Source organism: Sphaerodactylus townsendi, linkage group LG13 (assembly GCF_021028975.2).
Source record: "Sphaerodactylus townsendi isolate TG3544 linkage group LG13, MPM_Stown_v2.3, whole genome shotgun sequence".
NCBI classification, from domain to species: domain Eukaryota; kingdom Metazoa; phylum Chordata; class Lepidosauria; order Squamata; family Sphaerodactylidae; genus Sphaerodactylus; species Sphaerodactylus townsendi.
This window is the reverse complement of record NC_059437.1, coordinates 10,167,001-10,239,089: the sequence shown is the minus strand read 5'-3', so window position 1 is coordinate 10,239,089 and position 72,089 is coordinate 10,167,001. Positions and strand designations below refer to the sequence as shown.

At 45.1% G+C, this 72,089-nt stretch overlaps 1 long non-coding RNA gene across 1 annotated transcript; it reads right to left on the bottom strand.

Annotated features, from left to right (window-relative positions):
- Positions 1-16,920: 16,920 nt before the first annotated feature.
- LOC125443132 lies at positions 16,921-33,281 on the bottom strand. The gene is made up of 3 exons (XR_007246075.1): positions 32,986-33,281; positions 26,253-26,316; positions 16,921-17,401 (listed from the first exon to the last, which is right to left on the bottom strand). It is a non-coding gene; the product is annotated as an uncharacterized LOC125443132 (long non-coding RNA).
- Positions 33,282-72,089: the final 38,808 nt, after the last annotated feature.

Here is a 72,089-nt window from a genome sequence, read left to right as displayed (position 1 = left end):
CAACTGCACATTACACGTGTCCTGGGTCTGTCCCTGAGTTGGGTGGACCAATGTAGTCTGGCTGATCTGGGCTTCCCAGGCACGTGTGGTCCCAATGTGGACTAAGACTGTGGTGTGTGGAGAAAGGGGGATTACCTTTAGGGTTCCCAACAGTGCCTAGGAAAATGACAGGAAGTCTGGGGGCAAAGCCTAGGGAAGGTGCAGTTTGGGGAGGATGTGAGGTAACATCTGGATAAAGACCGTAGAGACTAGGGAAAATTCCTAGGATGGAACATTTTTCCCTCCTCAGTGGTGGGATCCAAAAATTTTAGTAACAGGTTCCCATGGTGGTGGGATTCAAACTGTGGTGTAGGACCAATGGGGCTGGACGGGGCACGACAGGGGCGTGGCCGGGCATTCCGGGGGTGGGGCATTCCTGGGAGGGGCTGTGGAAAGGACGCAGCCGCTGCGCCAGTCCTTGGGCGGGAAACGAATGCACGCAGGCGCAGGCTGCCACGCACGCCGGTGCACCTCCTGCTAGACTGCTTCAAGTTCTGCGCCATACTGCTGAGAGGAGGGGCGTAACTAAGGCAAAAATCACATGGCAAAATCACCCATTAGTAACCCCCTCTCGGCACACACAAATAATTAGTAACCTCCTCTTGGGAACCTGTGAGAACCTGCTAGATCCCACCTCTGCTCCTCCTCCTTAAATTCCTGAGGGACTGGGGCTGGGATGGGGAATTTCCCACCGGGCCCAGGCAACATTTTTCTAGACTGAAAAATTCCTGTGCCAAATACATTTAACATGTATTGATGAGCTACACTATTTTTTCCTTCATTTCCAACCAACTTTTGTTTCGTTGTTTTTGAAAACACTTTTACAATCTTTTCCCCTGAAACATTTCTGCGCTAGCTTCCCCCACAGTGAGATCATACTGACATTTTTCCCCACCAAAAAGCCTGGCCATTATCCAGGTCCCCTGCCTGGTCACCCAACTTCCCCTTTGGCACGTGGTCCGCATTTTTTCCATCACCTCACCCAACTGCTTCACCCCTCTCCTCTTATTTTTATAACTTGCGCTCTCTTTTCCTCCCTCTGTTCTTGGGGATCACTGAATCAGCGATACTATCAATCATCGCCACAGTGCATGCGTGCAAAACAAAAACAAAAACAAAAAAGATGGCCGCCAAGATATGAGGGGAGTGTGGACAAACATCATAAAAAATGATGCAATCAAAAACACCTTCAAAATGAGGTAAGGGCAGTGTGCAGAAAAGGCCTTTTATCCCAGCATTCTCTTTATACTGGTCCTGTAATGAAGACTAGTGTTGTTAACCCCTTAGTGTCAATGGGAGGGTAGAGGCTGAAAGAGCAATTTGCCAATGCTATCTAGTGAGTTCTTGGATAAGGTGACCAGCCGTCCCGATTTTCGCGGGACACTCACGCTTTTGCGCGATGTGTCCCGCGTCCCGCCGGGCTTTGACATTGTCCCGATTAGGCAATGTGCTCCTGCGGCGGCACTCCTTGTCAGGAAACAGGGAAGCGCCCCAGAAGGCAGTGCGGCTGCCGCAGTGCCTTCTGGAGCTCTTCCCTATTTCCTGACCGGGGAGCACAGCACAAAAGGCAGTGTGCATGCCCCCCGCTTTTCAATAGTAAAAATCTGGTCACCTTATTCTTGGAAGACATGAGATAGATTTCCGCACCTCTTGGATGCAAGCCTATCCTCTTCACTGCCGATATGTGCCTGTTATTAAAATAATTTGGGGACGAATCGAATCAGATTTTTAAATAATGTTCCCTGGTTCGGGAGAAGAAACTCTCTGGTGGATCTGTGCACACAAATCCTTCAGCTTTTGCTTGGCAGGGACTTCTGAGTGTCCCCCTGTCCCGGTCCCAGCATTACATAGCCTCTGTTTGTTTTAGTTGCCTCCAAAGCTCCCTCGCCTTGCAGCGTGCCTTTGCATAAATATCCTCCCCTTACCTCTGAAGTTTTTCTCCTTTCCTGCAGCAGCGCCAGGGGTCAGCGGCACAAAGGTGCTATCCCTTGACTGTCACAAATACTGCCATGTGTTGTATGTTTGATGAATTAAAAGGATGCTGCCAACTTAATTACACTGTAACCCTTCAATAAAGGAAGGGCAGAACTGATTAACTAGTGAATAATTGGGGGCTGATTGATGGCTTTCTCCCTCACTGCTAAAGGCTGTATATGTAATTATTTTGCCTTTGGGCCTAATTTTCCACTGTTAGCTTCTGCTTTGTCCTCCGTTGTAATTTATGGATGTCTACCCCCCCCCCCATCCTTGGAAAAAAGCTAGGAAATGAAGCCAGCCCCCCCCTTCCCATGTCCCAAGATATGTCACCTACAAATGGCCAGCAGGCTACTCCAGAGTAATATTTCAAGCCGTTTAGCAACATTAACACCTCACACTCAGCGGGAAAGAATATAGTCATTTGTCAACAGACATCATAAGATAGATTTTCCCCCTCCTGCCTGACATGTAATAATGTTGTGGTCACCAAAGCAACGATGGCACGAGTAGGATAAGTGCCAGGTCAATAGACAGCAGGTCTGAGGAGAAAGCTCACTGAGGTAAATGATGTCTACAGCCCAAATAAAGTTAGGGTGAAAAAGATTAAAAAGGTCATTGCTAGGTGTGCTATGAGGTACACCTTGATTTTACCAAGCAAAAGCCAAAGCCAAAGCTATCTTTACGAGTAGCAAATGAGTCGCTTTTACAGCCCTGGCCCCTACTTGGTGGAACAGGCTGCCAGGTGAGATCCGGGCCCTGCGGGACATACAGAGTTTCCGCAGGGCCTGCAAAATGGACCTGTCCTGCCAGGCATTTGGCCAGCCGGGGTAACATCGGATATTCAAATATTAATTAGCAAGCCTTTATTGGCATAGACAACAGTACAACAATAATAAAAAACGGATTAAAAAGCATATACAATACAGGAAGTAAATGTTAGGTCGAAGGAAATCTACTGCCGTTTAGTAATTTCCAGGAGAACGTCTGCCACTATCATATAGAGAGAAGGATCAGTGTTGTCCAACAAGTAGTGTAATCTAATTAAATCGGGGAGATCGGGTAAATGTAAAGGAGTGAGATTCACGTACTTGGATCTGATTTCCTTGAATCTGAGACAATGTAGTAATTGGTGGGTCAGAGATTCAACTGAGCCATCGTTACATGGACACAATCGTTTAGCCTTTTCTTGCTTATTAAATCTGCCATGTAACAAGGCAGAAGGCATAACATTAAACCTGGCGAGCATTATGGCTCTCCTTTGAACAGGGTTTATTAAGCAATACAGGTAGTGTGCCAAATGGCCCCGTTCAAATGGGAGAGAAAAATACAGGGGGAGCACGTTTTCTTGGCTGCGGTGATTAGGGTAGAGAACTCTCTATCCAATAGTTGACCTTTTAATTTTCTAAAAGCTTCTGAATAGGACAAAGGGCAAAGTGAATCCACTGACAGTCCAATAGAGGCCATTTTTTCTTCAATTATGGAAAACCAGGGGTTGGAATAACATCGGATATTCACTATAAATAATATCTGGCCTCCCATGGGCACAGGGAAGAGAGGGAAGGGGAACAAAACAGATAATTCTGATTCCATCAATGAAATATGTTTTAATTTTCTGTGCGGGTGGAATGTTTTAGTGATTTTGGTAGTTGTTATTCTTTTAATGTATTTATTGATGTGAACCGCTCTGAGCCCTATGGGGGAGGGCAGTATATAAATTGAATGAATGAATGAATGAATGAATGAATGAATGAATGAATGAATGATTGAATGAATGAATGCGCTTTTCTGCCTACAGAAGTGACCTAGGTTGGCCAGTCTGGCAGATATACCCCTTCATGCAGTCACACAGATGGTTATGTATGTTCAGAGCGATGTAGAGCAGGCATGGAGGACAGTTTGAACATCCTATAAAAAGGAGATCTTTAGAACAGAATAAAGTTGTTTTTGAAAACACTTTTACCACAATGTCGTAGAGGAGTCCCTCCTAGACTATTTATTTATTTATTTATTTATTTATTTATTTATTTATTTATTTATTTATTTATTTATTTATTTATTTATTTATTTATTTATTCGGCTTTTATACCGCCCGATCCCCGAAGGGGACACCAGCCTCCAGGTGGGTACAGGTCTAACCAAACCTGATAACTTCAATAATAATGATGATGATGATGATGATGATGATGATGATGATGATGATGATGATGATGATGATGATGATGATGATGATGATGATGATGATGATGATGATGAAGGAGCAGTGGCTAAACAAGCCACTCCATGGGCAGTACTTTAAGAACATTGAAGGGAAGGTTGACAGCAAGCAAACATGGGAGTGGCTCAGAAGGGGAACTCTAAAGAAGGAAACTGAAGGCCTGATTTTTGCTGCCCAGGAGCAAGCATTATGGACAAATGCAATAAAGACACGAATCAAAAAGTCCTACAATGACCCAAAGTGCCGTCTCTGCAAAGAGGGTGATGAAACCGTGAAGCACATCATCTGCTGTTGTAAGAAAATAGCCCAAACTGACTATCTCGAATGTCACAATAGGCTAGCAGCAATGGTGCACTGGAACCTTTGCAAAAAGTGCAGCCTGCCCTGTAGCAAGACCTGGAAGATGCGAGGCACAAGGCCAGAGAGAGACCACAGAAAATGAAGGAAGCAAAAAAAATACTCTGGGACTTTAGAAGACAGACAGACAGACACCTGGCACACAACACCCCAGACATAACAGTGATAGAGAAAAAACATGTTTGGATCATAGATGTTGCTGTGCCACTTGACAGCAGGGTAGAGGACAAAGAGCTGGAAAAGATCACAAAATACAAGGACCTACAAATTGAAGTTGAACGATTGTGGCAAAAAAGAACAACAGTAATCCCACTAGTAGTCGGTGATCTAGGACAGTGATGGTGAACCTTTTTGAGACCGAGTGCCCAAATTGCAACCCAAACCCCACTTATTTATCACAAAGTGCTAACCTGGCAATTTAACCTGAATGCTGAGGTTTTAGTTTAGAAAAAACCGGTTGGCTCTCTCTTCCTCTACCCCACCCGCTCGAGCAGGGGCCAGCCTGCTCTAGCCACCAGGAAGGTCCGCGTGCACCACTCTGTGCCTCTCTAGCATCTCTGCCTCCTCTGCTTCCCCCAGGAAGCAGCCACATGGAGCACAGGCCCGCCAGCCGAGTCCTTCCTGCTCACTGCGGTGTGCGCACGTCGTGCTCAGTGGCCCAGGCCAGCCTAGATGTGTGTGTGTGTGGGGTGTGTGTGTGATTTTCCGCCCCCCTCATTATGAACTCTGTGTGCGCATGCCCACAGAGAGGGCTCCGAGTGCCACCTCTGGCACCCGTGCCATAGGTTCGCCATCACTGATCTAGGAGGAATCCCAAGAAATCTTGCAAAACATCTGGAAAGCCTAAACTTGGACAGAACATCAGTCCACATGCTGCAGAAAGCAGCACTTCTAGGAACTGCACATATTCTACGCAAATACCTCTAATATCCTAGCTCCTTGGGAAGGACTCGATATTCAGAGATGAATTCCAGACACTTGTGCTGTGTTGTTATGTGTATAATAATAATAATAATGATGATGATGATGATGATGATGATGATGATGATGATGATGATGATGATGATGATGATGATGATGATGATGATGATGATGATGATGATGATCCCCCCACCGGGTGCCGCCTTGTCATTTTAGGCGAGGGGGCTTAACTGCTTCTGTGATGTTGAGAGCTGTGCTGGTGGTGAGGTCTGCACAGAAGCTACCAGCAGGTTCAACTCCTTCCAGAGTGGTCTCAGTTGAGGAGAAGGACTAAGTGCACCCAACCCATTAAAATATGGTGTAAAACAAACTCAAAAGAAGTCTATATACTGGCTCATTAGGTAATTGCGTCGCCCAGGATAATAAGGACATGGCCAGCGTGGTGCTTTACCGAGGTGAACCTGGGCATCCGTCGACAAGTGGGCTACAGGAACCAGGACCCATTGCTGAGCAACCAGGGCATGGGCCTGCAGGGCAACTGGAAGCAAAACAACTACAAAAGCGGCAGAAATTTTCAGTGTCAGAGAATCGAACTGTCATGAACTGCTACCATAAATCGGAACCCCAAAAGCGTGGCTATTTAAGGATTGAACTACAAAGACTCTGGCACAAACCAGTAAAGGTGGTCCCAGTGGTGATCGGCACACTGGGTGCAGTGCCTAAAGATCTTGAAAGCTGAGCTTGACTTACAAAACAATGCAGGCGCTGACAAAATCACCATGTATAATCCCTCCCGGCTGCAAAAGGCCACCCTACTCGGCTCTGCACGCATTATTCGTCGATACATCACACAGTCCTAGATGCTTGGGAAGTGTCCGACGTGTGATGTAATACAAAATCCAGCATATTGATCTTGTTTGCTGTGTATAACTGTTTTGTATCAATAATAATGATGATGATGATGACGATGATGATGATGATGATGATAATCTATTTCATACTTTATTTTAGGCAATAACTAAGGACAAGATATTCCAGAAGACTGAGTAATGTTATCAATAAGCAGAAAAATTGAAAATGATATATTCTCAATTTTTGTTCTGTCTACAAACCAGAATTTTTTATAGATGCCTCTTACAAACTCTGGGCACCAGATCAGACAATGAAAAAATTACAAATAAATATGTACTCTCTATTGTGCTACACAAAGCAATATAGGACACTTCACTAAATAATGTACAGGGCAATATAACCTCTGGATAGGTTATTATATTGGATAACCTTTTTTCAAGCCCGCACCTGTGAACAATCAAAAGAGCAGTGCTCAATCCTTCTGCTCTCTGAGAGAAGTCTTATTTTCCTGTCTCTGACAGGCAGCTGCGTAATCTCAAGAGGATTCCCCTTCTCTGCAGAGTGGGACAGCTCCAAGGAAAGCTCAGATCCCAAATCTACCTAGCATCCTGCCCTCTTGCCTCTCCTTTACCAAGGCAATGGCCTTTTCTGTACAGCTCCATCCTGGTGGAATGCTTTTGAAAAACAATTTGAAGAGTTTGAATTTATATCCCACCTTTCTCTCCTGTAAGGAGTCCCCAAATGGCTTGCAAACTCCTCCTCCTCTCTCCACAACAGACACCTTGTGAAGTAGGTGGAGCTGAAAGAGTTCTGAATGAAGTGTGACTAGCCCAAGGTCACCCAGCAGGCTTTGTGTGTAGGAATGGGAAAACAAATACAGTTCACCGGGTAAGAGTCCGCCACTCATGTGGAGGAGCAGAGATTCAAACCCAGTTATCCAGATTAGAGTCTAAACCACAACACTACACTGGCTCTCCAGAGGATATGCATGTCGTGCAGGACCTTCCAATTAGTTACTGCATATGCCTTGTGACTCTTGTATTGTTTTCACCAGATACTTGTTGGATTGTTAGATACACCATATTCAATAGTAGATTGATACAATCAGTTTTAAATTGTGTTATATATTTGTAGTTGTTGTTGCATTTAAGACTACTGAGTTGTGTTTCATTTTGATGCCAGCCCTCCTGAACAGTGGTGGGATTCAAATAATTTAACAACAGGTTGCTTAAGAGCACGATTTTAACAACCGGTTCTGCCGAAGTGGTGCGAACCGGCTGAATCCCATCACTGCTCCTGAGCCTTGCTTGTGGCAGCGTATAACTGTGATAAATAAATATTATTTTTTATTTTTATTTATTTATTATTAAACTTATATACCACCCTCCCCCAGAGGGCTCAGGGCGGTTTACAACAGAAAAATAAAAGCACACATCAACACATCATACAATGGTGACGGTATACATTAAAATACAGCGTCCAATCATAAAACATGTCAAACAACAACAACAGCAATAGATGGCGTCCAATAGTTAAACTTCCCTAATAGGGAACAGCAGGGCCCCAGTTGTTAAAATAGAAGGGCATTAAAATATTTTAAGTACTGGTGGTCCTGATTTATTTCTTTGAAGGGCATAATATATAAACCATCAATACACACACAATTTAAAAATGAAGAAGAAAATGAAAAGGGCATTTTAAAAAGGCTTACGTGTACACTTTGGAAAAGGGACAAGTAGAAACAAAACAGGGACATTTGAGTCTAAACAGTGGGCAGTGAAACACAGTAGCATTCCTAATGATAGTCGGTGCGATATACTTATAATAAATTATTAAAACCCCTGTGGATATACCAGTCCTAAAATGTAGGATACCACGCAGCCAACATGATGCGCTTCTAAATCCCGCTGATGTAAATGGAAGAGATGGATCATTTAAGAGCTCCATTGTGGCCATCTTTTTAAATCTATATAAAACAAATGGCAAAAAAAAAAAAGAAGTCATTGTCTCTGGAGTAGCACCAACTGGGGCAGAAATAATGGCCCCTTCCGCACATGCAGAATAATGCACTTTCAGTCCACTTCCACAATTGTTTGAAAGTGGATTTTGCTATTCCGCGCAGTCAAATCCAGCTTCAAAGTGCATTTAAAGCGGATTGAAAGTGCATTATTCTGCATGTGCGGAAGGGGCCAACGTGTGACGTTGAGCTGGTCCATGAATGGATTCACCAGCCTGTAATTTAGCTGTAAAAAAAGCAGAGGAGGTGGCAACGAGAGCTGAAATGCTCAAAGAGGGAAGGTCTAACTCTACCTAAAGCATGCCTGATAAGTGTTTGTCCGGCCACTATTTGAAGACAGCCAATAAGGGTGAGTTCACTACCTCCCTAGGCAGCTGATTCCCACTCCTGAACTACTCTCACTGTAAAAAAGAAAATCCTAATGTCCAGCTGGTACCTTTCCACCTGTCATTTATACCCATTATTTCGAGTCCTGTCTTCTGCTGCCAACAGGAACAGCTCCCAATCCTCCTCTAAGTGACAGCCTTTCAAATATGTAAGGAGCAATCGTGTCCCCTCTCAACCTCCCCTTCTCCAGACTGAACCTTCCCTCGTAGGACTTGATCACCAGGCCCGAATCATTTTCATCACTCTCCTCTATCCATTCTTGTCACAGATGTATGTAGGACCATCTACAGCAGTGGTGGTGAACCTATGTGCCCACAGAAAGGGCTCTGAGTGCCACCTCTGGCACCTGTGCCAGAGGTGGCACTCAGAGCCCTTTCTGTGAGCACACGTGCACAGAGTTCATCATGGGGGGGGGGGGGCGGAATATCACCTCCCACACACAGACACCTCTAGGCTGGCCTGGGCATGATCCTTTACCTGGGAGTAAGCTCAGTTGCTGGCAATGGGGCTTGCTTCTGAGTAAACTCTCCTAGGGTCGTGATTCATCCATTCGAAGCGTTGCACAGTTGCTTCACCAAGCTTACTCCCGAGTAACATGCGACCTCGGAGCCAACTGTTTTTTCTAAACTAAAACCTCAGTATTCAGGTTAAATTGCCGGATTGGCACTTTGCGATAAATAAGTGGGTTTGGGGTTGCAATTTGGGCACTCGGTCTCGAAAAGGTTTGCCATCACTGATCTACAGCATAGGTGTCAAACTCGCGGCCCTCCAGATGTTATGGACTACAGTTCCCATCATCCCCTGCCAGCATCATGCTGGCAGGGGATGATGGGAACTGTAGTCCATAACATCTGGAGCGCCGCGAGTTTGACACTTGTGATCTACAGCATGAAACAAGGATAATTGTTGTGTTTATGCTATGTACATACACAATATACTTTGCAAGATATATTTGTTTATATGCAATTTTGTCTACTATGAATATGCTATAATGTGCACGATAACACAGTATAGTTCAGTGTTTTCAGTGATATGAAGTTAACTTGATGTCCCAATTGTGACTGCATGAGAGACGGCTTCCGTCTAAATAAGAGACTCTGTTTTGTTTACTGCAAAATCTGCTTAATACTTTCAACACCCCCCCCCTTCTTCTCAGGTGGTAAAAAAACGAAGAAAAATGTGTGAAGTTAGCCTAGCGTGCAGCGTTTTGCAGCTCTCGCTCTTTCCAGCATATGTGCGGTTCTGCTTGTAAAGAACGGAGGCAGTTACACTTAAACATTTCATAAATGTGCCCAATAGCACCATCTTACAAGAGAAGATAAAACTGATGCATTTTATGTTGTCAAAGCAGTAAATTTCAGCTCGTGTTCGTAAAAAAAAAAAAGATTAAAAATTTTCCCCAAATTTCCATTTCCTATTTTATTGCTTCACGATTTCCAGTAAGGAAACCAGAGGTGGGATCCAGCCGGTTCTCACCGGTTCCCGAGAGTGGGTTACTAATTATTTGTGTGTGCCGAGAGGGGGTTACTAATTGGGTCCGCTTTTCTGGCCCCTTCCGCACACGCAAAATAAGGCGTTTTCAAACCACTTTCACAACTGTTTGCAAGTGGATTTTGCCATTCTGCACAGCTTCAAAGAGCACTGAAAGCAGTTTGAAAGTGCATTATTCTGCTTGTGCGGAAGGAGCCTCTGTTAGAAATCCCATTAGGTCCAAAAATCATGAAGCCCTGTTGTTTCCTATGTGGCTGGTTAGCGAAGGTAGAAAACGGGATAATTCTCCCTGTTGGGCTGTTTTAAAAACATGTTTTAGGAATATGGTAAAGTTCCTGGTTTAAGGAAAGTATCCTTCTTTTGATTTCTAGAAACAAAATTAGGTATTTGAAAGTATTAAGTATTTGACAATTAGAGGAGTAGATAATAGGACTATGATGGACAGAAAGATACCAGCTGGAAATTAGGAACTTTTTTTTACAGTAAGAGTTTTTTACAATAACAGAGACATTATTAATGCCCCGCCCCCTCATGCCCGGCCACGCCCCCTCGTGCCCCACCCAGCCCCATTGGCGCTACGCCACTGTTTGAATCCCGCCACCATGGGAACCTGTTACTAAAATGTTTGGATCCCACCACTGAAGGAAACACCTCTATGTAGGGTTGCCAACCTAGCACTGTCACACAGCAAGAGATTAGAAAGGCAGGGATAAGAATACCCACCTCCAGAAGTTTTCCTACATGGCTGACATGGGATAGAAGGAGGAGAAAAGAGTTCGGCTTTAGACCCCACCTTTCTCTCCTGTAAGGAGACTCAAGATGGCTTATAAGCTCCTTTCCCTTCCTCTCCCCACAACAGACACTAGCCCAAGGTCACCCAGCAAAAATGTAGGACGCAGAAACACATCTGGTTCACCAGATAAGCCTCTGCCTCTCAGGTGAAGGAGTGGGGAATCAAACCCAGTTCTCAAGTTTAGAGTCCACCTGCTCTTAACCACTACACCACACTGGATACCATCATAAGCAGAGGTGGGATCCAGCAGGTTCTCACAGGTTCCCGAGAGTAGGTTACTAATTATTTGTGTGTGCCGAGAGGGGGTTACTAGTTGGTGATTTTGCCATGTGATTTTTGCCTTAGTTACGCCCCTCCTCTCAGCAGTAGCACGCAGAACTTGAAGCAGTCTAGCAGGAGGTGCACCGGCGTGCGTGTGGCAGCCTGTAACTAGATGCAATTTGTTTCCAGCCTTCAAGGACTCCGGCAGCTTAATGGCGGCTGTTTCCCTGCTACAGCCCCACTCCAGGAGAAGCCCTCCCACCCCCCCGGGTGAATGCCTGGCCATGCCCCCGTAGTGCCCCGCCCAGCCCCATTGGCGCTACGCCACTGTTTGAATCCCACCACCATGGGAACCTGTTACTAAAATTTTTGGATCCCACCACTGACTAAGCAATAATCCCTCTCAGCATTTCATAGTCCTGCATGGACCTGAGCCACCTGGAAGAGCTCTCTCTGGCAACAGTATGGTGGCTGCACAGTGTACACTGCATGGGAGATGTTGCCGGTAAGGATTACTAACTGTTGGTGTTCCTTTGTTCATGCAAATTGTCAGTATGTATGTTGGCTCTGCTTGGACTGGTCGGATTTGAGATTAATTTTTTATAGAACATGTTTACCCAACCTCTGACTCGTGTCTGGAGATCTCCCAGAATGACAATTGATCCTCAGACTCCAGAGATCATTCCCCCCAAAGGAAATGGCAGTTTTGGAGTGTGGACTCTGTGGCACTATACTAAGGGTTGTCAGCTTTGGGATGGGAAATTCTGGGATGGGGGGGGGGTGGAAACTGGGAAAGGTAGTGTTTGGGGAGGAACCTTAACAAAGTGTAATGCCATAGAGTCCACCAATGGTTTCTCTCAGGCTTCCATACTGTTGCATGGACGCTCACTCTCACTGAGCAGAACTAAGCTGCCCGCAAGAGCTCCCCCTGCTGGGTGGCTGTCTAACCTGCATGGCACCAATATGGTGCCTGCATTGTCGCGCAGCCACGAAGATTACAGGGAACATTGGAGTCCACCCTCCAAAGCAGCCATCATTTCCAGGGAAACTGATCTCTGATGATGGGAGATCAGTTGTGCTTCCAGATCTCCAATCTCTACCTGGAGGTTGGGAATTTTAAGCTCACTGAGGTCCTTGCGCTCTTCAAACTCCCCCCCCACCCCCAGCTATACACCACATTTCCATGAATTTCCCAACCTGGAGTTGGCAAACTAGTGTCATCCCCACAGCAATCCTGCACTGACTTGTCACTGCGCAATACGGTGCATATGTTTTTATTGTTCTCTGGCTTGAATACCTGATGTTTGAGGGAAAGTGGTTTTAAAATGTTTTAGATAGAATAAAAAATAACTATCTACCCAGATAAGGATCCATGCTTGCTTATATAGCAGATTTTCAGATGACATATCGGTCTTTATCACAGCCCACAAGTCATTCCAAAGTAGGAGGGGGGGATACTCTTATAAAATAAGAGTATCTTTTAAAAATAATTACCTACATAAAATCTCAGTACACATCATTCATCTGAATATATCTAATAGTTAACAGGTTAGAGTCTGAGTAGATTATACCCAAGACATTAATGCGACCCAAATTTTCCTTACAGAGAACAGAAACTTTTCTTCAGAGGATTTCTTTGCAAGACCTCTGGGAGTCTGTTGAACTGCAAATCTCAGAAGTAAAAAAAAAATCTGTACCAAAAAAATCTGAAATCTTGAAATTTATCAGCAGCAAAAGAAAGCATTTCAAAAAGCAAGGATATCACTTGTTCAAGTTAATTAAGTCAATAGGGTTTGTTATGGAATGAAAGTCATTGGAACACCGTAGTTGGGAAAGATGACAGTTTATTTTAGACAATGAAGTTCTTGCGTTGGGGGAGGAGGAGGAGGAGGAGGAGGAGGAGGAGGAGGAGGAGGAGGAGAAGAAGAAGAAGAAGAAGAAGAAGAGGAGGAGGAGGAGGAGGAGGAGGAGGAGGAGTTTGGATTTATACGCCACCTTTCTCTCCTGTAAGAAGACTCAAGGTGGCTCACAAGTTCCTTCCCCTTCCTCTCCTCACAACAGACACCTTCTGAGGTAGGTGGGGCTGAGAGCGTTCCGAAGAACTGTGACTAGCCCAGCAGGAATGTAGGCGTGCGGAAACACATCTGGTTCACCAGATAAGCCTCTGTCACTCAGGTGGTGGAGTGGGGAATCAAACCCGGTTCTCCAGATTAGAACCCACCTGCTCTTAACCACTACGCCACGCTGGCTCTCACTTGCACTGCTGTGAGGTCAAAGATAATGCTCAGGATCAGCAAGCAGAGTCCCCACTATCACAATCCACTGGCCAGCTCATCAGACCAAAGTGGAATGTGAAACGAATGCCATCTATGATCATAAGTAAGTCACTTTAAAGGAAGCATTCCTCTGGGATCAGAATAAACTTGTAAAATGCTCCCCGATCCTACATACACATTCCCATCCCATGCACAGGCCGTCAAAGAGGGCCACTTCCAGCTTCAGGCTCTTAGCCATAATGAAAATAAGTAACAATCTCACATGATAACAAATAAGGCTGCCTAGAGATCTGGTATATAGGGCTCATTCCACACATGCAGAATAATGCACTTTCAAACTGCTTTCAGTGCTCTTTGAAGCTGTGCGGAATAGCAACATCCACTTGCAAACAGTTGTGAAAGTGGTTTGAAAACACATTATTTTGCGTGTGCGGAAGGGGCCTAGGAGTGGTAAAAGTTTTTAAAAATAAATAAAAAGGCACCTTTCATCCCAAAAATGCAGCAAGTTTTGAACTTTCCTTCTCAACGTCTGAACTTGAGGCTCAGATTCAATGGCCTTCCCCCAATTGCCGCTGCCTATAATCTCTTCAGTTCTGAAAGAAGAAAAAGTCTAAAACTGTTTTATTTCTGAAACAAAAAAAAAGAACCAAATTATAATACTGCAGGCGTGCATAACGTGGTGCCCATTGAAACCTTTCCTGATGCTTACTGGGTGTTTTTAGAAAGCGGGCTGAGCCAGGTGACACTTCTGCCAAGCACAGCTTCTGATTGGCCTTTGGAGATCTGATCTGCTATTCAGACTTTCTAAAAAAAGTTATTTTGGCAGCAGCTGCCACCACAGCACAAGGCTCTTTGCTGCATGACTGGGCATAAGCTGTGTGTATACAAGAAACTATTTTTAAACAATAATGTTTAAAGTGAACAATATGTTCATGTTTGAAGACATTGTGCACGATCTCACTCCCTGGCATTTTGTGGCTGGCTCTGCCTCCTGTGGCAGCCATTTTGTGGTTGTCGCTGCCTGTTTTTGCCACTTTTTTGTGGACGGCTCCACCACCTGTAGCAGCCATTTGGGGGTTGTGCCCACCATGTTAGAACTTTAAAGGCACCCACAGGCTCAAAGACCTCGGGGATCCCTGTACTAATGAATTCAGAATAAGGTGTGGCCACCCCATTCTTTTCACTTGTCTGGGCCCTCAAAGATGGAGAGCCTTTCTCCTAGGAACCTGGAAGGAATCTGTTTGTGTGCTCATGTCACCCCCATGTTCAGAATGGGTTGACCCAGAAAGGGGTGGAGACCCAAAGCAGGAGAAGGCTGCAGAGCTCATGTAGTTGGAGGAGACGAGGCTACCAGACTCAGACCTTGGTTGTATAAGCCCTTAACACCTTGTTAAGGGTTTTTTATGTTTGTAATGGGTGAGAGTTCTCCTGGAAACCTTCATCATGTTGAATCCTGTTCACCAAGCCCTTGGAGTCTTCAGGAGCCAACCAACTTGCAAAGAAGAATTAGACTTAGCAATATCAGAAGGCTGTAAATATAAGGCCTTGAAAATGCAACCTGAACAGGACCCTGAAGTGTGATGTTAAATGTTGATGTTATATGTTATATGTTAAGAAAGTAAACCATTTTGTTTTTAAAATTTGTTGTTGCAAACTCATTCCAAGTTCTGCCCCACAGAACCCACAGATGGAGGTTACACTCACATTCTGGAGAGCCATGTCTATGATTTCCCACGGCCAAAGGATGGGAGAGCCCCATAAACTAAAGACCATCTTTCTCTTCTCATAACCCTTGCAGTACAGTTCTTCAGTTCTGTTGGACTGTGGTACTATCCAACTGCTACAGTATTCTGTGGGGCTTTAGGATGGCGACTTGTACTTATTGCATTTCATGGTTTCATATTAATGAGTTCCAGTTCTTTCAATGTGTTTACAGCCAGGGTTGTATGTAATCAGTGTGATGCCAACATCAAATCTGGTATCTGGGCACACAATTCCGCATGCTCAGAATCTCAGCACTTTGTTCAAAGGCACTCGTCCTCAAAGCTTAGAAGACAGCATTGAAAGGCAATTCTGCAGGAAATGCTTGCTTACCTCAGGACTCTTCTCTGGCTTTTTATGGGGTGGGTTCGGTGACTGAGAACTTTCCAGCCGTTCCATTCCATGCATTGTTTCAAGCAAGCTGGACATGTGATGGGAGGGGTTTGAACCCAACAACCCCCCTACATCCAGATAACCTACATCCAGAAGTGGGATCCAGCAGGTTCTCACCAGTTCCCAAGAGTGGGTTACTAATTATTTGTGTGTGCCGAGAGGGGGTTACTAATTGGGTCTGATTTTCCATTAGAAATTCCATTAAGTCCAAAAATCATAAAGTCCTGTTGTTTCCTATGTGGCTGGTTAGCGAAGGTAGAAAACGGGATAATTCTCCCTGTTGGGCTGTTTTAAAAACATGTTTTAGAAATATGGTAAAGTTCCTTGTTTAAGGAAAGTATCCTTCTTTTGATTTCTAGAAACAAAATTAAGTATTTTAAAGTATTAAGTATTTGACAGGCTGTCAATTCGAGGAGAAGTAGTTGTTTCTGTTGGCAGTAGATGATAGGACTTGCTATAATGAGTTTAAATTATGGACAGAAAGATACCAGCTGGAAATTAGGAACTTTTTTTTACAGTAAGAGTTTTTCACAGTAACAGAGAAATTATTCATGCTCCGCCCCCAGAATGCCCGGCCACGTCCCCGTCCCCGTCGTGCTCCGCCCAGCCCCATTGGCGCTACACCACTGTTTGAATCCCACCACCATGGGAACCTGTTACTAAAATGTTTGGATCCCACCACTGCCTACATCCCTGCAAGAAGGCAGCCCAATGCCTGCCCCACAACTGCTTCTTGGCCTCTCCTTTCACTGCTTCTCTGAATTCTGTCCATCGACAGCCTTAAAGGCACAGATCTTGCAGATGTTATCTGCCCCTCTTTTACCCTACACACACACACTCTCTCATTGCTGCTGCTGCATGAACAAGGCTTGTTTTTAAAATAGAAGCTTGTCTGAAAGAAAGTTTTAAAAATGCCCTCCCAATTATCAGGGAGGGCAGAGGCAGAGCTGGTGGGCGGGCGGGAGGTGGGAGAGTGTCTTCTTCTCTAAGCCTCAGCCAGAAGCAGTGGTAGCTACCAGAGCGGTGGGGGCATCAGCAACAACAACAGGAGAGTTACTCTGCAATGCTCTTCATATTTTTAAATCACGGTACAGGATTTACAAACATATGCATATTTACTTAATTGCCATGATTTATTCCAGTGAACAAAATCAGAGTTTTGAGGACACACCGGGGCAGAATTTTGATTGTGCGTATTTTCTTTTCCACAAAAACACACCATGCAATGGGTATGACACTTATTTCCTTCAAGAATCTAGAAGATCTTTCCATTGCAAAAAAGAGAGAGAGAGAGAGAGAGAGAGAGCAATGACTGGAATAATAAAAGCAATATTAGAAATACAACAAATTCCAGCTTTATTGCAGCTGCTTTGCTAGCCATATGCTGAGGCACGCTGTCCCATTTTCCATTCTGAGAGGAGTTATTTTTAAAATAAAGAAATACCCTTTTAGATTCCTCTGTTTTCTTTTTTTAAAAAAATAATGTATTTAACCCACATTTCGCCATAGCTGAAGAAAGGCTCCTCGTTTCTAAATGCGCGCAGAGCTTGCTCTCCAAGGCCAGCGTCTCGTTTCGTCTGCGCAGACGGCTCCTTTGCCTGTGAATCGCATCAAGGAAACCCTTCCGTCAGACCTCGGTGGCGTGCCAGTGGGTGCTGGCCCTGAAAGGGGTGGGGGAGAGAGAAAAAAGAGATTGATATTTGCCCTCTTTCGTCTTATCTGCACTTGATTTATAAGTCAGCGCGAGTATGGCAGAGAAATAAAGGCAAAGACCTTGATGCCTCCCCGTGGAGAATATGCACCATTTGGATTGAAGGCATGAAAGGAAAGAAATTAATGTTAAGCTGATCATCTGTCACCACTGCCACCCTGATGGTTTTGCAAAGAACGGGAGAACCGGATGACATGCCCTCCAGTCAAGGGCACGACTGCCCGCTGTTCGCATATTATAAACACAAAGCTTTGGGTTTGGAAAGGATTAAAATTTAAATTATTCTGTACTTGGAGGAAGGCAAATCTTTGCACAAGTTTATTTTTTTTTCTCCCCCTGAAGTATTAACATGCAGAATTTGGCTGGATTTATGCAAAAGGGAGAAAAAGAAAAGAGAAAATACCTCCCCTTTCCACCTTTTTATCCACATATAGAAGCCTTAATAGGTATCCGTATTTTTAAAGCCATGTAATGTAATCAGGATTTGAAACTTTGGGTCGGCAGGCAAAGGTTTAGACACATGCATAAATAAGAGACAGCGTTTGTTATTTCAAGTGTGTTGGGTGTGGGAGGAAAGATGCGGAAGACCACACTAAGGCAGTGGCTGTTTTTCTATTATCCAGCGGACGCCTGGCGTATGATTATACCAGTTCGGTATAATCATACGTCAGTCGCCTGGAGGCCAAGTAGATGCACAAAACTTTCAGGACTGTGTTACAGCATGAGCGTGAAAATCCTAATCTTTATAATACAGTAAAGAGTGAGCATCTCAGAAAATAGGCAGACATTTTCGGGTCCTGATTGTCCTGACCGAAAACACACTATGATGATTACAGTAAGACCTTCCTTACAATCCTTTAGTAGGGGATCAGTGTGGACCAATAATCTTTATATATAAAAAGCTAACCATTCGTTTGTTGGTAATGCCCTAATGCCAAAACGGCTGGACGGATCGCCCCCAAATTTTCACATGATGTCCCTCCCTGTTGCGGGCAGGTAACTGGACCTTCAAATCGCCGAAAGTCCATACCTGAGCCAGGTAAAACATCTTTTTCCTGGCTCACCAGGCCATGAAGCTGGCTGTGTTTAACTGTCACCCTTAGAATGTTCGTGCAGCCTGTCTGTCTATGGCCTGAGGGCTTAGAATGTTCATGCAGATGGGCAGAGATGAGCAGTGAAAACAGTACATAGGTAATACTGTTAGGTAATACAAGTGGAAGTGAAACATATAGACGTCAGGTGGGGTTCCCCACCCCCCCACACATGCAGGTAACTTTCACTCTCTGTGCCTCACCCACTACTACCACATAACACACATACTCTCATACACAACCAGCTCATCCTCACACACCTCACTCTGCCCTCCCTCACATCCAACCACCACTTTTCTACTCACCTCTCAAGATTTATTGGTCTAGTTCAAATGATAATTCTAACACATGGCAGACATGGGAATAGGTTAGGCCGTACCGACTTCCAGCTGCTTTAGTTCATGCTGAAATAGTCATGTGTATGCACCATCACTTTTGGTTATCTTATGCTGAAACAATGATGCCCTGAACATGGGTTTCAAATGTGAGTGAATAGATGTGAGATGAGTTAGGGCACACCGTGAATCAGAGTTGTGTGGTTTGTGGATAGTGTGCTCAAATTTTTGCTGCTTTTGTTATGTTTTAGCACAGTGCTGCTGTGGACCTCAGAAATGTTGGGAGATCCACACCTGGTGCATGTGTATCCCTTGAAAAGTAGCAGAGTGGCACAGAGGCTAAACACAGGGAAGCTTACCTGAGCACAAACACGTGGTTGAGCTTGCTAGAGAGAACTTCAGACACAAAAGAAAGTCAGAGTCATTTGTAGTTTCTAATCTAATAAAAAGAGTATTTATTAGTGAACTCCATTCTGGATAGAAAGGTGGAGAGATAGGTTCACTATCTAATCTAATCTAGCTGGATGGAGGCGGATGCGTAGGAGGCACATCCTCTCCCTAGGCATGGTGAAGGTAAGAGTAATGGAGAGGTCCGAGAAGAAGGCGGAAGCAAGGGAGGAAGTCCCTAAGAGTATCAGTCTACATCAAAGGGATAGACTCAGCATGATAGAGTAAAGGTGACAAATTCCTAAGTCCCTATCTAGCCACTAGCTTACTAGTAAAAAACCCCTCTGCAGGATGAGGCAGGAAACAGCGTAAAGTCCCTTTTCTTCCAACAAGAAATAGGGTTACCATCCTCAATGTGGGGCCTGAAGTTCTTTCAGAATTGTGACTTATCTCTAAGCTACAGAGGTTAGTTCCCATGGAACTTTGGAGTGCATGTTTGGAGTGCAAACTCTATGATATACCATAGTGTATGGCCAGTGATGGGATTCAGTAGGTTTGCACCACTGGCAGAACCGGTTGTTAAAATGGTGCTAGTAAACAACCAGTTGTTAAATTATTTGATTTTGAATCCCACCACTGGAACCGGTGGTTAAATTATTTGAATCCCACCACTGAGTATGGCCTACTGAAACTCTGCTCCCAGGAATTACCTGCAAATTTCCAAGAGTTTCCCAAGATGAAACTATCCTATCCTGAAGTTCTTCTATGTCTGCCACTATATTGAGGAAGTAGTACATAAGTCAGCTTCCCATTGGTCTTCAGGTGTACATAGGAAATAAAAAATAAATGTGTCACGTCATGTTTGTGTTCAGTACCACCAGAAAGCCATGTAGTCCCGTTAGTTCATATATTACTTCTACATATCTACAGCACTATGGGGTGATGTTTTGGATATAGGATATAAAGATTAGTCTCTGTCCCTTTGTTCATCCCTAGCATCTTATCAATTGAGTGCTAACCACAAGAAAAATGTGGATGTTTTCTTTTCCCCAAAAAATACAGCTCAGGTTGTCTAATTTTCAAAAGCATCCTCTGACATCCCTTTCCCTCCATCTTTGATGATGAAAACGTACACAATAAACTTCATTTATTTTTTTCTGAAAAAAACAAGAAGATTTATCTCCTAAAAATGATTACAAATGACCTTTGATAAAGAGTTAGTGGAGAATATGCAGAGAAAAAAGCTTCGAAGAGGGGAAGATTAAAAGTAAACATTCTAGAGAGGTGCTTAATTTCAGCTCCCTTTGTATGCTCCAAGATTTTTTTGTGGGGGGGGGAGGCCCCCTTCCATTGTTACTTTTATCAGTAAGGTCTCTTTTGTTTTGCCTTGCCATCTCATTCTTTTAGTGACAATGAGTCCACAGTTTTCTAGTCCGTGATTCTGATTTGCATGTTATTGTTAGCCTTTGATATTTTATCATATCTCCACTTTGGCTTGTGTGCGGATCCCTGCGTCAGAAGGCGGGGGCAAACTCAAAACAGCTGGCAGGATTTGCATGAAAATGGCCTGCCCTTTCTCCCTTGTTTGTTCTATGAAAATTACAGTAGGTGGGTATCTGACTTACATTCCCCACTCCCCTCTAAAAGAACATATAAAGATAAAATTTCAGAGGTATTAAAATGGGGAGCATTAAACTGTACCATTTTACACATACAAAAAGAAGAAAAGGATTAGACAGAATTAGGCTCTTTTAAGACCCCAGACAAAAAAGAGGGAAGGAGTTTAGGAATCCTGTATAGATAACCATACTTGTGTATGAGTTATTTATTTTTTAAGCAAAAGACTGGGGGAATCTGGGCAAAATGCGCATTTTCCTCATGTAAAAGTGTGTTCTCAGGCTCTGGATGTTTTTTGTTCTGTGAAACACAATGGCCTGACTCCACAAAAGTAAAAAAAAAGTGGGATTTTTTTTAATCCAAAGAGACAGTAGGAATTTGGCTCGGGGTACAAATATACTACATGTATGTTCTATGTTTTTACAGTGTAAACCGTTTGACAGACTTTCTGTGATTTTTAATCCTGTGCAAACCAGGGCAGGATATGGGATTTGTAAATAATTATTAATGGCGTCACCAAACTACACTTTGGGGAAGTGATCACATTCCACTGGAACACGGTTTAGAACTTGGTACATTTGCCATACCCCTGCACATTGCTCTTGCAAAACAGTGAGGTTGTATGTAAACTACTTTAGATCATGCCTTGAGAAATTTTTGTTGGCTCTAGAAACCAACCAAAAATGTAGGATCCAAAGTCATATGTCAGCCTTCAGTGTTATGTAGGGTAATGATTTCTCATTACTGCTATCACAAAAAATAAATAAAACAAGGCACCACGATCAACTTCTTAATGGAAATTCTTTTTGTGTGATGTTTAGCTGATGTAGACCAGTAAAGCGCTGAACGAAAAGACTCCTGATGCGGTCTTGTTATAGTTGTTCGTAAATATAAAATTTGTAAAAATTTGTAAATTATTGTATTTAGCATTATCATTGAAAACATATATTGTATATTGTACATCTCAGCTATTTTAATGAGTTATTTTGTGGAAACCCTGGTTCATGGTGAAAGGATGAGTACAAAAGGAATAATATTATGATATCTTCATGCAAGAAAGACATAATTTACTTGTTTGCTTCTCTTGAGGAAGATTCCTCAAAAACGCACCTAAACGTGCAAGGTGTTTGAGAAGTGAAAAGTCTGAGAAGTGGAAACGTTTGGACTATATTTTGTTATATATTTTTTAAAAATTGAAAAGCGGAAAAGTTTGGACTATATCATGTTATATTATTACTGAAGAGAAGTGAAAACGTTTGGACTATATCAAATTGGACAGCATGGGTTCCTGTATAATATAATATACCTTTGATTTTGTCATTCTATTTGGAGTTTCTTCTAAATTGCTTTAAAAAGTCAATATTTGTTCATAGTCTATTATTAGTCTATATATGAAGGTAATTTTCATATAAGAAAGTTTCGTGTAGCCAATGCCTGTGTGCAACGCGGTCTTTGGCTTGGTTTCATTATTACGTTGCACACAACTGTTGTTCGTTTGCAGTCTTGTTATCGTCATGTCAAGATTTCTTATTCTATCAATCCAACATGTGCACTGGGAACATAGGAGGGAAACCAAGATCAGGGCCATTTTTGGTCCAGCAACTCAGGCAGCTTCCTGGGGCGGCACAACAGTATTTGTGCTGGTACACTGCAGAGTCTCAACTCTCCTCTGGCCATCAACATTATGGGAAACAATAGACTTCAACTCCTGGACCCATATAGCTGACAGCCAGGTTCAAGACAAACCTCTTGGGCAAGAGTTGGGTTAGATCCAATGGCTGCACAGGTGGGCAAGATGGTTTTCCTGACTTGGGGCAACAAAATGGTTTGAATGAGCCCTGATGAGCAGCAGCAGTGGCGTAGTGGTTAAGAGCAGGTGCGTTCTAATCTGAAGGAACCGGGTTTGATTCCCCGCTCTGCTGCCTGAGCTGTGGAGGCTTATCTGGGGAATTCTGATTAGCCTGTGCACTCCCACACATGCCAGCTGGGTGACCTTGGGCTAGTCACAGCTTCTTGGAGCTCTCTCTGCCCCACCCACCTCACAGGGTGTTTGTTGTGAGGGGGGAAGGGAAAGGAGTCTCCTACAGGAGAAAAAGGGGGGACATAAATCCAAACTCTCTTCTGATCAAGATACAAGAGAAGGAAGAGAATGGTGTAACCTGCTCCTCCAACCGCAGCCTTAATTTTCAAAATAACTGGAATGAAGGAGTGAATGCAATTCAGGAACGACAACTGGGGCAACAAAGCAACTTCCATTGCTGCTGAGAGCTTGAGAGACTTATCCTGTTCAGAAATGCTTGCACAAGTGTCATGCCATCGTTCAATTTATTTAATAAATATACATAAATTATATATAATTAATAAGCACACATGTTAAGTTTTGTAGAAAGATGAACCATAGTGTGTAATGTATTGGTTTGGGGCCTGGGAAATAAATCTCTTCTCAGCCATTAAAGGAACTTGAGTCTTTGTGTGTGTGTGTGTGTTTGTGTGTGTGTGTGGGCATGCATGCATTGTGTTCATGCACGCTTCTCTGACCAGAGCTATTTCTATCTCCCAGAGTCTCAGAACCAATTTATAAACACCAGATTGTTCCAGTGAAAAGGTAGCCGCACAATATTTGAGCTGATTTGTGATCATAATGAAATGCGCCGTCCATAAGCTGTCGAAAATAAGTTTAATGATGGTACGGTGAATGCTGAATGGCTAAGCTTTCAACAGCAGAAGGTTAACTTTGCTACGCTACAAATAGATGGAACACCAGTAGGCAAACTAGGCAATGGCCTTTTCTGCGTGAATTGTTTATAGCATATGCTACTGCTAAATGCTATTTTTTTCCTTTTCTCCTATTTAATTTTAGCAATGTTTTCCCTTGCTTTTTCCTCCGCTGTTTTCCTGAGCATTTTTACTTTTTTTAAAAAAAATCAATTTCTGAGCCAGCTTCCCTTGAGTGTATGATCATGCTGAAATGGTCTATTTTGCCACCCCACCAAATACCTAACCCTTATCCACTCCCCTGTGTAGTCGCCCAACCGCCCCTTCAGCTATTTCCTCCTCCCCCTCCTCCTTCATTTTCAAAAAAGTTTTTTTAAAAAAAAAACGTTTTTAGACACATTGAATTAGTGACAGAATGTTAGGGCACAGACACAAGCCAGGTCAATTGTATCAGCTTTGTCAATTTCATCTTGAATTAGCAATGAAACATTAAGGAGAATATACACTGGCCCTTTCCACACAGCACAAATAAAACATCTTGAGAGGAGGGGAAAATGCTTTTGGCGGAAGAACTCTGTGCACAGCGTTTTCCCCAAGACATCTTCAGAACACTTTATTTTTGCTCAATCTGGGTTTTTCAGAAAACACTAAATTAGAGTTTCTTTTCTCCCAAATTGGGGTCAAGACGTTTTCTCTCGGCTGTGCAGAACAAAGAAGCATTTTATTTTTCCGGCCCAAGTTTAAAGCTCTGGTTTTCAGTTTCTCTGCAGCTTGCATCTACCATTTCCTGCCCTCTTCAGGAAGGTCTGGGCTGCAGCCAGGTCCCAAAGGCACCTGGCAGGCCACTGCGAGTAGCAGAGTGCTGGACTAGATGGACTCTGGTCTGATCCAGCAGGCTAGTTCTTATGTTCTTATGTTCTTAACGTTCCCACAGAGTTTCCTCTGCTTGCATCTCACCTGCACATCCTTTCAGTATGTAAAGTTCATTAATGAAGTTAGCTTTGCCTGGCAATTCCATGCATGTTTCTTTCCCCCTTTTTTTGTTTTAAACGAGATAGCTTCGAAGCCGCAACGTTATGATATGAGAACCACAGCCAATTCTGATTTCGTGACATCGTAGTTTCGAAGATATCTCGTCTAAAACAAAAAAAGGAGAAATAACACATGTGTGGGATTGCCCGGAAAAACTAACTTCATTAATGAGCTTTATATACGGAAAGGATGTGCTAATGAGCTGCAACCGGAGGAAACTCTGTGGGAACGTTCTGCAAATGGCAGCAGTGTTTTGCCTCCCGGAGAGGGCAGAAAGTGGTGGGCGTGAGCTGCTCAGTGAAAACTGAAAGTAAGAGCTGGGAGGAGAGATGGGAAAAAACTACCTTCCCTGCTAATGCTTTATTTGTCTATGCTATATGGACAAAAAAAAAAGAGCCGAAGTCAATATTTTTAAAACATCTGTAAAAAGTTTTATTTGTGTGCTGTGAAGAAAGGGTGCCAGTGTCTGCAGCAAGGAGGAAGTGAACTTGATAAGAGAAGCTGCTTTTGCAGAGGGAAACTGATTGGGGACTGCTGAAAAATGTGGTTCTTTGTGTGAGGGGCGGAGTACGTTTTTGTTCCTTCATCTAATGGTGCCTGATCCAGTACGTGTTTTTACCTCCGTTTTGTGCAAATACTTGCCCCTTATCCACACCCTGTGCAAGTACTCAACTTCCCATTCAGCCACTTTCTTTTCTTCCATCTTAAAAAGGAATTTATTCATTTTTCTTTTTGTCATATCAAACTAGCAATGTATTGTTGAGGCAGAGGCTGTTTCTGCACGGGTGGAATACAGCGACCCAGGGGCGGCGGCCTCGCAACCCCCGAGTGGTGCAAAGCCGCTGTTTCCAAACCTCGCTCCCTGGGCGAGGTATTTTGGAAACAGCAGCTTCCAACTGCTGCCGTACGAATGGCAGTGGCTGGAAGGCGCCATTCCCCCTTTCCCAAACGCCTTACCTTCCCACCGACCTTCTGGCACATTGTCCAGGCCTGGGGACACGCTCCCATGCCCTGTGACTCCAGAGCTGTCGTGCAGGGCAGGGGGGCGTGTCCCCTGGCCTGGGCGATGCACCAGAAGGTCGGAGGGAAGGGAAGGCGTTTGGGCGATGGCGCAGCGCTGCGCCATCTTCCCCGCCCCTACCGGGACCATTCATGCGAATGGTCCCAGGGGGGTGCATCAGCGTCGTATACGCTGACGCACCCCCCGAGCGTGGCAGTGTGGAATTGGTCAGAGATACAAACCAGCATGATCAATTGAATCAGCTTTGTCAATTTAAAAAGTGAACTTTGGAAAAAGAAATGCCTACGACAATACTAAACAATGCTTTTTGCAGCTCATGATCAACAGAGAATATTCTCCATTTTCCATCTCTCTATTGTCTTCTCATACATGTACCCTGATGCACTGGATTTTATTATTGGCCCAATAGAACCAATAATGTTCATATAATGGTCCTTACCACAAATCACTAGCAACAATGATCTACATTCACTGTCTCACCCTAAAGTACCTCACAGGGTTTGGGACTAGGCAGAGAAAACTCCTTAGAAAAGGAGTGTAATAGCTGAAGTTTTTATCCCAATTGTGAGGAGAATAGAAAATGATGGCCAGAAATATTGTTACCATTGGAACCCATTAACGTTCCTGATTATGGCCAATATTAGGGATCCAGTATGCACAGTTCCACCTGTAAATGAATGATGCCAAATGTTATTCATGTATTGGATAATTCCTATAAGTAACCGCATATATTTAGAAGTGTCTGGGTTTCTTAAACTGCAACTGAAGCCAACCAATATAGCTCTTGTATGTAAATATTACACATATTATGGTTTGTATTCAACTCCACTGTTGGTAATCTGGACTTAGATTTTGTTGATTCTATCCAATGCCTTCCCCCCCCCTTTTATATGGAGCATTCAGAAGCAGCAATTAAAATATTTAAGGGGGGAGAAGAAATCTTTTGCACGCGACAAAGATTCCCGCAAAATGTTAATTTCTGTCAAAGAAGTGCATGTATGCACAGATGCCTCCTGACAGATTTCGGAGTGCTTTGCATGCCAAATAAGTTGTTTACCCCCTCAATGTTTGCCAAGTTTACTGTCAATTTACAAATAATTTCCATTTTGCTGTTTATTCAGTTGCCTTTTGATGGATATGTCTTCCAGACTTTTATCTTGCATGTAGACAAACTAATTAATATTTTCCCTTCAGGCAAATATTTTTTTTTCTTAGATCTAAATGTGGGTTAGATTCTTCTCTGTTTCCATATGCTTTGTTCTGTCAATCATTCCTTTTCTATGTTGCTAAAAATGTAACACAGCGGATGTCATTCCCTGTGTTTTACAGATCCATTTCACCTACATATATATATGTTTGCATGCAAATGTAGATATTTTTCATCAGAGTTTATATTAAAGGCAGCCGGGTTGGGGTGGAACCTTTGAAATAACGTTGGTTTTGAACTGCATGCTTTCAAATACTACCTTGCTGGTTATTCTGGTGTCCTTAGCATGACCTCATATTTTCTATTGCATAATTAACAATGAGGAGAACCTCTTTACAGAGATCCGTCAAACAACAGCCTATTATGTATGATATGACTGCACCAATATTTCTTCATTTTACTTTTTGAGTCATATACGGCAACAAAAATATTCCCCTCCCAAAACTTTAATTGTTTAAAAAGAGAGTAGTGTTTGCCGCTGCAATAACCAATCAGATTTGGCTAAGCACAGATGTTGTTGAGCATAAACAGTTAATTCAGAGTGACGGCAACATTCATTGAACGGGAAAACGTTTGGGAAGGAGTGGACAAAAAAAACCCCAACAAAGATAAAAGGGGATTTTTAACTCTGCCAAAAAATATTTTCGAAAAACAGTGAGAACTTTGGACTGAACACTATTAGGCCGTTCAAGACGTCGAGACCCACGCCTGGGCGTAAAACACCGCCTCAGGCCGCCGTCTTCCACAGGTGCCGCTGCTGCAACGCGAGCAGCGCTAATTCGACTGGCGCTTCCTTTCCCCAGGGCCAGGTCACTCTTAAACAACAACCCTTTAAAGGTCGCGAACTGGGCAAATACCGGAAGATGCAGCATCTTTCACCCCGCCCAGGGCCAGCATCTTCGGCCACTGTCCTCCCACTTCCAGGGTCGGGAGGGCAGTGTGGCTGAAGCTGCGACGTTTCCAGCAGGCTAATTTTAATTTGCGACACTGTGAGTGGGGCGGGATCGGAAGCAGGCTGCCCGCGTGAGCCGCTTCGCCGCCTGTCGCTCGGCTCGCTTCATGCGACCGGAAGTTTAGCCCCACACCGCCAGAACTCTTGGCGGCGTGGGGGCGCATCCTGGCCGTGCGGAAACGGCCTTATATTTTAAATGATAATATGAAGATCTAAAAAAAACCGTGTGCTGTGCTGTGCTAGCAAGCTAGGGTAGAATGAACTCCCTGGGACTCAAAACCAGAAGTACCGTGGATATGGATCCAGCTCCCCCTACCTACATTAGGAGGATTTTGGATTTATATCCCCCCTTTCTCTCCTGCAGGAGACTCAAAGGGGCTTACAATCTCCTTGCCCTTCCCCTCTCACAACAAACACCCTGTGAGGCAGGTGGGGCTGAGAGAGCTCCGAGAAGCTGTGACTAGCCCAAGGTCACCCAGCTGGCGTGTGTGGGAGTGCACAGGCTAATCTGAATTCCCCAGATAAGCCTCCACAGCTCAGGAGGCAGAGCTGGGAATCAAACCCGGTTCCTCCAGATTAGATACACGAGCTCTTAACCTCCTACGCCACTGCTGCTACTGAAGTATTTGGCTAAAATTTATTATTTATTTATTTATGCTACTGAAGTATTTGGCTAAAAGAGGAAACTTCAAGCAGTTGACCATCTGGGATGGGTGTCTCAAACCAGAAAACCAGAAAAATACCCCCCCAAACCCTTGTCCATATTTTTTTACCTAAAAAAAGTGGCAATAAAAGGGAGCCGAAAAATCGGATCTTGAAAAATACCATTTTTCAACATTTTTCAGGCCCATTCAACCTGCTGCCTTTTTTTTTTTAAAAAAAAGAGAAAAACCCTTTCCCCTCTCCCTGCAAAGAGGTGGCATCTGCAATTCAACACTTCAAGCCTACAGTTTCAAGCTGCTGGCAGACCCCAGCATTAAATTGTGGGCTCGGCCTGGCAGGGTTTAGCTTTATACTGCTAGCTTCACCTCCAAAGGACATGTGCATTTCAGAGTCAGAGGTAGCCGTATAAAGCTGGACCTGGCCAGGCTGAGGCCACAGTTCAGTGCTTCAGAGTTATAGCTCACAGTTTAAAGTTGGCCCTGCCCAAGCTGAAGCCACAGTTGAACACTGGCCTCAGGCTTGCAGGAGCCAGCATTTACCCGTGCGCCTCCTGTGGCTCCTCCAGACTTCTTGTTGATCTTGGAGGCAGCAGGCAATGAAGATTCAGCTCTGTGCTGCCCAATACCTCTCAGACTCATGTGGAGTCTGGAGGCAGGTATATTTTTTTGGCTTCAGGTTTAATAATCTGAAAGTTTTCGGGAAACCCTGAATAAGCAGTTATGTAGAATCAGCTTTTTTTTTGGGGGGGGGGGGTGTTCAAAAGTTTCTGGGGCTAATAAACTCAAATTTTAAAAAATACAAGTTGTGGTGGGTTTTCCAGGCTGTGTGGCCGTGGTCTTGTAGATCTTGTTCCTAATGTTTCGCCTGCATCTGTGACTGGTATCTTCAGAGGAGTATATCACAGAGAGAAGTCTGTTACACACTGTGTCTAGTGAGAAGGGAATGTTTGGTGGGGGTATATATTGTCCATGTCCCATGGTGAGGAACCAATCAGTAAGTGTTTGGGTGTCTCTGCCTGGGAACAAGATCTACAAGACCATGACCACACAGCCAGGAAAACCCACCACAACCAGTTGAATGAACCAGTTGAATGAAAGCCTTCGACAATACAATAAAAAAAATGCCATTTTTTGCCCACACCTATCTAGTCATTTGTTCCTGTGATTCTTTACTGGTTCCCTATCAGGTACCAGGTTAAGAGCCTGACTATCACATATAAACCCTTCATGGTTCAGGAGGCCATTTTTATAAAGGGAATAGGTCTGTAGTACAATGGAATGGTTCATGGGGATGTTTTTTTATAAAAGGAATAGCATTGTAGTCTTCTCCAGTGTTTATTGTATGCTTTGTCATGTTCTTATGGTATTGTCTTCTACTCTTATAGCCAAAGAAATGAAATTGTAACGTCAATTACCATTTTGCCAGGTCACACAGGACAACTATATTTCCATGCTGCTTATATATACCAATCCTGATATAGCATAGAGTGCTGTTACGTTTTGCGTAGCAGCACTTGAAGTACGTCGCAGGACGGTCTGTGCTATAAAACAGGCTTAATGAATACTAAGGTTGTCTTACTACAGTGTAGTGTTATTTAATAGTAATAGTCTTTTATCTCTACTTTTATTGTTGCTTTATGCCTTATTTCTTTTTAATATTCATGCACTCATCCCATCCCCTTTATGTTCCCATTTGTTTTTTGTGTTCCCAATTGTCTTCTGCCATAAAATTCTTTTATATTGTGGATAGCTTTAAAGCTACTGGATAGCTTTAAAAAGGGCTTGGACAGATTTATGGAGGAGAAGTCGATCTCTGGCTACCAATCTTGATCCTCCTTGATCTCAGATTGCAAATGCCTTAGCAGACCAGGTGCTCGGGAGCAGCAGCAGCAGCAGGCCATTGCTTTCCCATCCTGCAGGTGAGCTCCCAAAGGCACCTGGTGGGCCACTGCGAGTAGCAGAGAGCTGGACTAGATGGACTCTGGTCTGATCCAGCAGGCTAGTTCTTATGTTCTTATGTTCTTATGTGTGTGGGGGGGAGAGATTTCTGCAGTGGCTGGGGATGGTGTGGCCATGGTAAAGCAGCACTTCCTCTCAAGGGATTTCTGGTGGTGCAGGGAACATAGAAAACTAAAAAGAATTCCCCAGGCAACCTTAAACCCCCTATTTCCTCCCAATGGGCTATGCCACAGTAAAAGGTGGCACAAGTTGCCAGGTGGCATAGGTAGTGTTTCCATGCTGACATCTCTGTGGAACCCAACTAAAATTGACTCCTCCCATGGGAATGGCCCTGGATAGCTCACCCTCCGGAGCACCAGGATATGCACCTATGCTGGAGGAGCACCAGCACAGGGGCAACTTCTGTGTTTGGATGCTGCACACTGTCCAGCTGCTGGTGTAAATGACCCTCCTGCTGGCATATTTGCCCTTTGTACAGGTGTAACGGGCACCCACATCTGGATGGGGGACACAGTTTCCACAACTCTCCCCTGTGGATTGCACTATTATTACTTAAATATATTTTCTCCTTTTAATTGTATCTTATCTACTTTATTGCTAATCTATGTTGATATATGACTGCAATTAAGGTTAATTGTTACCATTTTGCACTGTTTCTAATTTTCGTAACCCTAGTCCTATTGCATTGTTTCTCGAAAGTCTAATGCTATGTGATGACAGTCTTTTACACTGTGTGATCTTCCTTGAGTCTTAGAAAGAAAGGGTGTCAAAAATTTAATAAATCAATTAAAGACTGCCTTCTACAACTTCCTTTAAAATATGGCAAATTTAGCAATGACTCATGGGATACAAAACCTCCACAGCTCTGGTAGGAAGCAAGAGGGAAACATAACATAGTATTAAAAAAAACCTCTTTTCCTAATGCTGATTAATGTTTGCAACCATCAGCATACATAGCAAGTACTCACTTCTGGCACTATATTATAACTGGGAGCTTGGAAAACTGTACTGTTTAAACTTAACTCTTTTTACAAGAAAATACTATCTTTTTTTCTCTCGAAAAAAATAATAATAGCATCTCCTGAGAAGATGAACTGGCTAAACTTGACGGGATGAAGAAGTGAGGGGTTTTGTGTGTGTGTGTTGGGGGGGGGGGTCTTCCAGGGAATATTTCAGACCTTTTCCATGCTGAAAATGTTTGCCAAAAAGTTGGCACTGTGTTAATCCAAATTCCACCTTGACCCGTATCCCAGAAATCCTCCACAGACTGACCTTGGTGACACTCAGCACTGGGTGCCTAGTATTGAAGAAGAAGAAGAGTTTGGATTTATATCCCCCCTTTCTCTCCTGAAAGGAGACTCAAAGGGGCTTACTATCTCCTTGCCCTTCCCCCCTCACAACAAACACCCTGTGAGGTAGGTGGGGCTGAGAGAGCTCCGAGAAGCTGTGACTAGCCCAAGGTCACCCAGCTGGCATGTGTGGGAGGGCACAGGCTAATCTGAATTCCCCAAATAAGCCTCCACAGCTCAGGCGGCAGAGCGGGGAATCAAACCCGGTTCCTCCAGATTAGATACACGAGCTCTTAACCTCCTACACCACTGCTGCTTGAGGAGCTGAATATGTACTACACCCCTCGTAGTATCATGATGATTGGCTCGGTCATTTCTGGAACTGGGCAGAAGCACCAGTGGAAAGATTTTGAAGTGGTAATGAAAACATTAGTTCCAAAATAAATAAAAGATGGTCTATTGGTCCTTCCCAGTGGCGTAGCGCCCATAGGGTGGGGAGGCAACACCCTGGGCACACCCCAGGGCGGGGGCATTTCAAGAGAATTCCAGGGCAGGGGCGGGCAGTGCTGCGACAGGGGTGCAGGACACACGCGCACCCCAGGCACAGTTCCCCCTTGCTCTGCCCCCTGTCCTTCCAGCTCTCTGTTGACTCATTGGTCCAGCAAAAGCTATCAAGGGTCCCAGGACCCTTGGGACAAAGGTCCTTCCCAGCACCTGGACTGAGATTCCTTAGCTGGAAATGCTGGTGATTGAACCTGGGACCTTTTGCACGCCCCTGAGCCACAGCCTTACCCCTCCAAACATTATCACTATCTGTTTTGAGGCACATTCACATGGTTCCCGATTTGCTGGAGCTCCACAAATGCTGATTTTTTTTCTTCATTCATTCAAAATCAGACAAAGCAGTCATTTTCAATGTATCCAGCATTGATTTTTTTTAGCCTTTGCATTTGAGGGCATCCATTTCGGCGTTCTATTTTGCTGAGCTTTTTTAAAATGAATGTGTGCGTATTGTAAACCTGGAGAAGGATTTTTTTTAATCTGATCAACCACAAGCTGGCCGAACGCACGACTTAGAAATGCAGATCCGAAACCACCATGATAAGTCAGAAAGGAAACAACATAGCCGTTCAACAACAGGCCTCTTTGGGAGTGTGACTAAAAAAACATCACACACGTTCAAATTGTTGCCGGAAAACTGGAGTCAAAAAGGATCATCTTGAGAATCATTCCCCCCCCCCCCCTCAGTTAATTTCATCTCGCTCACCTTTGCCTCTCCCCACTAAGGCATTCAGGCTGCTTTGCTTGATCCTAAAATATGCACAGCAACACAGCTCAGACCTGATCACTGTACCGGAAGCCTGTCTGGGAAGCTCCATGCTGTGTTTCTAGTCTGGAGACCTTGATGTTCCTTGATAGGATGCAGATTGTTCATGGTAAATGTAGTCCCACTTAGGAAATGCTGTCCTTGATAGCTTGCCATCCACCTGATTATTATTCCACAGGTGTAGCGGGAAAGCACACACGCACAGCTGCGCCGACTGGATACTGAGAAGCCCTTACAACGTGCGGCGCTTCCCACTGGAGCCAGGGTATTTTTTTAATGAGAGGCCTGCACATCCCCCTGCTTACTTAGGTCAATATGAAGAAACAGAACAGATGTTTGCTGCCTGTGATTGGATGTGCTGGGCTAGAACGGTGTGCCGTTCGCAGCAGCGCAGTGCCGTGGATCAGGACAACAGCCCCTTTTGGCAACGAGGAAAATGTGGCGACCACAGAACGTATTCATGCAAAAACACGTCTTGGAAGATGCATCTGAACAGAGACTCTAATACGCAATTCAGCCGTTTGCGACAAGGAGCAATTTCCGTGATTGCAGCTGCTAAAATATATGGCCCTACAATCAAAGAAATCAGTCATTCTCTGCGAAAAGGCTGGAGAGCAAGTTAATTTCTCGGCACAAGTGCATCCCTGAGGCTGGCCAAGGAAATCTTTTTGAGTTAAAACATGGGGGCAGGCCCTACAGTTTCCCACAGGTACAAGCAGTGCCCCTGGTCAGGCACCATCATTAAGAATGTGCTCAGCGCCCTCCCAGTCCAAACCAGGGCCTCTCTTTTGCGTGCAGATGTGCGGATTCCGCTTCCCTCACAAACCAAACACACACTTAAATTCGTTGGAAAAGAAATGGCCGCAGCCCGGTGTATTAACAAATAATGCATAACTCTTTTGGAAGCTGGGCAGGCATATCAGGGCACATCCTGGCCACCAGGCAGCAAACCGCTGAACCTGGTCACTGTTAGCTCCACAGCTGACCCCTGGCCCTTTGGGCAGCGCACCGCTGAACCCGGCACCGTCCCCCAATGGGGACCGGGACAGAAGGTTATTAGATGTCATTTGGGCGCCTACCCATTTGTGACACCCCCTCCTGCCAGGGGTAGCGAGCTTGAAACAGGGCTTCCAGGCCTGCATCCTCAAGCCCAGCCCTACCCCCAGACCTCTTATTGAGGCCCCTGCCTAGGGAGGTCTGGCATGCAAGCCTGCCTCCCCCAAAGGATGTGCCCCTATGCCCTGAATCTGCCCAGACTGCGACAAATGTCTGACATAAATAACCTACCACAAAACAACAGCCCAAAACTCAGGGCGGGAGGGTGGGTTACCCTCGCCGGCAGCCTTGTAAGGAGGCTGGGCTGAACCGGGCATGGGCTTAAATAGCCTGCCCGGCTCCCTCATCACGTGACGGTTCCCACCCCCATCACGTGACCCGTCGATCAGGGTGGTGAGCCGATCGCTCCTTCCTCCCCTGCCACAATGGCGCCCCGGGTAAGTCCTGGTGAGCTTTTTCTTTATTTACTTTGGAGCTTTTACCTCTTCAATGTTCATCTTCCGTTTTTTGAGGCAACTTGCTGCTAAAGTTCAGCAAACATATTTGTCATTTTTCAGCCAGGCCCCAGCCCTTTGACCTTAGTTGGTCAGCCATTCTGCAGAAGGAAAGGGAAGGAGAAGAAAATTTCCTCTAATAGACTGTTCATCCAGCCCTCACTATCGGGACCCCATCCAGGGCTAAGCATTCTACGGAAGGTGCAAGAGAAAGAGAGAACAAAGACCTTCCATCTTTCCTGACGTTTTTACATCCGTCTTGCTTTTCCTTATCAAGTCCCTTGGGTTGTCTCTCTTTTTTTAATTTTTTTTTATTGTATCATTTGAATATTCCATTTTATATTAATATCAAACAATACATTTTCCCCTTTTCCCCTATATTTTCTTCATAGTTTTATCAAACAAACAGCAGTAAGAGAGCAGCAGTGGCATAGGAGGTTAAGAGCTCATGTATCTAATCTGGAGGAACCGGGTTTGATTCCCAGCTCTGCTGCCTGAGCTGTGGAGGCTTATCTGGGGAATTCAGATTAGCCTGTACACTCCCACACATGCCAGCTGGGTGACCTTGGGCTAGTCACAGCTTCTCGGAGCTTTCTCGGCGACCGCACTTGGAGTACTGTGTCCAGTTCTGGTCGCCGCATCTCAAAAAGGATATTGAGGAGATAGAAAAAGTGCAGAGAAGGGCAACAAGGATGACTGAGGGACTGGAGCACCTTCCCTATGAGGAGAGGCTGCAGCGTTTGGGACTCTTTAGTTTGGAGAGGAGGCGGCTGAGGGGGGATATGATTGAAGTCTACAAAATTATGCATGGGGTAGAAAATGTTGACAGAGAGACATTTTTCTCTCTTTCTCACAATACTAGAACCAGGGGGCATTCATTGAAAATGCTGGGGGGAAGAATTAGGACTAATAAAAGGAAACACTTCTTCACGCAACGTGTGATTGGTGTTTGGAATATGCTGCCACAGGAGGTGGTGATGGCCACTAACCTGGATAGCTTTAAAAGGGCTTGGACAGATTTATGGAGGAGAAGTCGATTTATGGCTACCAATCTTGATCCTCTTTGATCTGAGATTGCAAATGCCTTAACAGACCAGGTGATCGGGAGCAACAGCCGCAGAAGGCCATTGCGTTCACATCCTACATGTGAGCTCCCAAAGGCACCTGGTGGGCCACTGCGAGTAGCAGTGAGCTGGACTAGATGGACTTTGGTCTGATCCAGCTGGCTTGTTCTTATGTTCTTAGGGTGTTTGTTGTGAGGGGGGAAGGGCAAGGAGATTGTAAGCCCCTTTGAGTCTCCTGCAGGAGAGAAAGGGGTGATATAAATCCAAACTCCTCCTCCTCCTCCTCCTCCTCCTCCTCCTCCTCCTCCTCCTCCTCCTCTTCTTCTTCTTCTTCTTCTTCTTCTTCTTCTTCTTCTTCTTCTTTGTAATCTCTTCTCTCATATCTCCTCATTGACTCCAGCTTCTTTCCTCCAGTCCGCATATATTGTCCATATCTTCAAAATTTCGCTCTGTTTACCTTGCCAAAGTTTATTTTTTGTTATTATTTCGAAAATGCCCAGTGTCACTTGTTCCCAGATATATTCCAACCATTTCTGGATTGTCCATTTTTTCTTTTCTTTCCAGCCTAAAGCTATTAGTGCATGTCATGCTTTCATCCCTATTTTATACATATAGCTCTGTATTTATGTACCCTGCTATCCTCCATTACACCCATGAACATTAAATCATTATTTATCCCAATATTAATCTTCACCAGTTTCTCGATATATAACATTACGGTGGTCCAAAAAATTTTCACTTCTATACATTCCGTCCACATATGGCCATAATATGCCTCCTGATCTCCGCAGTGCCAGCATTTAGGACGAAATCCTTTAATCATATTTGCTAGTTGTTTTGGTGTCCTTGGGTTGTCTCTCAACCAAGTACCAGCCCTGCTTAGTTCCTGAGATCTGACAGGATTGGATGTACCATGCCACCTTCCCTCTACCAGATGAAATAGAGAGAAGCAAATGCCTGAATGCGACCACCCTCTTGATACAGGTCAACCTCCTTGGGTGGGAAAAAATATCCTTTCATCTGATTTAGATTTTTTTAAAGAAGTCCTACACAATTCAGTATTGCAACCTGAACATAGACTGGGCCTATTGGAGAAAGCCTTTAACAATCTCTATGATTTTTATTCAGCACTCCTGCTTACTCTTTATACTGACAAACGCCAGAAAGAACAGCAATCAAACAAGGTGCATCTCAGTGTATGAGAGTCACTTTTTTTTCTCATGCACGGGCAGGCGAATGATTCTTCAGCAATCTCATCTAAGAACTTATGTAAATTCCTGCCATTATTGCTTGGAGTGTTGCCCTACCTAAATAGCACTGGAATTACATAACCTGGCAACGAACTGTGGCAGCAATCCAGAAACCAAGAAGCTGTCACACTTTTTAGTTAATGAAGCATTGAAACCCATCAGCTTTTTTCTGCACATATATGCTCTGTTAGCACCAAACATTAATGTGTTATTATACTAATAACTGAAACATAGCTTTGACAGGTGTGGTGAGACAATGTGGCACAGTGCAGGGCAGGAGCGAAGAAGAACTGCATCGGGGCACGCGTGGGCACCCGGAATGCCTGCCACACCCATGCCACATCCCCACACTTGCACATGCACAGTGCATCGTGCGTACCTCGGCCCCCTTGGCACTATGTCATTGGTACAGTGGTTGCAGCATTGGACTAGGAGTTGGAAGAAGTAGTTGACCGCTGTGTGAAACAGGATGCTGGACTAGATGGACTGATCCAGCAAGGCTCTTTTTATGTTCCTACGTTGTGTGGGTGTGTAAAAGCAAGAGATGTCTGCAGACTAGCAGTACAGTGACTGGCCCATGTTTGCCCAGTGAGTTTCATAGCAAGTGGGAACTTCTTCTACTCCAGTGATGGCAAACCTTTTAGATTTGGAAAATGCCTAATTTGACTCTGCTAGCATGCCACATACGCCTCGCCCCTCCCCAGATAAAAGAGAAGCAATTCTTTACATTTTCATTTATTTTTTAAAAAAAATCATGTGATGCCATGCATAATATAAAGAAACAACAAATAGTTACAAAAATTATTGTGCGCTTTCATTTTTTATTTTCTTTTAATAAAATCTGTTAAACTTTTGCATAAGTACTCCTGTGGATTTCTTGCAGAAACAATTTTTGTAAACATAGGCAATCAAAATTCCATTCCCAAAGGGAATGGCAGCTCACTGCAAAGCAGATCAGAAGTGCATAAATGACCATAAGCTCTTAAAAGTTTGACTATGAGGGCTTCAGGGCTCCTGGGATTGGGTGAGTGAAGAAGACGAAATCCCGAGAGTCGTGGTCAACTTGTCTGCAAGCCTGGCCACCCTCTCATTGACGTAAACATTACAAAATGGATTTGCTGTTCCTGTAATTCCTCCAGCCACAGTTGGTGAGCTGTTAGGCCATGATCCCCCGGTTCATTTGTTATCTCCAATTTGGAGCAATCTATCATGGTGTATTGGAAATAAGCCAATAATGTGGGGAGAATGGGCTGAGTTTGTTATATTTACAGGAAATGATCTAGTGGCCGATGATGGTTCTCTGATGTGTTAAGAGCCATTTGCCTAGAAGTGTCAAGTTTGGCCTCGGGCACTTGTGACAAAATGTCCAGCTGCTCCATTTAGTAGCCATCATCTTTGACCTGAAGCTTCGGCCATCTATACCACTCCCTGTGGAGCCCATTTATTGTAATCCGTGATGACTTTCAGTAAAAAGCTATATATGCGGAAGTACCCCTTTATGCCTGTTTGGCATCCTAGGGGCAATTTTTTTGATGAGTGAAATAAACAAAGAAAGCAGAGTTATAGTTTGAGTTGCACCACTGGGCCATTGGGTGTTGTCTACTCTGTCTGCAGATGTGAATTTTTTTCATTTCACCTACTACCTGGTCCTTTGGAACAGGAGATCCAGAGACTGAATCTGGGATCATCCGGGTGCAACGCAAATGCTGTACCACTGAGCTAAGGCTTTCCAAAGGAAATATTAACAGTGTGATGCGGCCTCGCCTTGACATGGATGCCCCAGGCTAGCCTGATCTTGTCTGATCTTAGGACAGCCATTCTCAACCAGGGTTCCGTGGTACCCTGGGGTGCCGTGAGCATTTCCCAGGGGTACCGTGGCAACACTACTGCCCCCCCCCCATTTTTGTGGTGTCTCCCACCGGCGCCAGCCAGGACATGGAGCTGGCCCATGGGGCAGGGCCTGCCGCAAGGTCAGCAGCCACCCCCCCCCCCCAATGCTTCCCTTCACCCTGGGAAGGTGGGGGTGTGGTAAGCAGGGGCAATGGGAGGGGAAGGTGGGGGGTGGCGGCAGGGGTACCGTGAGATATGAAGAGTGAGGTCAAGGGTACCCTGACCTCGAAAAGGTTGGGAAACACTGTCTTAGCAGCTAAACAGTCAGCCCAGGTAGGTACTTGGATGGGAAATCACCAAGGAATGCTAGGGTTGTACAGAGGAAGGCAATGGCAAACCAGATGCATTTGTCTCTTGTCTGGAAAACCTTATTCTGCTGCGATTTGGCAGTGCTTTACACAGACACATGAAGAAGAAGAGGAAGAGGAGGAGGAGGAGGAGTTTGGATTTATATTCCCCCTTTCTCTCCTGAAAGGAGACTCAAAGGGGCTTACAAGCTCCTTTCCCTTCTCCGCCTACAACACACACCCTGTGTGGTAGGTGGGGCTGAGAAAGCTCCGAAGAACTATGACTAGCCGCAAGGTTACCCAGCTGGCATGTGTTGGAGTGCACAAGCTAATCTAGTTCACTAGATAAGCCTCCACAGCTCAAGTGGCAGAGCGGGGGATCAAACCCAGTTCCTCCAGATTAGAGTGCACCTGCTCTTAACCACTACACCGTACTGAAACTGCCTTACATGGAGTCAGGCAGTTGATTCATCAAGGTCAGAGCTGTGTGCTTTGCCTGGCAGCCGCTCTCGAAGGTATTGGAACTGTCAAATCACCTGCTACCTGGTCCCTTTAGCTGGGGATGCAAATTGAAGCAGGGGCCTCCTCCTGCATCCACAGCAGATGCTGCACCTTGAACCACAGTCCCACCCACTTTGAGAAATGAAATGTTTCCATTTGTGGTCATTTCCACATGGACTTATTGCTCCAGCCTGACTTCTTAGCAACACCATTCCCCATCCCCTATGCCCAGTCTATCGCATCAGCATTGTTTACGAGTGGTTGCTGTGCCAATTTCCAGCCAGTTTTCCCCACTTTTTCCTGACCACTTTTATGCTGGTATTTCTGGAATGGATGCATCTGAAATCCAGCAGACACTGTACAATTTGCTGCACTTTTTAAAGCGACTGCTCACTGCCAACCATTTCCAGCGTGGTGTAGCGGTTAAGACCAGGTGGATTCTAATCTGGAGAACTGGGTTTGAGTCCCCACTCCTCCACCTGAGTGGCAGAGGCTTATCTGGTGAACCAGGTGTGTTTCTGCACTCCTACATTCCTGCTGGGTGATCTTGGACTAGTCACAGTTCTCTCAGAACTCTCTCAGCCCCACCTACCTCACAAGGGGTCTGTTGTGGGGAGAGGAAGGGAAAGGAGCTTGTAAGCCGCCTTAAGTCTCCTTACAGGAGAGAAAGGGGGGATATAAATCCAAACTACTACTACTCTTTCTTCTTCTTCTTCTTCTTCTTCTTCTTCTTCTTCTTCTTCTTCTTCTTCTTCTTCTTCTTCTTCTTCTTCTTCTTCTTCTTCTTCTTCTTCTTCTTCTTCTTCTTCTTCTGCTCCTCCTCCTCCTCCTCCTCCTCCTCCTTCTTCCATGCCCTGCCTTCTCCTACCTTTTTTCCTTGAGTTGCTGCCATTTCCCCTGGCAGAGTCACTGTTTGTTTGTTTTTTAAAAAAACCTGGGCATATTGATATATTGCTGCACCAGATGTTCAAAATGAAGATTGGGGTGGCATGTGTGTGTGTGTGTGTGTGTGTGTGTGTGTGTGTGTGTGTGTGTGTGTGTGTGTGTGTGTGTGTGTGTGTGTGTGTTACAGTAGAATTGTATGCTTAGCTACTGAAGTTCCTTTTTTCTCTTTAATTTGCTGGCTGCAAATGGACAGCTCCCAGCTGATCAGAAAAGGGGGCTGACTTAGGAAGCAGGATGAGGGAAGAGGACTCAGCTCCATGCTTGTCTGTCTTTTTCACTCAGACAGAAACACAGTTCCCAATTCCTTGGAGGATTGGGAACCTCCAACATGGCTGGAAAGGGGGTGGAGCAAAAGAGAATCCTGACTACTGGGACACTGAATGTAATCCCAGAAGTATGGGGGAGGGGGGCTTTCCATAAATGGGGATTAAAGGCTTAGAAAGTAAGACTGAGGGCCGTGAGTGAGAAAGAAGCATGGAGATCCCCCCCACCCCGCTCCTGTTTCAATAAGCTTGCACATGTTTGCTTGTTTTTTGGGGGAGGGGGTTAAAATGTCAGCCTCATGCCTAGGAAAAGTGGATCTCTCTGTTGTCCTGGGAATGCCACCTCGTGTTATCCTGCAGTGTTGATACAGTGCACATGCAAAAGAAATAAAAGATGGGGGTGGGGTGTTACACACAGCTGCCTTTGAAGGGATTATAGTGCTGACAAAGCAGAAATGCAATCTTTCACCAGATCCAGTGTGTGAAGGAAAACCTGCCTGCCTGACTGAAACAACAGAAAAAAAAATTCAGAGCAAGGATTTGGTGTGCAAGCAACCTGAGAAACTTACCTAGACATCTTTGCTGCATGTTTATATACCTTTGCCGATGTGTCCCAACCTATTAAAGATCTAATAATACTTACCATTTTATAGCACTGTCCAACTACTTTAAATGTATTGTGTATGGATGTCCCTGTGTTGCGTGCTGTACCATCATTGGCACTACCGGTGTGACATCTTTCGGTATTGTCTGTCCCCTCCCGGCCTTGGGAGTGGGAGCCATCGTTAGTATTATTAATATTGTTTCTCTGGGTTTTAGAATGCTGCTTATTCTGAGTTATGTATTTTAACTATTTATCACTTATTTATTGTGCACATTGTTTTAGTTGTGATTTTGTTGTACACCGCCCAGAGCCCTCCGGGGGGTGGGCGGTTTATCAAATTTTAATAATAATAATAATAATAATAATAATAATAATAATAATAATAATAATAATAATAATGAGGAGGAGGAGGAGGAGGAGGAGGAGGAGGAGGAGGAGGAGGAGGAGGAGGAGGAGGGTGGTGGTGGTGGTGGTGGTGGTGGTGGTGGTGATGATAATATGTTTGTATAAAGATAGACAGACAGACATACCAACATAGACAGACCAACAGATAGATCAATAGATCGACAGACAGACAGACAGACAGACAGACAGACAGACAGACAGACAGACAGACAGACAGACAGACAGACAGACAGACAGACAGACAGACAGACAGACAGACAGACAGACAGACAGACAGACAGACAAAATTATCAGGATAATAATCAAAACCTTTAACTACAGATGTATAGGCAAACTAAGATATGTGCCTACCCACAATGCAAGACATGTTATGATTTCTTTCGCTTCTCATACTGTTGATTGGATGTTTTGCGTACATGGAAATATGCAAAGACCATCCTTGAAATTTCACTTCAGGCAAAAGTCAGTTGCAAGTCTACCGATTTCCCTCTCTCTTGGGCTCCTCCGTTAGCTCTGCTTTATGCTTCCGCACTGCCCAGCGTGTGTCCTCTCCCAGTCTTCAAGAGTGTTTTTGTGTTGTTTGTCCAAAATATAATCAAATCTGAGATTCTACACACCGCCACCATGTTCAGCCAAATGGAATTATTAATGACACTAACAGTGGATGCCTATCTTGAAAACTGATTTACTGGGCAAGTGGCACATAATCGGTGGAGAAAATACCTCCAGATAACGCCTAAGGAAAGATTAATTGTGTTTCTATGCATCCCTGTAATAACTGTTTACAAGAGCTTTTATGCTTGAGCTGCTGCCCTGGTTCAAAAGAATAACTCATCTGATTGACAGGCTCTCTGCTCTCAAGTATCTTAGTTAATTGCTGTCTCAGCTAGTTGGATCACATCCCGCCCCCCTTCCCCATGAAGCTGAAAACAGGATTGCTGAATTCCTTTACTGAACAAAGATGGCCCCATCCGCTGATCAGGATAGTAGCCGAGCCTTTCTTTTCTATGATAAAGAATAGTGTTTATCTGCAGATCCAATATTATAATGCTCTTGCCTTTCCTATCAGAAAACCTTGGGCGTTTTCCCACTTACCTTCTGCCCCGCGCTACTGTAGGCAAGTAGTGCGGAGTCCCCCGGCACTCCCCACTACAGGGGCGGCGACAATGCAGCCGCCCCGATGCTGCCACTGTCGTGCCCCCTCAGCACGCGTCATTCCTGGGGCGGGGTCGTGGGGAAGCCCAGGCGCGTGCCAGAAATGACGCGCGCTGAGAGCAGCGTGGGGCATACGTGGGGGCGTGGCAAGTGGGGAAACGCTGCTTGTTACGAGGCAGTTTGCTAAATTATACCATCTCAGAATTTAATGCTGCTGTGGCCATGATCCTAATGCCAATTTGCTTCACATGATCTCTTTTATCTACTTACAAAATTTATATCCTGCCTTTTTGTCCAGTTAGGACCACCAAACCAGCTAACCTTCAAAAACAAAACATGAGAAAAACAGATCCGCAAACCAATCGAAACTGAAACTAAAAACACATGTGCAAAAACGCAGAACCATTAAAACTTAGGGCAGCAAGCAAAAAGTCAATAAATGAACACCAGACGAAACAAAAAATCCTCACCCACTGGCAAAAGACGGTGATGGAAGGGGACAGATGAATATCCCTGGGGTGGCAGCTCCATACTAATCGTGCCATCACCAAAAATGTCCTCTCTCAAGTTGTGGTACTCATCTAACTTCAGAAGGCAGGGGGACCCAAAGGAAGGCCTCAGAGGTTGACCTCTCCCCTCCCTTGCATGCCACCCCTCCCTCCCTGCCCTTGCATGCCACCCTCCCTCCCCCTCCCTTGTGCTAGGGTGGGTGGGCCATGTCCAGATGCCAGGGCCCCTCCCCTCCCTTGCATGCCACCCCTCCCTCCCTGCCCTTGCATGCCACCCTCCCTCCCCCTCCCTTGTGCTAGGGTGGGTGGGCCATGTCCAGATGCCAGGGCCCCTCCCCTCCCTTGCATGCCACCCCTCCCTCCCTCCCCTCTCGTGCATGCCACCCCTCACTCCCTCCCCCTCGATCTTGTACCTCTCTATCCTGCATTGGTTAGACCTCACCTGGAATATTGGGTAGAAGAAAGGGGTGGAAGAATGCAGACACACTAAACCATAGTGGTAGAGTAGGTTCACATGAGAGTAGGTGATCCTTAAGGTACACAGGGTCTCCACCTTGCCCGTCTGTCTAACTGGTGCTCCTCTACTCGCCCTTGTCCTGCTTCCACCAACATGCTTGCTCTGGTTCCTGTCCTGAAATTTCCTTTTAGCATATAAATATAGAGGTTTATTGCCTCTGGACTTTGAGGTTTCCTTTCACCATGGCTATTGGTGACTTCCATGAATCAGTCTAATCTTTCTGAGGGCTCAAGGTGATTCTCCTGTTGATACATTTGGTATTCCTGTCAATGACCTGGTTGACCTCTGGAATGAGGAAATGACCACAGCCGTTGACTTGTTCATTCCTAGGCACCTTCTCTCCGGTGTTAGAATCCAGGAGGCCCCATTTTGTCTTCACCTGTATTCCTTTTTGAAACATCTAGCCAAAGAGTTCTGGTGAACCTGAAAGCCTTTCACTGCTTTGTGATATTGTGGCAAAATTTCTCTGAGGACCAACATGGCTACCTGCACTGTTTGTTTCTTCTGAGGTTAACAGCTGAGTGTATCATTTTGTGTTTCTGCTTCCTGTTGTGAAATTGCTGGGGGAGAGAGCGGAGAGAGAGAGAGAGATCTTGCCAGATGCACAACAATTCTGTTGTGCTTTTTCTCCTTCCTGTTGGCTGCGGCCAGAGGTACAAGTCCTTGGGCAGAAGCAGAGGTGGGATCCAGCAGGTTCTCACCAGTTCCCGAGAGTGGGTTACTAATTATTTGTGTGTGCCGAGAGGGGGTTACTAATTGGGTCTGCTTTTCCGTTAGAAATTCCATTAGGTCCAAAAATCATCAAGCCCTGTTGTTTCCTATGTGGCTGGTTAGCGAAGGTAGAAAACGGGATCATTCTCCCTGTTGGGCTGTTTTAAAAACATGTTTTAGAAATATGGTAAAGTTCCTTGTTGAAGGAAAGTATCCTCGTTTTGATTTCTAGAAACAAAATGAAGTATTTGAAAGTATTAAGTATTTGACAGGCTGTCGATTCGAGGAGAAGTCGTTGTTTCTGTTGGCAGGAGACGATAGGACTTGCTAGAATGAGTTTAAATGATGGACAGAAAGATACCAGCTGGAAATTAGGAACTTTTTTTTTTACAGTAGGAGTTTTTCACAGTAACAGAGAAATTATTAATGCCCCGCCCCCGGAATGCCCGGTCACGCCCCCGTCATGCCCCGCCCAGCCCCATTGGCGCTACGCCACTGTTTGAATCCCACCACCATGGGAACCTGTTGCTAAAATTTTTGGATCCCACCGCTGGGCAGAAGATAAAAGGCAAGAAGCAAAGGGTTTCTGGCCCTCAGCTCTGTAGGCCTTTGGCTCACAGTGAAGAGACCTACAACAGCCAGCCCAGTGAGATAAGACCTGGTTGTACCTGCCCTGGGTGGTTTTTTTTTGTTTGCTTTTGATTATTAGCTTTATAGAGCAAATAATCAAAAGCATTTTGAATCTGTAAACGGCTGTAATCAGAGATAAATAAAATAATAAATAAAATACTTAAAATAACTGTTGTGCTAGCCTCCTGGAATTGCAAGAAGGTGGCATCTAAATGTTTTAAATAAACACATTTAAGAAATGAAGGATATAAGAGAAAAAAAAGGTCAGAGGAGTTATGTTGCTGTCAGAATCCAGTCTGTTCTCTACACTCCCACCATACTGTTGACAATTTATTGCTTAAAATGCAAGATAGGACAACTTATTGGGTTGTTTTAATTAAAAGATGCCAGTCAAACCCTTCAGGTTTGCCAGGGAGGGAACAGATTTCCTTCTTGCTTATAGGTGCATGTTGGGATTTAAATGTTTTGAGAACTGCTTTGGTAATTCCCTCCCCCACTTTCTCAGGAGATAAGGCAAAGGATTAAGTGAAGAAGTTTGAGGATATAATTGTTCAGGTTTAGGCACCTAAAAATAACATTCAGCCGAACAAGAACACAAAAGAAAGTTTTGAACTGGGGGATCTACCTTTGCTTGCTAGCTGTGTAGCTATTTTTGCTAGCTACCAGAATCCCAAAGGTACTTAGCATGCTGTTTTATTCACTTGTCTGTCTCTCCCTGTCTATATGCTGCTTTTCCATGAAAGGCCATCAAAGTGGCTTCTTCACGTGAAGGGAGGATTTACTGAGGCTTGGACTGGCTCAACAATTCTGTCCTTGGGAGGGGTCCAATTCCTTTCCAGAGTCTCTCTGGCTAATTCTGTATGGGCCAAATATAACGGGTTCAGCTCCTTTTAAAAAGTGTTTTGGGGGAGAAGTTTCTTAGAGCTCCACACACACACACACTTCTAATTTATTATATTTGCCTGAGCCTGGGTTAAATGAAAGTTGCTAAATCAGCAACTTTTTTCCTTCATCCTGTGTTGCAGACATTTCCTGCTTGCCAGTGCACACTACGACAAGCAGGAAACATTCTATTCTCACCCCTTCTGTCCACCATTATGGTGGATTTTCCAGGCGGCTGCCATTGGAGTGGATTCTCTGATAGGCAGCTGCCATGTTGTGGCGGAAAGTGGGTGGGGGGATTCTTGGGTAGGGGTGGATTTTCTGGTGGGGGGATTCTCGGCTGCACGGTTTGCAGGGAAATACTGTGTTTTCAGTGAGAACCGTGCCACCTCCTGTCACCGGATCCCAGCAATCCTGGCTGGCTCCTGTGGAAATGGTGACATAGGCAACACAAGTCCATTTAACCCAGGGGTCAGCAACCTTCACCACCCAAAGAGCCATTTGGACCCATTTTCCACGGCCCTGAAGCTCTACCGAGCCGGAGAGGCGGCTTCGTGCGGAGCCACCTCTCCGGCTCGGTAGATCTTCAGGGCCGTGGAAAACGGGTTTGGCCGCTCCACTCACCTTTCCTGGAGGGACACACCCATGCTATCCTCTGACCTCCAGGCCACGCGGAGCCGCAGTATAAGGCTGAAAGAGCCGCATGCGGCTCCAGAGCAGTGGGTTGCAGGCCCCTGATTTAATCCATTAGTATTGCCTGTGCAGAATCAGCCTCTGTGAGCCTCTTATTATCACCTCAGAACAATAACAGGGAACTGAACCATCCTCAGTCCTCTGATTCTTTTTTTTCCACAGATATTCAGAGCTACATTTTGCAATCAGTTGCTGTATTGTGGCTTTTTCCCCCTTGAAGTCATCCAAGCCCATCTCAGACCATAGTTGAGGACATGACACTTTGTAAGCAACTGAATTTAGTAATGAGCTCAGGTTTTACTCAGAGGAAATGCAGAAATTGGAGTGAGGGCACTGATCACCCAAGGGATTCTAGATAAGCAGGGCTCCCGTTAAAATCAAGCAGTTTCTCAGTCCTTTTCACAGTTCTTTTTTTTAAAAATTACTAATAGTAGAACCTTTTGATCCAGACATACCTTTCACAAAACTAGCCCTTCGGGGATAGGGCAGTATATTAAATCCAATAAATAAATAAAATAAATAAAAATATTAATTTCTGCAGCTTTCTGGGCATGATTCAAAATGTCGGATATAAGCCGGAGCCTCCAACAGCTGAATTTATACTACATATAACCTAATCCAAGCTTCAGTTGCTGCCTATCTTCCATGACTGACGTTACAATATATCCATGCATCTCTGCCCTGTTTCACTTAAAATGCCCAAGCGTTTCCTTTTCCTGATGCTACTCACAGTGGCAAAGTGGATAGGATGCTAGACAAATGTTGGCTGGGGAAAGCTGATTCAAAATCCTCATTCAGTCTGGCACTTCCTGGTTGGCATTTAGCTACTTGCTACCTCAGACCTCAATTCATCAAGCAAGACTGCTGTGAATGTTCCCACTTCCAGCTTGAGAAAATCCTGAAGATTTGGGAGCAATGACTGGAGAGGGCAATTTGGGGAGGGAGTCTAGTGGGGTGCCTTGTCACTCTAGGACATTTCTCCCAGACTCTATGGTATAACACTGCTAATGCCTCCAGCCGAGGTGATCCCTGGAAGTCAGCTGTAATCCTGGGAGAACTCCAGACCACATCTTCAGGTTGATAACTTGAATGGTTGTTAGAATAACCAAAGAGGAAGGAGAAGGAGGAATATGTATGCCTCACTTTACTCCTTGAAGAAGAACAGGATGAAAAGTTTAAAGATAACAGGGAGAGGGCAACGTTTTCTATTTATAATATTTTATCCACACGTACACATTTTTCTTATTATAGTCTTAGCAAGCAACATGAAAAAAAAACCCCTCACAAATGGTATGACAGCAGATCACAGGAAAATAGAAAATAAAATGTTACCTTAAAAGCATTAAATCAGCAAACCTTTAAAAAGAAAAGAAACTGAACAACTCAAGAGTATTTTTCCCCAAACAGATTCTGCCATCCACCCTAAACTCTTTGGGAGAATATACTGACTAGATACATCACTGAAGACAATTCCCTTGATCCTTGGTGGCTTTCAGGTGAACGGGTGAACTGACAGCATGAAGTAAACATTGGGTTTGGGATGATTCTTGCTGATGTGACATTTTCATCTCTGGTATCAGATCAGCAATGGCACAACATTACTGTTGTAGTAGCAATTTTACTATTGGGTGTCATAGGCCCTTTGCCAATTTGGAGCAGAAACAGTCCAATGTTCTTAGGGCTGCCAGCTAGCAACTCACACCAGGTGAGACACTGGGGGTGGTTGGAGGGGGGGGGCAGGGATATGGTAGCTCTGTCACATCAAAGGCAGGATGTCATTTTGGGAGCAAACCCAGAAGGGATGTCATGCTTCTCTATTCAGTGTAAATTCTATAACTTTACCATAGACTTCCCTCTGAAGATAGACAGGAAGAAGCACATAATCCCCTTCCTGCATGGAAGTGAAGGCATTACAGATAAACAGAAGCTTATATATCTTTTAAACAGCCACAACCACGAGCTGTTGGAAGCGGTGGCTAAATTTTTAAATGGTGTTATTTTAACTAGTCGGAAGTTGTAAAGGCTGTTATTATCTTGCAATGTTCATGTTAAACTATTTAGATGCCATTAAAGGTATTCGAAATCGAATCGAATTAACTATAACTAACTTCCCTCTGAATTCTAGTGTGAGGTCACTTCTGGATTTATCCTGGAAATAACATCATGCAGTCAATGCAATGGAAATTTTTTCTTCACTCCTCGCCCACGAGCCTACTGACAAGTGGGCGGGATCAAGGTTTTTGGGCAGGCTGTCTCTCACATAGGAGGAGACCTGGAAACCCAAGGTCTTTGGCTTCCATTCCATTCATTTCAATGGATTCTGTCCAGAATTTCTTCATCAATTTTGCCCATAATGTATCTAACACATTTTTATTCCTCCCATCCGTTCAAGGAGCTCAGTGAAGGCTACAAGACACTAAATTCCTTAAAACCAGCATGTTCATGTTGATTACCAGTGCAATCCCAAAGAGAATTACCCCAGTCTAAGTCCATTAATTTCAGTGGGCTTAGACTGGAGTAACAGCATAGGATTGCATTTTAAGTGTTCAAAATGGAAACAAAATACTTGAATTCCTGCCTGGGAAATATAGTTCCATTCAGCGAATTCTGAGTGTCCTATTATATAAAAGGCAAGCTGGGGTGGCTTCCAGCCAGTCCCCATGCATGACTCACTTCCAGTCAATCACTCACTTCCAGCCAATCACCATGCATGACTCACTTCCAGCCAATCGCCATGCATGACTCACTTCCAGCCAATCGCCATGCATGACTCACTTCCAGCCAGTCCCCATGCATGACTCACTTCCAGTCAATCACTCACTTCCAGCCAATCACCATGCATGACTCACTTCCAGCCAATCGCCGTGCGCACACAGCTTGGGGGTTGGCTTACACAGAAAAGGTAAAAATCAGCACAAACAAAACAGTGAAATGGGGTGGTCACTCACTCTCGTGTGCTGGCCTTCTCCCCCACTACTGAATCATTACACTGTGCTGTCTGCACTTCCCTGAGGAGTAGCAGGCGCAGTAGTTGGCTGCTCCCTGTGGGAGAGTTACAACTGCTGACAATCACAACTACACCATTAACTGTTACATGGCTATAAAGGCATCCAGGAAGAAGAGCAGCTGTCCAAGAACTGGAGGAGAAGGAGGAGGGTGCTGAGGGGAGTCACCCTCCTTCCGGTGGTGCTGTTAACCCACCAACAGTTTTCTAGAGCCCATTGTGTTTGTTCATACAACGGGCTTTACTGCTAGTGACTTATAAACCACCTTGAGCCACAATGAAAGGAGGGGTATAAATACACAAATAAATATACAAGCCAACAGGATGCCTGCCACTGACTGCATGAGCACAAGAGCAGCACGTACACACAAAATGGGACGGATTTTAAACAACGGCTGTCCTGGGCCACAAAATGCTTGTGGAAAAAATAAGCCTGGGTCCAAGGTCTGTAGAACATTGTCAACAACTGGGATGCTGCTATTCCCTTGTGCTGGGTGCCGCAAACTGAGCAGTCTCAAACCACTTGGATTGTTGCTTGCTTTGAACTGTGAGAAAATCATTTAATACCAGCATACAGAACACTATACTTGAGAGAAAACAGCCACTGGGAGCCAGATACATTCAATTTTCAAACGTCTGCCAATATTGTATCATCACTCCAAAACGAGTCCTGTTGATGCCGTATTTGTTACTGCTTCTTCTGCATTGTAGGTTTTGTAACTCCAGCAGGACTTTTTGAAAAAAAGAATAGCTTCACAAAATGATTGGCCTGTAAAGTGATAACAGGAAAACCTCACAATTAGAAACATATTGGAAGCTGGCATGTTCAAAGGTGGTGAAAACGTCTGTGGATAAAAGCTGTCACATGCTGCTGCAGGCAATGGAACATTTTCATACAAATTACTGACACAACCAAGCAGAAACACAGAATCAGCTATCACCTAACCACAACATCTGGTAATCAGAGGTACACAGCTTCTGACTATGGAGGTCCCACTCTTAATTGTCATGGCTTTGCAAGACCATTCTGTTTCTGGTATTCTAGGACACCGTTAGCTCTCCGGTTGCTTCTTGGAAGCTGATAAAGCATGGTGCTATTGGAAGGGAATGCTTTTGAATGTTTCACCTCTGCTATTTTGTCCCCAAAATAAACCTTTAAGCTTTGCATGAACCAAAACCCTGACTCCACAGTTTTGTAATATATGTTTCTCATTCTAAATTTCCTCCATAAAATGTACTTCTTTTAACGTCATTTTTGCATCAATAGCTGTAGATTATTCATTATATGCACGGATTACATTCATTTTAGGGTTGCCAACTGTGGGTTGGGAAATACCTGAAGATTTGGTGGGGGAATCTGGAATTTGGGAGGGGGAGGGGAAGGGCCCCAATGGGGAAAAATTCCATAGAGTCCACCCACACAAGCATCTGGGGAGATCTACCATTCTGGGAGATCTACTGACCAACCTGGAGGCTTAAAAAAAAGAAATGTGATATTGTTGTTGTTGTTGTTGTTGTTGTTGTTGTTGTTGTTGTTGTTGTTGTTGTTGTTGTTATTATTATTATTATTAAAATTTGTAGGCCGCCTCATCCCCAAAGGGCTCGAGGCGGCTCCCAACATGGCTGTTCCCAACAGCAAATAATACAACATAAAATTAAGCCATTAAAACTCAGCAGCAATTAATAAATAAATTAAAACAACCAGATTATGTAAAACACATATATACACAGGCACCCGATCTAAGGCCAAAGAAAGAAAGGAAGAAGAAAGGAGGAAGGAAGGAAGGAAGGAAGGAAGGAAGGAAGGAAGGAAGGAAGGAAGGAAGGAAGGAAGGAAGGAAGGAAGGAAGGAAGGAAGGAAGGAAGGAAGGGAGGGAGGGAGGGAGGGAGGGAGGGAGGGAGGGAGGGAGGGAGATAGGCAGGGCCCAAGGTGGAATTAGCGCCCAACCAGATGGTCCAGGCTGGCAGTTTTGATTTAATGGGGGGCAGTGGAACCGCGGCCAGCCCCTCCAAAAGCCCAGTGGAATAGCTCTGTCTTATAGGCCCTGTGAAACTCGCCAAGGTCCCGCAGGGCCCGGACAGCTGGAGGTAGAGCATTCCACCAGGCAGGGGCCAGAGCTGTAAAGGCCCTGGCCCGGGTCAAGACCAGCCGCATCCTCGCAGGGCCTGGGATCACCAGCAGTTCTGCCGCCATTGATTGTAGCGGCCTATGTGGGACATAAGGGGTGATGCGGTACCGTAGGTATGTGGGCCCCATGCCGCGTAAGGCCTTAAAGGTCAACACCAACACCTTGAAAATGATCCGGAACTCCACTGGGAGCCAGTGCAGGCGGCGCAGCACAGGGGTGATATGATCTGAATAATCACCCCCTGTCAGAAGCCGGGCCGCCACATTCTGGACTAGCTTCAGTTTCTGGATCAGTCGCAAGGGAAGGCCCGCCATCTGTTCAGAAATTGCTTCAGATAGTTTGCAGCCTAGAACAATAAAAATAAAGCAAGTAAAGTGAAGCAAAATTACCTGAACCAGCAATAAAACTTTCCGTCTCTTCAGCATAAAAACAGCATAAAATAACATTAAAACTATCCCAGAAACCAGCATAAAACAGGCAGATCACATCATAGAACCTGTAAATTCTGTTAAATACATAAAGTCCACATGAAAACATTGGATTGTACCATTCGATTGCTGCAATGGTCTAGCGCTGTAGTACAAAAGTTGGAATGATCAAGGAAATAAGTACGAAAAAGAAAGCACCGTGGAAAAAAGTGGGGAAATAAAGTGACACCGTTTGGAATTGGCTAGAGCACTTCAGAGGCCCCTTCCGCACACGCAAAATAATGCGTTTTCAAACCACTTTCACAACTGTTTGCAAGTGGGTTTTGCTATTCCGCACAGCTTCAAAGAGCACTGAAAGCAGTTTGAAAGTGCATTATTCTGCATGTGTGGAATGAGCCATAGATGACTCATAAATGGATTTAAATACACTGTATGAATTCCCCATCCCAATGTAGGAAATGATTTCCAATAAGCTATACATAGCAGTATAGACCACAGTACCTAATCATTTATCACAGTAAGTTTGTGGACCGTTTTGTCCAGTGCAACCCTAAACCCCTCTTAATAATTCAGTCTTGCATAGTTTGTGGAAAGCCGGGCAGAGATTTTTCGTTCTTTCTTTTAAAAATCTCCATCAGTATTATTTACAATTGGAATAATCCAATAATAAAACTGACAACTCAACTGCTTCCTTGTAAACATGGGTTAATCTTGCGTGGTGGAGGAGGGGAGAGAGAACTTGTGAAGGAAGGTGTGGAGTCACTTGCTTATGGAAACACCTTGCATCCCAGGCATGGTTTCAATTTTGTCTTTGAAATTTAGATCAAACGCTGCTGTCAACATAGATTCACTTCTCCTGACAGTTCCTCGTATGGGGGAATCTGCAGCCGGTTTGAGGTCCGTGTTATTCATCTTTCTACAGCCGTATCATCCTACTAAAATTCACTGTTTGAATATAAGATCTAAATTGAGATGACTTCTCTGGAGCACAGAATAGTTGATCTAGTGCAGATGCCCTGGTTTACTGATTCACTGACAATGGGAGCTCATAGCTGAGGGGGTGATGAAGTCTTAGCAAAACCCCACTCAGATTTCTGTGTATTCACCCAACCACACGGAACCTCAGGAACAAAAATAAAGAGAATCCAGTTCTAAAGGTTTAAAACCCCTTTGAGCATTTCTTCTTCTTCTTCTTCTTCTTCTTCTTCTTCTTCTTCTTCTTCTTCTTCTTCTTCTTCTTCTTCTTCTTCTTCTTCTTCTTCTTCTTCTTCTTCTTCTTCTTCTTCTAATAACGCCAGAAATAACCACAGACTGACTTTTCATCTGCCTGCTTTTTCTGAGAAGGGGAGGACACACAAATAAATTTCCTTCCTTCCTTCCTTCCTTCCTTCCTTCCTTCCTTCCTTCCTTCCTTCCTTCCTTCCTTCCTTCCTTCCTTCCTTCCTTCCTTCCTTCCTTCCTTCCTTCCTTCCTTCCTTCCTTCCTCCTGTCTCAAGTCCTATGAGACAAGGTTTGTCAGTTCTTTGCCCCCATTTTATTTATTTATCAGTCTTTTAGGCTGTCCTTTCCCAAGCAGGACTCGGGCCCCTTCCGCACATGCAGAATAATGCACTTTCAATCCACTTTTACAATTGTTTGCAAATGGATTTTGCTATTCTGCACAGTAAAATCCAGCATTGATAATGGATTGAAAGTGCATTATTCTGCCTGTGTGGAAGAGGCCTCTACAGTGATGAATAGCAACTTTATAAAAACACTGACATAAAATTTCATAAGATATGGTAAAATCTCATCCAGTTGTTATCGTCCCCACATCAAACTAATTATGAGCCAAACCCCCACTGAAAATAGTTAGAATATTATGTAGATATGTAATTCAGAATACCATCTTTCAAGCTAAATTTGTATTTGTAGTTTTAAAGTGTGTGTTTTAAACTTATGTCATATATTTATACTATAATGGATTATTGCGGAAAGCCAACCTGAGCCCACTTGCTTGAGAAAAAGCAGTGTACAGATAAAATAAAAGTAAAAAAGAAACAAAATAGCATTGACTCTAAATTAACTGGGGAAGGTCAGGGTGGATGGGAGATGCAGAGTCAATGCTCCAAAGAATCTGTTGGGTCATGATCAGAGCCAGAGTGAAATCTGATACATTCTGAGCTGATTTTAGCAAAATCTGGTGGATTGGGGTGGGGGCCAGCCTCCAGTAGTGACTGTAGCAGCTCTAAGAGCCAGTATGGTGTAGTGGTTCAGAGAAGGTGGATTCTAAACTGAAGAACTGGGTTTGATTCCCCACTCCTCCACCTGAGTGGCAGAGGCTTATCTGGTGAACCAGGTGTGTTTCCGCACTCCTACATTCCTGCTCCGTGACCTTGGGCTAGTCACAGTTTTTTGGAACTCTCTCAGCCCCACCTACCTCACAAGGTGTCTGTTGGGAGAGGAAGGGAAAGGAGCTTGTAAGCCACCTTGAGTCTCCTTACAGGAGATAAAAGTGGGGTATAAATCCAAACTTGGGGTATAAATCCTGCGGGGTTTTTTAATTCTCCCGATTTTTGGAAGGCTGCCGCACTGCCTTCTGGGGCACTCCCCTTTTCCCACCCTGTGACAGGGCGGGAAACCGGGGAGCGCCCCAAAAGGCAGTGCGCTCCTGTGGTCGTGTGCGCGTGTGCGTGCGTCCCACGTTTAAAAGGTGAAAATCTGGTCACCTTATTCTATAATCAAGTTCAGCATTAAGTTCACACAGCGGCCAACCAGCTGCTCATAAGCAGCAGGGCTGCAACGGCATCTTTCCACCTGTGCTCCTCAGCAACTGATTTAAAGATTCATCTCTGGTATTGGAGGGAGTAGATATCCATTGTGATTAGACATTGATAGTCCCCTTCTTCATGAATTTGTATATTCCCCCTTTTAACGTCTTTCTATTTGTCAGCCATCATCGCTTCCAGTGGGAGTGAGTTCCCCAATTTGTGCGCTGTGAAGAAGTACTTCCATGTTTCTGTCCTGAATCTCCCAGCATTCTGCTTCAGGGGATTACCGAGGGGGGTTACAAAATGCAGATGATAATAAATTGTTTCCTCCGTGGAGTTCTGCACATTTCCCCCACCTCCACATCATTTGGCTCTGGAAACATTTTTAAGCAGTCCCCCCTCCCCCTTCCCCGATTGTTTCTGAAAACACCTTTAGGTGATAAGAACATAAGTAGAACATAAGGAGCAGCAGTGGCGTAGGAAGTTAAGAGCTCATGTATCTAATCCGGAGAAACCGGGTTTGATTCCCAGCTCTGCCGCCTGAGCTGTGGAGGCTTATCTGGGGAATTCAGATTAGCCTGTACACTCCCACACATGCCAGCTGGGTGACCTTGGGCTAGTCACAGCTTCTCGGAGCTCTCTCAGCCCCACCTACCTCACAGGGTGTTTGTTGTGAGGTGGGAAGGGAAAGGAGCTTGTAAGCCCCTTTAAGTCTCCTGCAGGAGAGAAAGGGGGGATATAAATCCAAACTCCTCCTCCTCCTCCTCCTCCTCCTCCTCCTCCTCCTCTTCTTCTTTTTCTTCTTCTTCTTCTTCTTCTTCTTCTTCTTCTTCTTCTTCTTCTTCTTCTTCTTCTTCTTCTTCTTCTTCTTCTTCTTCTTCTTCTAACAGCCCCAGAAATAACCCCAGACTAGCCTGATCTTGCCAGAGCTTGGAAGGTAAGCAGGATCAGTACTTAGAGACCACCAAGGAAGACCCGAGGTTCTATGCAGAGCAAGGCAATGGCTGAACCATCTTTTACCTGAAAAGCTCACAAGGTGGAACTTGATGGGGTCACCACAAGTTGGTTGTGACTCAACAGCAAGCATCACCTTTGTTTTAGACTACCTGGCATTGGTTGTATGTTTTTCTTTCAGCTAGTAAAAATTCTTTCCATGGGCCAGAGAACCTTCAAAATAATTATAACCTATATGCTGTGTAAATTAGAGATATCACTGAATATGCAACACAGTCCATGACCCAAACCCAGAATGGTCATCAAAAGGGTGTGGAGGAAGCAGCTGAAGATCTCAGCAGTTCTCTCTGCATATATAATAGTAGGAGGCAATGAGACAGTGTAGCATAGTGCTTAGAGTGTTAGTCTAGATCTGAGGTTTATATCTTCACTCACCTATGATGCCTGCTGGGTGACCTAAGGTCATTCATTCTCCCAACCACCCAAACCTAATCCATGACTGTTATTATAATAACAAGGTTATTGTGGGGGTAAAATTGAGAAGAGTTGACCTGTGTACACCATCCTGAGGTGCTTAGAAAAAGGATGGGTTAAAAAACGTGGTGAATAGAAAAAGAAAAAGAAGAGGAGGAGTTTGGATTTATACTCTGCTTTTCTCAATGGTAGAGTTGCAAAGCGGCTTACAAATTTGTTCCCTTTCTCTCCCCCACAACAGGCTGACAGAGTTCTGAAAGAACTGTGAGTCGCCCAAGATCAACCAGCAAGCTTCATTTGTAGGAGTGGGGAAACAAACCTGACTTATCAAATTAGAGTCAGTCCACCACTCTTAACCACTACATCACACTGACTAGGGTGCGTCAGAGGTGGGACCCAGCAGGTTCTCACATGTTCCCAAGAGTAGGTTACTAATTATTTGTGTGTGCCGAGAGGGAGTTACTAATTGGTGATTTTGCCACGTGATTTTTGCCTTAGTTACGCCTCTCCTCCACTCCTCAGCAGTAGCGCGCAGAACTTGAAGCAGTCTAGCATGACGTGCACCGGCATGCATGGCAGTCTGCGCCTGCGTGCATCCGTTTCCCGCCCAAGGATCGGCGCAGCGGCTGCGTCCTTGCCATAGCCCCGCCCAGGAATGCCCCGCCCCCAGAATGCCCAGCCACGCCCCCGTCGTGCCCTGCCCAGCCCCATTGGCGCTACGCCACTGTTTGAATCCCACCACCATGGAAACCTGTTACTAAAATTTTTGGATCCCACCACTGGGGTGCATATGTATGTGGGCCCTAAGATATTGACCCAGAGTAGGTCAATAGGCCAAAAGAAGGCCCCGAAGAACTCCCATGGAGGCAAGGGCTCTCCTTAACAATTTCTAGCCAGTCTTCAGAACAACAGGCGGTTGCTTGTGCTCACCCACTTTATTAATAGCACCTCATCAAAATTAGCAACATTTAAATAGCTAAAAGTGACAAAAAGTTTTGTCAGCTCCAACGGCGTGCCGAAGAAAACAGGCAGTTGATATTGTGACAGTCGCGTGAAAGGCTGCAATCAGTATCAGTGTCAAAGGGATACAGTGATGGTTTCCCCAGTGTTGCAACATGTCTCGTAATCAGGAAATGTGTGTGTCAGGTGTAAAAAGAGCAGATTCAAAGGAGTGGGGAGGGGGAATGGAACGGGGGGGGGGGGGGGAAAGAACAGAACAAAAAACCAACATCAAGGCAATGCCCTAAATGTCACATTGTCTGAAGGAAAGACAACCACTTCTATTTAACCATGAAAAACCAATGAGGTTTTCATAGGAGTCATCTTGGTCGTCTTCTTGTGTATCACAGCCAAAGGTCCTACACCGGTTTATGTCCTTGCACTAATAAGGACTTATTTTCATGGTTTCTCTTCTCACGGTTTACTTATTTGTATAAAGGTATTACCTCCTGGCAGTGGTTGGATCCAAAAATTTTAGTAACAGGTTCCCATGGTGGTGGGATTCAAACTGTGGCGTAGCGCCAATGGGGCTGGGCGGGGCACGATGGGGGCGTGGCTGGGCATTCCAGGTGTGGGGCATTCCTGGGTGGGGCTGTGGCAAGGAAGCAGCCACTGCGCTGGTCCTTGGGCAGGAAATGAATGCACACAGGCGCAGGCTGCCACGCACGCCGGTGCCCCTCCTGCTAGACTGCTGAGAGGAGGGGCGTAACTAAGGCAAAAATCACATGGCAAAATCACCAATTGGTAACCCCCTCTCGGCACACACAAATAATTAGTAACGTACTCTCGGGAACCTGTGAAAACCTGCTGGATCCCACCTCTGCCTCCTGGTGAAGGGACTCTCAACACAAGTTGGCAGCACAAGCAACCAGTTGGGGGAATATAGTTTCAGAGGGTAGCTCTGTGTGTGTGTGTGTGTGTGTGTGTGTGTGTGTGTGTGTCTGTGTCTGTGTCTGTGTCTGTGTCTGTGTCTGTGTCTGTGTCTGTCTGTCTGTCTGCATGAGAGAGAGAGAGAGAGAGAGAGAGAGAGAGAGAGAGAGAGAGAGAGAGAGAGAGAGAGAGGTGCTGGCAAATCTCAGCAGACTTATGGTGACCCCAGCAAGGGACTTCCCAGTGAACTTGAATCAAGTTGAGGAAGGTCACAGTTCAGTGGTAGAGGACACACATAATCAAGGGATGAAAGGATTTTTTTCACATTGTTACCTAGCTTAACAGTTAGACTATATTTTTAAAGTAGTAATGGGGAATAACTCAGCTTGGCAGTGTGAGAGGCAGGCTAGGTGGGATCTTTTAGACAGCTATACCAGAAATGGCTTTTGAAACATTCCACGGAGAACACAATGGAGACCAAATTGAATTTAAATATTTTTATAAGTTTTTGGTTAGGGTTAGTGAGACATAAAGAAGACACAGTTCCTAAGAGATATAAGCAGGGAGGAAAAATAGGTTTGGATGAAAGATTAGGAGGGGGAGCAGGGGACTTATACGTTACCTAGGTTCAGCTGAGAAGTTCTGGAAGAAGGCAGGGATTCCTATGCCAGCATGGACTCAGAACCAACTTTTAGTAAGGAGCTGGAATGAGCCAGCAAGCTCGCTAGGAGCTGGCTAGCTAGCCAGCTAGCGCTAGAGTAGAGCCAGCCTCAGCAGCATGGAACTTGGGGTGAACTGTATTTTTATACCCCTTAGCATAGTTTGGGGCAAGAGTAAGTAAGTTTCTATTCCTGGATTTTCTGGGTTTCCATGCTGGGATTGCTGGGCTGAGCTAATCAATAGCTCATCTATTGTCTTCTAAATGTCGGGACAGTAGAGCCAATTGTTTTTTGATTACATCAGGATTAGTCTTGACTCTTTGGAGCTCTCTGCCTATGTATTCAAATTTGGCTGAGGCTTTGAGTGGATCAGGAAGGGAACGATTGTTAAGGAAATGGTTTCTAAAGGCAGAGGAAATGTAAAGTCTGCTATCAGGGAGTTCTCTAGGTTCTTTGTGTTATAGTAACTTTGGTGGGGTGTGGTAATCAAGAGGCATGTCTATGGGGCTTCCAGTCTCAGCTGACTGCATTAACCCTTCTTAATGATCTCATTCTGCTAACAAACCTTTTTGCACATTTTGGCCTGTATTAATATCTGGACATTCTGCTATACACACACAAATATATGACTGTTGGCATTTGTTGGTACATATTTCAGAAAAATCATATGAAATCCATATTCCAGTAATGTGGGGTATGAAGGGTAGGGCAACAACACAGACATTGAGAAATCTCTGCCAAAAGGCAATATTAAGTGTGAAGGGGAGAATGTACAACTCAATCGTGGAGTATCCGCTTTGTATATGAAACAACCAATGTTCAGTCCTTGACACATCCAGTTATAAAAGAACAGAAGGTGCTGAAAAAACATTTCCTCTGACTGAGGCCCATAAGAACTGATTCCAATCAACATAGATAAATAGTGGGCTAGATGGACCATTAGGTTTATTCAGTAAAAGGTAGCTTCATTTGCATGGAATTCAATGGCTTCCATATGAGGGAACAGCGGAAAAGAGATTCCACCTAAACCTTAGGAAGAACTTCCTGACAGTAAGGGCTGTTCGACAGTGGAATACGCTGCCTCAGAGAGTGGTGGAGTCTCCTTCTTTGGAGGTTTTCAATTAGAGGCTGGATGGCCATCTGTCAGGAGTACTTTGACTGTGTGTTCCTGCATGGCAGGGGGTTGGGCTAGATGGCCCTTATGGCCTCTTCCACCTATATGATTCTATGAATGGGTCATTCAAATGATTTCTTTAACTAGGTCTAAATATGGGTCTATATTTGGAGCTGCATATGCATCGCAGCGCTTCTTTTTAAGGAGTTGTGAGGCGAGCAGGAAGCCACAAGGCTACTTAGTTAAACACCAACGCCATTTCAAGAAAAGGACAAAGAACCATCCATCAACCAACCCCCCCCCCCCATAGACCAGCATAAGCAGCCTTCATATCAGCATCACATAAAACTGTCTTCTGCTGAGACACTGATTTATGAAGCTCAGTAATTGTCTGCTCTGATTGGCAGTGACTGTCCATGAATTTGTTTAACCTCATTTTAAAGCCATCCAAGCCCTGGTCTAGACATACTGCGGAACGAGGCTGCAAGTGCATCACGCCAGACTGTAGGTGTCTTAATTTGTTGTTACCCTCCCAGCATAACTCAATACAGCACATAATACACATCAGTCAAATATTGGTCTATTGAAGTCAGTATCGCCTACTCTGACTGGCAGCGCCCCTCCAGGGACTCAATTGAGGTCTTTCATACTATCTACTATTTGACCTTTTTCAACTGGAGATGCTGGGGTTGAAATATAGGACCTGATGCCTGCATAGCAGGGGCTGTACCCAGTGGTGGGATCCAAAATTTTTTAGTAACAGGTTCCCATGGTGGTAGGATTCAAACTGTGGCGTAGCGCCAATGGGGCGGGGCATTCCGGGGGCGTGACCAGGCATTCCAGGGGCGGGGCATTCCTGGGCGGAGCTGTGGCAAGGACACAACCGCTGCGCCGGTCCTTGGGCAGGAAATGAATGCACGCAGGCGCAGGCTGCCACGCACACCAGTGCTCCTCCCGCTAGACTGCTTCAAGTTCTGCGCGCTACTGCTGAGAGGAGGGGCGTAACTAAGGCAAAAATCAAGTGGCAAAATCACCAATTAGTAACCCCCTCTTGGCACACACAAATAATTAGTAACCTACTCTCGGGAACCTGTGAGAACCTGCTGGATCCCACCTCTGGCTGTACCACTAAGTCACAGTCCCCCTCCCAGATCCTTTGTGTACAAAAGGTATAAGGTTCAATACCCAGCTTCCCTACTTGTGAGCCTCTGGAATGGAGACGTCTTCTGCTGAAGTGGTGGAATGTTCCCACCAGGCAGAATTTATATGCGGCTGGGTGGACCCAGCTACGTTGCAATCATAAGGAAACCTTCCTCATTCCAACAGACCCAAGTGGAGACAGTCCCTCGCAACAATATTATTTTCTGGATTCAGCTCTGATTGAAGTGGTCAGCCTGGATGTGTCCTGTCCTGCTTCAAACTGTAAGCAGAGAGTCTTGTAGTCTTGTGAAGGAATAGTCCTCCACAGCAAAAGCAGGACAGCTGATCACTGAAAGAAAGGTTTTTGATCAGCCTTCTTCCTGACACCTTATTTTCAATATGATGGGATTTAGGCGGGGCAGGGGGTATGGAGATTGTTAAACCACATTAGCATCTTGGTGGGGGGGAGGTATGGAGCATCTCCTGAAGTCTAAATGGATCCAACCAAGATGAAGTTCTACCAGCCTACTGAGAACATGGCCTCTCTTGGGGCACCCAATAGTCGGGTTCTTTCTATCCCATCTTGTCTCCTGAGGTTTTCTTCCTAAGAAAACCTCAGGAGCAGCAGTGGCGTAGGAGGTTAAGAGCAGCAGTGGCGTAGGAGGTTAAGAGCTCATGTATCTAATCTGGAGGAACCGGGTTTGATTCCCAGCTCTGCCGCCTGAGCTGTGGAGGCTTATCTGGGGAATTCAGATTAGCCTGTACACTCCCACACACGCCAACTGGGTGACCTTGGGCTAGTCACAGCTTCTCGGAGCTCTCTCAGCCCCACCTACCTCACAGGGTGTTTGTTGTGAGGGGGGGAAGGGCAAGGCGATTGAAAGCCCCTTTGAGTCTCCTGCAGGAGAGAAAGGGGGGATATAAATTCAAACTCTTCTTCTTCTTCTTCTTCTTCTTCTTAGAGGAGTCTGAGCATTCTTTACTTCACGTTTGCACAGCGTTATTAGTCCTTTGAATGCAAAGTGCCATAGTTTTGCAAATTATAGTAATTGAGCGTGCCTATAGACTAGAGTCTGTCTGTTTACGTCAAATAACAGTATGCAGCTCCAACCTTTCCCTCCCCTTCGTCCGCCTTCTCTAAGCCTGGCTAATGCTGTGTTAGTCGGCAAACGTGAGCGGAAACGCCGGTGTGCTACACAGTGACAGCTGGATTGTTTTCTGTGTTACCACTGTACAACTCTGGTTAAGCTGTTGCTAGCCACAGTAGCCTGATAAAGATGGAGGATGGAGAATGCCTCCTCTGCAGATAACATTGGAATACAGGATAATACATCAACAGGATACCAACTCACTATCAGACGGTTATCTTGTATTCCCCTCCATAGAACTGAGAGTTGTTAAGTGGTTCTCTCCGTCTCCGACTTTCATTCTTGCCTCCTTGAAAAAAGACTAGAGCCACTTACTGTTTGTTTTAACTGGTGATGTTCATGGTTTATTTTAACCCTCAATCCACTGCGCAGCAAAAGAGGAGATGGAAAGGACCTGATTGATATTTTATTTTCATTCCTTTAGCTTTCTCTCTTTAAAACTATTTTATATACAGCGGTGAAGTTCAGGGAAAAATGTCCTTCCACAGAGACAATCCATCTGGCTTCCCTGAACATCTCGTAAAACTAGATGCTAGCGGAGCCACTGAATTTTACACACTTGAAGGTTCAATCTGAATATTCTCCTTTCAGTATTGCTCCTGCCCTGAGGGAATCAAATCCTCCACTCTGGCCACTTTGCTGTTATTTTCTTGCCACTTTATTCTCTTTATGTATATACTTATACCATCGTTTTTTCTTCGTTAGGAACCCAACGTGGCTGGCAACATCCACTTTGCTCTCACAACAGCCCTGCAAGGCAGGTTAGGCTGAAAGAGAATGAGTGGGCCAAGATCACCCAGTGATCTTCCCATGGCAGAATGTGGGTTTGAAGCGAGGTCTCCTAGATTCTGGTCTGACACTCTGATCGGGGGGTGGCCAACCTATGGTCCTCCAGATGTTCATGGGCTACAATTTCCATCAGCCCCTGCCAGCATGGCCAATTGGCCATGAGCTGAATCCAGGCCCAGCACTCTGCTGTGGGCTAGCTCTTAAGGTCATGGCCAATTGGCCATGCTGGTGTGGGCTGATGGGAATTGTAGTCCATGAACATCTGGAGCACCATAGGTGGGCCACCCCTACTCTAACCATTCCGCCATGCTGTCTCTCTATTTTCCTACAACAATCCTGTAAAATGCATTTTTAAAAATGTTATTTGTGGATGAATTGATCGGTATTATTTATGTATTTACTTTATTTATGGCCCATTTTTTTCTCCCCAGTAGCATTTTTTCTCCCCAGGAACCTAAAGCAACTAATACTGGTCCCCTCTCCTCCATTTTGTCCTTCTGACAACCCTGTGAGGTAGGTATTACTGAGAGTGTGTGTCTGGCCCAAATTCATCCAGCAAACATCCATGACAAAGTGCAGATCTGAACCCAGGCCTCCCAAATCCTTGTCTGACACTCTAACCACTATACAACACTGCTTGTGTGATATATTCCATGCATAAGACATCATTTTGTCTGCCTCATCATTTTTGTATATCTCGTTATATGTATAATGAGCTACATGACACGTATAAATGCTGTGTCAACTGCATGCCAATTGCATCAAAACAGCATGAAAACGTGTGGAAGACACAAATGAATTCTCAACACTGGCAACATTAATGGGTGGACCAAAACTATTCACAATGACAAGACAATGAAATGGGGGGGGAGAGAGAGAGAGAGAGAGAGAGAGAGAGAGAGAGAGAGAGAGAGAGAGAGAAGAAAAATTCACTCATCCTTATCTGCAGAAAAGCATTGCCTCTTTCTTTGCTGGCCCAGCTCCAGTGCCTTTGAAAGAGGCCAATGGTAGAACTAAATGGCACATGCAAATAGAAATGATGAAGTCCAGCTGGCTTGACTCGAGAAAAGCTAGAAGAAAACAAATTGGACTAGAAAAGCACAATGTGGAATACCTCGCCCTTGCCCTGCCTGCTCCCTTTCTGTTGCATCCACCAATCCTCAGTTGGGGTTTTCATGTTTGGAAGGGCAAATATTCACTTGCAACCCCAACCAGGGAGGAAGAGAGGGGCACTGTTAAGTAGAAAAGCAGTGGGCAGGGGGAGGGTTAAGCACCCCCCCAGCTCCTTCTCCACTCCAAATAACCCCCTCACAATTATTTTCCACTAATTAAAATGGCCACTCAGATTTCACTACACTTGTGTATGTGAAAAGTGCCATTCAAATCTCATTGGGTTTTCAAGGCAAGAAATGTTCAGAGGTTGTTTGCCATTGCCTGCCTCCACATAGCAGCCCTAGGGCGATTCCGCACACGAGTAAAATAGGTTCGACCCAGTTCCCTGAGAAGGGTACTGACCTAGGTCGAAGCCATTGTTGTTCCCCACTGCAACCAGTTTGATCCCAGCTCGGAGGGCGGAATCATCCTGTGCCTCTTCGCCGCTCAGTTCCAGTTGGCTACTGTTCTACGGCCATTTTCCATCTATCCCCACACACATTATAAAAAAACTGCCACAGGAATGGAGGGACGAAGGTGGCATTTTTTGATTGGCCAGCTGTACGCATGTCCGAAACACTCAGCTGTGATTGGCTGAATGGGGGACTCCTGGCACCAGAGATTCCGCACTTTACTGGAATCGAGCTGAGTTCGAGCGTGGTTCCCTGAAAAAGTAGTAGTTCCCAACTGGAGTCGGAAATTTGACCATTACATGGGGCAAAGCTGGTACAAAACCACGTCGATCCCAGTGGTTGTGCAGAGCACTTAGATCGAACGCAACTCGAACTTAGGTCGATAACACAAATGCGGAATCGCCCCTAGACTTCCTTGGTGGTCTCCCATTCAAGTACTAACCAGGGCCAGCCTTCCGCAGTATCCGAGATCTGATGAGATCATGCTAGTCTGCACCATCCAGGTGAACGTTTAGTACACAAACATTTACTTTTGCCCTACAATGCAAATGGTGAAGCTGTATTCAGCATGAAGATTGACAGATCCAGCCAGTCTTGCCCAATACTCCAGCTCTATCCCATGTAGCTTTTATCCATGCAGATCCTATAATCCCCAAGATAGCCTTTTTTAATGGTCAAGGAGGATCTTCTTGCCTCTTCTCCATCAGGATAAAAGCTGGTTGGATCCACCACCCTGTTTTTTGCCATTAAATTGCATCCAACTCACTGTGACCCCATAGAGGGTTTCAAAGCAAGAGACAGTCAGTTTGTCACTGTCTATCTCTCCGTAGGAACCCTGGACATCCCGGGCAGACTCCCATCCAAGGTTGAATCTCCATTTGAAATTTGCACGCAGATCCAAACCTGTTTGTTGTGAAACCAGGTCCTCTTCATCGGAGTTTCTCCCTCCCCACCGCAGCGAGCACACAGCAGACACAGAACTCTTAGCAATCCCCACTACCAGGCAAGCTCGCTTCACCGGTCTCCCCTGATTGGCTGGCGTGCCTTGATGGGGCGGGACCTTTTCCCACTGCAGAAACATTTTAAAAAAACCAGTGCGTAAAAGTTTAACGTTTAACTGTTTAACTGTGCAAACAGTTAATCGTTACCTGTGTAAACCATGAACGATTCAAAGTTACGCGTTCGACTGTTTAATGTCTGGCCGATCGCAAAAGCGGAAATGAAACCAAGAAAAGGCTGCATGTGCATCACAGCGCTGATTGGTTGCCCGAATTCCACGTCACACTCCAGGGCAGGAAATGAGTCAGGGTTTCAACCCTCATCCCTCCCCTCGAATCAGCTCTGAACAGTGTTAATGGGGTCTATGCCACTTGCAACCAGGTCCTGCCGGAACGCAGATTAACGGGGAGAACGAGCACCAGAAACGGAATCTGCCACGCAAGCAATGGGGAGGTCGTCCCTCAAACCTGGTTAGTTTGTGTTCTGAAACCTGGCTAAGATGGTAGTGGGGATTCGACCCAAGTTCTGCAAGAACTGATCCTGCTTAGCTTCTGAGATCTGACAAGTTTAGCTAGCTAGGTCAGGGCAGATCCATCCATTTGTGAAAAGAAAAGTGATTTTTGTGAACCGTGCTGCTTGGAGAAGCACAGGAGAGCAGGTGCACTTTTAAAAGGTGGCAACAGCTCCCAAGGAATCTCAATACACTGGTGCCCTGTAAGCCAAGCTTTCCTGTGCCCCGAATTGTTACATCTGTGACTTTTCTGGAGATCAGGTGTTTCTCTATTTTTAGGTGATTGTAAGCCGCTGTAAATACCTGACTATTAAGCCACCTTTTATTTCTTCTTCCTTTCTCAGCATTTTTGGGACGCCGGCAGCCCGACGGAAAGCATATCTGACTCCAGTACATCACTAAATGGCATCTTTACCATCTGCTTCCACCCCTAATTACAAATGCAAAACAACATAATTCACAATCGCATCATAAAAAAGTAAAATATAAGTGATTTAAATGCATGTGCTTTGCTTAGGCACGGCAGCCTTCATCTGCTATGCTCTCCTCCCTGTGTTAAAACAGAACCTCCAGGGTGAAATGCTGCTTCCTCCGACGGAAAAGAGGAGCCATTTCCATTATTTCAAAAGGAAAATAATTTTAAAATGTGGATTTGTATGTAGTAAAATATAGATTGCTTGGACATGCATGCTTTATGCTGTCTCTCGTTTGGTCTCGTTTTCATTGCGACATAAGAAGAAGAAGAGTTTGAATTTATATCCCCCCTTTCTCTCCTGTAGGAGACTCAAAGGGGCTTACAATCTCCTTGCCCTTCCCCCCTCACAACAAACACCCTGTGAGGTAGGTGGGGCTGAGGTAGCTCCGAAAAGCTGTGACTAGCCCAAGGTCACCCAGCTGGCGTGTGTGGGAGTGCACAGGCTAATCTGAATTCCCCAGATAAGCCTCCACAGCTCAGGTGGCAGAGCGGGGAATCAAACCCGGTTCCTCCAGATTAGATACACGGGCTCTTAACCTCCTACGCCACTGCTGCTTATGATGATGGGGGGGGAACCTCATACAGAGGGTGGGGGCAATTGCTAGTTTTGGGCTGCCATAGTGGAAGGCTCCTTGCAGACCAATCTCCATCACCATGCCAACAGGAGATGGGTTTTTTTAAAAAAAAAAATCATTGTGTGTACCAGGAAAACCCAGAAGTCATCCCATGACCCTGAGCCCCCCCAACCCCTCTCCAAATTCTGCTCATTCCATTTTATGCCACCTTTCTTCCGTGGAGCTCAAGTTTCTCTCCTCTGTCATACCCTAACAACAATCCTATGAGGTAAGTTATAAAACAGGAAGGTCCCCCAGTGGGCTTTATGGCTGAGTTCACATTTGAATCCAGACCACTCTTGACCTTAGCCTGACCACACCACACTGACTCTCAAGGAATTCAGTGTATATACTGTTCTAATGATATGTCAGTTTTTAACAGAGCAATCGTAAGCAGATCTACTCACAACCAATAGGGCTTCTTCTCAGAAAAATATCCTTAGAACTGTGCTGTCATGCCACTAATTTGCAAAGAATGCTTTTGGCAGTTGTGGGTTTTCCAGGCTGTGGGGCCATGGTCTGGTAGTTTTTGCTCCTAAAGTTTCACCCGCACCCATGGCTGGCATCTTCAGAGGCATGTCACAGAGACATGGAGTGCTTTTATTAAACTATGCAACTCATAGAGGTGCGAGCAAAATGTCAGGAGCAAAAACTACCAGACCACGGCTACACAGCCCAGAAAACGCATAACAGCCGGTTGATTCCAGCTGCGAAAGCCTTCGACAATGCAAAGAGTGCTTTTATGAAACTAACATTTTGCCCATTAGCAGACCAAATAAAATGGCCATCCATTTTCCTTCAGAGTTCCACATTCCACAGACATGTATTCCTTTTTAAATGTCAGCTGTGTGTAAACTCTACGAATGCAAGTTGCAGCTCTTGCTGTGATTTGAAAGGAAGCAGTCTTACACCGGGAAAATCCAATGTTATTAGGCACACACCACATTTACCCCCATAATGTCTGCGTTTCTTTTTTCGGTTCATTAGCCAAACAGAAAATTGTCACATTTCCAGAGACAGCACTCATCCCCAGGTAATGGAAATGGTCTTTTTTGAAATGGTTCTGACTGGATCAAATTGAAAACAGCAGCGAGAGCGAGCCAATGTTTTCTAGCAAGACATAGACATAGTTGTTCCCAGAAGCCCAAATGGCTGCCCCTCTGATTTGTAACTGCTCCCTCTTTGGCTGTTGAAGGAGGTTAGGTTGCCGCTTCTTTAAAGTTAAACCTTCTCAAGTGGCCAAAAGGAATTCTTGAGATAGCCAGGAACCACACTGGTTTTTCCTTTCCTCCTTATTATCAAACCAGACCAGACCTGGAGAGTTCTATATATGGCGCTCCCTGTGTTGTTGTTGTTTTATTTCTTTTAAACAGCCCTATATGTGGGACCCCAATTTGGATTGTGATTCAGAGAGAGGTGGCACAGAGGGACGCAAAGGTTTTATTTATTTACATTATTTATAGACTGTCTTTCTTACAGGGACTCAAAGTAGATTATACTAGGGCCCCTTTCAAACAGCCTTTATAATTTATTTTATTTATTTATTTATTTTCAGATTTGTATACCGCCCTTCCCCCGAAGGACTCTGAATGGTGAACAACAGAACAAACAACAGACAAAATAGAGCACAAATAAAATAAAAATTATAGATAAATAATAGGCTCCATGAGTCATAAAATCATTAAAACCCAATAAATACAACATTACATACAAGCTTCCTGGCATCTGACATTAAAATTTTCAGTAAAAAACCCTCCCCAAAGAGGGGGAGGAACAGTGGGTTGCATAGATGTTAAAAGTCCCAGGATGTAAGAAGGACAGGAAGGAGGCGCACCAATCAGCAGCCAGCTCCCCCAAAAGCCTGGTGGAACAACTTGGTCTCACAGGCCCTGCGGAACTTACCAAGATCCCGCAGGGCCCGGACAGATGGAGGAAGAGTGTTCCACCAGGCAGGGGCCAGGGCTGTAAAGGCTGTAATCCATTTCAGCAGCCAGTAACTAACATACTTTTGTATCATTTCAGACATAACCAGTGGTGGGATCCAAAAAATTTAGTAACAGATTCCCATGGTGGTGGGATTCAAACTGTGGCGTAGCGCCAATGGGGCTGGGCGGGGCACGATGGAGGTGTGGCTGGGCATTCCGGGGGCGGGGCATTTCTGGGTGGGGCTGTGGCAAGGACACAGCCGCTGCGCCGGTCCTCGGGCGGGAAATGAATGCACGCAGGCGCAGGCTGCCATGCACATCGGTGCACCTCTGCTAGGCTGCTTCAAGTTCTGCGTGCTACTGCTGAGAGGAGGGGCGTAACTAAGGCAAAAATCTCATGGCAAAATCACCAATTAGTAACCCCCTCTCGGCACACACAAATAAGTAACCTACTCTCGGGAACCTGTGCGAACCTGCTGGATCCCACCTCTGGACATAACCCTTTTGGCCCCTGGACGCTAATGGATTATTTTTACCTTTTCATATAAAGTTGCTTGTATCCCATTCATAAAGTGGGATTGAGCTGTTGTCTCATATGTTAACACAATGGGGGGAATTGCAGCCCCACGGGGTATTGGAGAAAATCCATTGCAGCAAAGCTGTATGTTCTCCCCCATCCCATATTGCCATCCCAGTCCAATTTTGACACTTATATTCTGCCTATCTAAGGTCGATTTTGTATGCCGAAATTGCCTTTCTGTTGGCACGGGGAATGTCCCGATGCAGTCGGGAGTTTTGCACAGCCCCCGGTGCTGCAGCGTGGCTGCCATGTTTCTGCCCCAGAGCCGCCCAGCAGCAATGGGATTGCTCCATGAATTTCCTGAACCGCAAAGGTTGAGGTCCTTTTTGAAACGCCCCTTTGTTGCTCCGGAGGCTTCCACAGCCATGCAAAACTCCTGTGAAAGAAGGGGGGGGGGGGTTGAAATGTTGGAAAGAGAAATGACAATGCAGAGCCTCCCTGTGTTTAAGATGCTACCAAAATAAAAAAAAAATCATGGCTTCTTTCCACTCACCCCAGAAACTTGTCATGCTTGAAACTGTTTTCAAATAACAGGCCTGTAAGGTGTCAGACCTCGGATCTGGAAGTCACGGAAACTGTAGATTTGTTCTAAAGCCTTTATTTCAGAGCGTAGGTAACATCGAGGAATCTGGCAATTCCTGCGCAAACCCATCACCTATATCCCGTGGCCCCCTCCCACCACCAAGCCAAACGGCTCCCACTATCCCTCTACAAACTACAAAGCATTTACTACAACGCATTGTAAGCCTGGGAACAGTTCACACCTTCCTTGGATAAGAGCTGTGTCCGGGGTGCCCTGGGGCGCTGAGGGGAAGACACCGGATTTTCGCCTCCTATCAGAGAATGGTAAACTGCCCCCCCCCCCCCAGCTCTGCCTGCCATCTGGCACTGACAGGCTCAGTCCTGACATAAAGAAACATACATGACAGTCCTCCAAGGCTGTTCTTTCAAATGAAAAACAGTAGGGAACCTTCTGAATTTCCCCCTAGAGTTTGGAGTTCTGAATTACTTGGCCTCATTTCCAAAAGTGGAACTGATGCATTAGAAATTATTCATAGAACACCCTTTCTTTGGGCATTTGGGCATCTTTTGAGCACGGATAGTTTACTGCAGCGTTTATCTGCATCTTCTTGACTCCCCTACGTTACCGACCCCAAGATCGTGCCTCGGAGAAAAGCTATCAAAAAGCAATCTTAATGTGACATACTAGTGTGTTGGGGTGAGCCAGCTTAACCCAGCAGAGCCTCAGAAAGAGCACAGGGATGCCTGCGCCATCTGTTGCCCTCTGGGCAGGTGAGCTCACCTGTCACAAGACCCCCATGACTCACGGTCATGGGATGCCCTGGACAAAAGGACAAAAGGTACATACCCCCAGGTATGGATTAGGCCCAGACAGGAACGTTTCCTCCCGCACGTACGCAGCCCCTATGAGTCATTCTCCCGCTCTCCCGCCCCCTTTGAAAACCCTAATAAAAGATGCCAGGGACCAGAGCTCGGCAGATTAGCCTGCAACCTTCAGATTAGCTAGATTGGCCTGCCACTGGCTTCTCTCCACCAGACCCTGATATCATAAGAACATAAGAACATAAGAACTAGCCTGCTGGATCAGACCAGAGTCCATCTAGTCCAGCATTCTGCTTCTCGCTGTGGCCCACCAGGTGCCTTTGGGAGCTCACAGGCAGGAGGTGAAAGCAATGGCCTTCTGCTGCTGCTGCTCCTGAGCACCTAGTCTGCTAAGGCACTTGCAATCTGAGATCAAGGAGGATCAAGATTGGTAGCCATAGATTGACTTCTCCTCCATAAATCTGTCCAAGCCCTTTTTAAAGCTATCCAGGTTAGTGGCCATAACCACCTCCTGTGGCAGCATATTCCAAACACCAATCACATGTTGTGTGAAGAAGTGTTTCCTTTTATTAGTCCTAATTCTTCCCCCCAGCATTTTCAATGAATGCCCCCTGGTTCTAGTATTGTGAGAAAGAGAGAAAAATTTCTCTCTGTCAACATTTTCTACCCCATGCATAATTTTATAGACTTCAATCATATCCCCCCTCAGACGTCTCA